This window comes from Nicotiana sylvestris, chromosome 7, assembly GCF_000393655.2.
Source record: "Nicotiana sylvestris chromosome 7, ASM39365v2, whole genome shotgun sequence".
NCBI classification, from domain to species: domain Eukaryota; kingdom Viridiplantae; phylum Streptophyta; class Magnoliopsida; order Solanales; family Solanaceae; genus Nicotiana; species Nicotiana sylvestris.
Genome location: NC_091063.1, coordinates 122,389,077 through 122,461,165, shown reverse-complemented (window position 1 = coordinate 122,461,165; position 72,089 = coordinate 122,389,077). Strand labels below are relative to the sequence as shown.

Here is a 72,089-nt window from a genome sequence, read left to right as displayed (position 1 = left end):
TCTCCGCGTAGGGAAAAAAGGGGCGCGACACTTATTACGGCATTCCCTAGAAAGAGAGTCCATTTTTCTCTAATCCGTTTTTGAGGCTATCAGCTTCAGATAATTTAACAAGCTCCACCAATTTTGAAAGTATACGGCACTCCTTCGAAATCGAATGAATGCACTTTGTTTTCCATGAGGGTCTTGAGAGGGTGCCGAATAAATATTTTCCAAGTTCCCATGGCCGGGCGACCGTGGAGTAAGGGCATTTCCTACTTGTTTAGCTAGGGCGGGTGGAGAAGAAGCGGCTACTGTAGATGGAGAAGAAGTTGTTATCGACTCAGAAGTTGGCAATTGAGGGAGGTCAGGAATTGAACTCTTTTGACCAGAATAAAATGTAGGGATTCCAAAACGGGATGAAGCATTTTTTACTATGTCCATTTCTCCCAGAGTTCTTGGACGTCCTCTAGTGTGGGAGTTTGAATCTCTCCCGGCCGAGAATTCGATTTGAGCTGATGAAGATTTTTTTCTTCTTTAAAGGGTGGTCTCTTCATCATCACTGTGGCCGGTTCAGTTGATGTTTCTTTCACTCTCTTCTTTTGAGTCCCCTCCGAGGAGGTACGCTTCCTCGCGCAAATAATATTAGGAAAAATAATAAAAATTTGATCCAAAAATTTATCAATAAATCAAACTGAAACCAAAGCCGAAGTCGAAACCGAGCGAGTGACAACGTGAGACTTGCTATTTTCACAACTATTTAAAAGTTAGAATAACTATATATAAAAGCCCGACAATCTTCCTCTTACTATTTGAATAGGAAGGACAAACTTCCTTTGTTAAAAGAACCAATTCAGAATTTTTTTCCTTCCTTTTTCCCCTCGATTTTCCCGTTCATTTCTCTTAAAAAAATCGATATTATGATTTTGCGTCATTCTCTCTTTCTTTAATATTACTTATCTTCCCCTTCTTTTTTCCTACTAATGACACTTTTGTATCCTCTATGTAGAAAGTAAGAAAGTCTTTATTCTAATTTGTCTTTTTTATTTTATTTCTTTCCACATAAATCAAAAATACAAAACCATGAATGTCACGTCCCGAACCTGGGCCTGGACATAACATGGCACTAGGTGCATGACTACATGTGATCGAGCGAACCAACTAGCTGGCTGAATCAACATGTGATATCATAACATACTGAATGTGGAAGATAAACTAGCACATCCTAATATACTGAAAGTCTGAATGATACAAATCAAAGTACGGAAATACTAATACAATTTCTGAAACATATTTGTAGCAAATATAGCTTAACATGAAAAACTTGAGACTCTGTCTAACTATTACTCTAGTCTATGAAGCCTCTAATGAAGTACTTTAAACACTAACTGTCTGAAAATACTAAAGACTATAGTAATGATAATGCCCCGAAAGAACTGGGGATCACCAAATAGCTTGTACGAGAATCCTAGCGCTCAGAATCATGAACCTGTAAATCGTTACCTGCATTCTGAGATGCATGCCCCGGGCAAAAGGGATGTCAGTACATTTGAATTGTATTGGTATATAAAGCAACTGAAAGAAAGAATTATAAATGCTGAAACTAAAACTAAGCTGATAACTGAGAATTTATAATTTATAACTGAAATAATAACTATTGAAACTAAAATTGAAATGATAACTGATAACTGAACTAATAACTGATAACTGGTACTTCCTCCGTTTCATATTAAATGAGGTACTTTCCTTTTTAGTCTGTTCCAAGATAAATGACACTTTCTAAATTTGGAAATAATTCAACTTTAATCTCTTTCATTTTACCCATTTACCCTTAATGAGAAGCTTTTATAGCCACACAAATGTCATGGCCCCATAAACTTTTTAACACTTAAGATTTTAAGACCACAAATTTTAAAAGTCTTCTTATTTTTTCTTAAACTCCGTGCTAAGTCAAACTACCTCATATAATATGAAACGGAGGGAGTAACTGATATGATAACAGATAACTGAACGGTAACTAATAATTGAACTGAAAGGAAGTAAGGATATGAATACTCCCTCTTCTGAATGATGAACAACCTGTTTATCTTAATATTAAATTGCGGCCTCAGGCCCAATATATATATATATATATATATATATATATATATATATATATATATATATATGTGTGTGTGCACAACTACGGCCTCGGGCCTAAGTATACGTATACATAACTGCGGCCTTAGACCCAAAGATAAGCATTAACTACGGCCTCAGGCCCAAATATGCATAAAGGATTAACTGCGGCCTCAGGCCCAAATATAGGTTTTCGACAATCGGGGATTTAAAATTAGCAATTGAGAATCATACTGCAATACATAATAGTGAAATACTAAATCACGATGAGTTACATGATATTGGAAAACTAGATAGGACTAGAATGAGATATGTATTCTTGAACTGATTATGAACACTGAAACTTCAACTGTTTATGATATGCTGAGTAAGCTATACTGAGACTTAGGGACATCAATCCCAAGTCTATAACGAATACGAACTGAGCTCACAACGTTTAGAATGAAAGTCATGAACGAGTTATGAAACTAGAGAATAGAAGTTCTACAACTATTTAAGGAACTAGGCTTAACTATATTTCTGAAGCAATAGATACGTCGTAAAAGAAATGTAGTGTAGGGAGAATCATTATCATTCCAAAACATAGAGAGTTAGCCTCACATACCTTAACTTCCTGCTTTTGAGCGTAATACAACATTCGCCAACCTTTTCAACTTCAATCTATATCAATACAAGTCAAAGGGATTCCATATTAGCAATAATACTCATGTTTTGGTCACTTAGGCATTTTCTCAAATACTTGGTGGCATAAAATTTCATAGTCCTTATTAATGGTGTTTTTACACCCAATAACTCATTCTTTTGCTCCTAAATAAATTCTAAAGTCTCAAATGATTATAATCAACATTATTCTTTATCACTCATAAGGTAAACAACACCCTTAACTAATAATTAACAATTAACACTCTAAACCTATAACCGTTAATGTTTTTCTATCAAACCCATCAACTTATATCTCATAAACTAGAGTCTATAATCATTAACCCAATGCTAGAATCAATTAGAGGGTGAAGACGTTACCTTTTTGAAGTTCAATCCCCTTGAATTCGAGTTCTAAGGTTCCTTCTCTCAACAATGATGTCCCATCGAATATCTAATGATATGGAGGGTTTACCCATGTTAATAAGATGTTGGAAAATTAAAATTAACTTAGAATCACCATTAGAACTTACCTTGGGTGGTGGAGGGACCTTTAAGGAGTTAGGTTTTTGAGAGCTTCCCTTTCTAGAGCAAGTTTTTATGTTTTGGGGCTGTGGGGGACGAAATAGGGCTAATAAAATAACTTCCCAAGTTGGCCATCGTGTCCCAGTTGGTGCGATCGCGGTAAATCGCTGGGACACTGCCTCACCACCACGGTCACGGTAAAAACGCGGCAGGACCGCAGTGGTTACACATTATTCTGTAAAATCGATATAACATTTTACACAGAGCTCCGTTTGGGCTCCACAATATATCATTGGAAAGATATTTCAAAGGCCTAATATTTTAATGCTTTGCGTTTTCCCAAATTCCTTACATATTTTCACTAAAACCTGCTGGAACACGGACCTTCTGCGAACTTAGTTGATTTTGTCAAATCTTATGCACCTCACTTTCCATCTTGATTTTGAAATAACTATTTTGACTCATAATCATCCCGATGGGACATCATATGTCCAAAATATAACCTTACTACTCCTTTAACTCATTCATACCTAATCCGAATGTGTGGGGTGTTACATTATCTCCCCTTTGGGATCATTTGTCCTCGAATGATTGTCCTGACTATAACTTCTGCTAACTCCGGACCTTAAACGGGTCTGGTGGAAACATGAACTTTCATAAACACTTATATACTAAACTCAATGAATACATGACTACTAAACTTTTGAGATAGTGAACTGAATGACCACCACATTAACTGAATATTGGTTTGCCATGGATACGTAAATACTGAACTAACATGGATATATGAATATTAAACTGGCACGAATATTCGAGTATTGAACTAACATCAATATCAGAGTACTAAGCTAGCATGAATGTCTAAGAATTGGAATACCATGAGTAGTTGAGTATTGAGCCGACATGAGTATTTGAGTACTGAACTGATATGAGTATCTAAGTACTGAACTGACATGAGTGTCTGAGTACTAAACTGACATGACTATCTGAGTACTGAACTGGCATGAGTATTAGAGTGCTGGAAACTTGAATGTTATAACATGACATGTGAAATACTGGTTGTACCACTGCTAACTCTGGTGCTAACTCCAACTCATAAGCTAATTGACCGATCCTTCACAAGATTTTATATGGCCCAACATAGCAGGGACTATGCTTCCTCTTCTTTTCAAATCTCATAGAGCCTTTCACGGACAAAACTTTCAGAAACAACCAATTATCAACTTGAAATTCTAGGTCTCTATGTCGCACATTCGAATAGGACTTTTGGCGGCCTGAGCCTTCTTCAAACGCTCTTGAATCAACTTAACTTTCTCTATAGTCTGATAGACCAAATTTGGTCTCATCAACTCCGCTTCTCTGACTTCAAACCAACCAATTGGTGATCTATACCTTCGCCCATACAGAGCTTCATACGGTGCCATTTTGATACTAGAGTGATAGTTGTTATTATAAGCAAACTCAATGAGAGGTAGATGACCGTCCTAATTACCTTTAAAATCAATAACATACGCCCTCAACATATCCTCAAAAGTCTGAATGGTGCGCTCTGCCTAGCCATCTGTTTGAGGATGAAAAGCGGTGTTGAGGTTCACCCTTGTGCCCAATCCCTTCGGAAAGGATTTCCAAAAGTTTGTTGTGAACTAAGTACCACCATCTGAGATAATGGACAAAGGAGTCCCATGCAATCGGACAATTGTTTTGATATACAACTTGGCATAATCCTCGGCCGAATCTGTAGTCTTCACTAGCAAGAAGTGAGCTGACTTGGTAGGTTGGTCTATAATCCCCCAAATCGAGTCATGCTTCCGAAACGAGCAAGGTAGACCTGTTATGAAGTCCATGTTTATCATTTCCCATTTCCAAACGGGAATTTTTATATTCTAAGTTAAACCGCCAGGTCTCTGGTGATCGACTTTCACCTGCTGACAATTTGGACACATAGCCACGAAGTCTACTCTATTCTTTTTCATATCGTTCCACCAATAAACCTCCTTAAGATCATGATACATCTTTGTGGTACCTGAGTAAATAGAATACCTGAAATTCTGGGCTTCTAGCATGATCACTCTTTAAGTTCATCTATATCTCGAACACACAATCTGTCGTGGTACCTCAAAGCACTATCATCTCCCCCTTATTCCAAATCTATCATTATATGCCTGTGAATCCCCTCTTTCAGCTACAACAAGTAGGGATCTTCAACTATTTCTCCTTCACTTCGCCTAATAAGGGGGGACAAGTCATATTCTAGACAACAACTCTACTATCTTTGAAGTACGCAAATTGAACTCCTAGCTAGGCTAAGCGGTGAACTTCTTTCACCAGAGTTGTCTTATCTACCTCGATCATGAGTTATACTTCCCACACTTGATTATCTTCTTAAGCACTTCCTGAAAACACTAATAGAATTGTTGTGAACTAAGTCTTTGACCAGTACTCCGAAGACTAGAGTCTCGTGCAATGGCACTACCCTCGTGACACATAAATAGGCATGATTTTATAGCTTTTCCGTGATCAGTTTATCATCAATAACTAAGCTCGGTGATCATTCTACTCACTTTGTGTTTCTTGCACATGCTAGACATAATCCTTTTGATAATTATACAATTTTCCCTTATTACCGAACTAATTTTTTTTCCATATCCCATGCTAACTATTCGAGTTTCAAATCTCCATCTGGACTTACTGATGGTCTTCACATCACCCCTTAGACCAAAGGTCTTATACTTGCAGATCCTTCCTTTTTTCTTTTGTTGGGGCCCAAATAACTTTCCTTCTTTTCTGTAATTCTTTGCACTCTACGTCAATGACGACTCATCTTCCAACTAACTTCTGAGAAATCTTTCTTACTAGGAAAACTATATTAACTACATAAATGAATAGCTAATGTATTCACAACTATCATACACAATCTTAATGATTTAACTCTGCTCACACTGTCAATCTTGGGAAGACCCCTTTTCGATAATTCTTAAAGGCAATTCTTCTGTAGTTTGCTCTCTCACTACCTAGTTGATTTCCCTTTCTTCTACTGTACTTCGAGTTTAACTTAAACTCTTTCGGTTCTAACACATGTTCGGTATTTCAAACTGTCATCCACTCACTAGAGTTAACTTGGCTAAGTGAATCAAATTGTACCTCTACTAGCTCTGCTGAAAGTGCTAATTCACTGTATCTACTCAAACATACTCACTATTTTGTTACTAACTACCTGCTAGCGTCATGTGTTCATGTTCTGCTTTGAATAACTAAAATGAAGCATAAGGTTATTCTAACTTCCCTCATCATCCGACCCTATTGTGGGGTCGTATACTATCTTCTTCTTTTATAACTATGTACATATATCACACTTAGGGAAAGTTCATATATCTTAAACGAAATGGGAATATCTAACCCCCAAACTTTCTATATACTTCAAAATCACTTCAGATTATAAACCTTTGGCCTAAACATATTCACATCATTTGAAGGGGAACTGTCATACCTTTTATCTCATAATAATAGCCGCTTCTTATAGCAATTCACTAACGTGGTACTTTCTAATTCTGATTTGAATAAATCTAAACAACTTAAAATCGTTCCCTAAAATTCACTATTGGTTGATCTTGGTCCTCATTGCATACATCATATCTTCTAATCATTTGCATGAGTTGTACGAAATTACATCTTTGGTAATAACAAATGTTTCTGACTCCTAGGTATTTTACCATTAGGCTCTTTTTTGTTCAAAACTATAGTGACCAATGTTAGGGTCTGACATCTGAACTATCATCATCCAACTTGTGGCTCCATTTCCAAGAATTAGAAATGAGATTGTTTCATAAGGTAAAACATATATGATTACACTATCATACACAAACTTGTCCTTCAGAGTATACCATCATCAGGTAAATCACTTCATATATCATCCGATGAGTCTTGGGTCTTAATACAGACCTAAAATATGCGAAGGTTTCTCTATAATCGCTGTTACTTACATTTTCTTTGAGAACCCATATGCATCACCGCATACTAACAAGTCACCTTGAATTTTGATACACTGAAAATTGGATATTTGATAAACATATAACTGAATACCGGCGTACTAAATAACCATAAACTTGCTAACTGAAAGACTGTATAACTGGTAACTGAGGTAAACTGATAACCATAAGATATGATAACTGCTTTTGTACTTTCTGATAAGGTTATGCTCTAATCTGTAATACTATCCATTGTATCCCACTTTTAACATCCTCTAAAGTCTCATATTTACCAACCTGTACTCCATGATTATACCCCAATGGGCAATTATCCTCTCTAGGACCTTATGTTTCTCCTGCGCGTCGCTTGGGAATCCAATACGTTTGGAATTCGATAGGAAGAGAAGGTTACCTTTTGCTATAAGCTTCATGGCACGATCTAAAGTAGAAAGAAGCGAGACAATCCTAGATGTCTTGGTAGTTAACCGTTTATATGAGTGGCCGGCACACACATATAAAGAAAACTCCACTGGACACGGCTTCATAGATTCCCTAGGACACTTGAACCTGGCTCTGATACCAAGCTTTGTTATGCAATGCTTATGTGTGTGTGAATGTGTGTGTGTGTGTGTGCATGCACAACTGCGGCCTCGGGCCCAAGTATACGTATACATAACTGCGACTTCAGGCCCAAAGATTCATAAAGCATTAATTGCGGCCTCAGGCCCAAATATAGGTTTTCGGCATTCAGGGATTAAAAATTAGCAATTGAGAATCATACTGCAATACATAATAGTGAAATATTGAATCACGCTGAGTTACATGATACTGAAATACTGGATAGGACTAGAATGAGACATGTATTCTTGAACTGATTATGAACACTGAAACTTCAACTGTTTATGATATGTTGAGTAAGCTATATTGAGACTTAGGGACATCAAACCCAAGTCTATTTTATTAAATATGAACTGATCTCACAACGTTCAGAATGAAAGTCATGAACGAGTTATGAAGCTAGAGAATAGAAGCTCTACAACTATTCAAGGAACTAGGCTTAACTATATTTCTGGGGAAATCGATACGTCGTAAAAGAAACGTAGTGTAGGGAGAATCATTAACATTCCAAAACATAGAGATTTAGCCTCACATACCTTAACTTCCTGCTCTTGAGCGTAATACAACATTTGCCAACCCTTTCAACTTCAATCTATATCAATACAAGTTAAAGGGATTCCATATTAGCAATAATACTCATATTTTGGTCACTTAGGCATTTTCTCAAACACTTGGAGGCATAAAGTTTTATAGTCCTTATTAATGGTATTTCTACACCCAATAACCCATTCTCTTGCTCCAAAAAATAAATTCTAAAGTCTCAAATGGTTATAATCAACATTTTTCTTTATCACCCATAAGGTAAACAACGCCGTTAACCAATAATCAACAATCAACACCCCAAACCTATAACCGTTCATGCTTTTCTATCAAACTCATCAACTCATATCTCATGAACTAGAGTCTATAATCATTAATCCAATGCTAGAATCAATTAGAGGGTAAAGACATTATCTTTTTGAAGTTCAATCCCTTTGAATTCGAGTTCTAGGATTCTTTCTCTCAACAACAATGTTCCAATCGAATATCTAATGATATGGAGGGTTTACCCATGTTAATAAGATGTTGGGAAATTGAAATTAACTTAGAATTACCATTAGAACTTACCTTGGGTGGTGTAAGGACCTTTAACGAGTTAGGTTTTTGAGAGCTTCCCTTTCTAGAGCAAGTTTTTATGTTTTGGGTCTGTGGTGGACGAAATAGGGCTAAAAACGACTTCCCAAGTTGGCCACCGCATCCCAGTTGGTGCGACCGTGGTCCCGATTGTGGTAAATCACCGGGACACTACCTCACCACTGCGGTCGCGGTAAAAATGTGGCAGGGCCGCAATGGTTACACACCATTCTGTAAAACGGGCATAACATTTTGCAAAAAGCTCCATTTGGGCTCCACAATTTATCGTTGGAAAGATATTGCAAAGGCCTACAACTATCATGCTTTGAGTTTTTCCTAAATTCCTTACACATTTTCACTAAAACCTGCTGGAACACAGACCTTCTACAAATTTAGTCGATTTTAACAAATCTTATGCACTTCACTTTCCATCTTGATTTTGAAACAACTATTTTCACCCATAATCATCCCGATGGGACTTCATATATCCAAAATATAACCTGACTACTCCTTTAACTCATTCATACCTAATCCGAATGTGTGGGGTGTTACATTATCTCCCCCTTGGGATCATTCGTCTTCGGATGATTGTCCTGACTGTAACTTCTGCTAACTCCGGACCTTAAACGGGTCTGGTGGAAACATGAACTTTCATAAACACTTGCATACTAAACTCAATGAATACATGACTACTGAACTTTTGAGATAGTGAACTGAATGACTACCACATTGACTGAATATTGGTTTGCCATGGATACATAAATACTGAACTAACATGGATATATGAATATTAAACTGGCACGAATATTCGAGTATTGAACTAACATCAATATCAGAGTACTAAGCTAGCATGAATGTCTAAGTATTGGACTAACATGAGTAGCTGAGTATTGAGCCGACATGAGTATTTAAGTACTGAACTGACATGAGTATCTGAGTACTGAACTGACATGAGTGTCTGAGTACTGAACTGGCATGAGTTGTCACACCTCCTTTTTGCGCGCCCCGTCCCGAGGGGTTAGATGCGCGGGTGGAGTTTTTCCAATTTAAGTGACAATATTCGAAATGGGATTATTTATTTAATTCAGAGTCGCCACTTGGGAAAAGTTTGGCTTTTGGTGTCCCAAGTCACCGGTTTATCTTTAATCCCAAATCGAGGAAAATATTCGACTCTTCCAAATGAAGTCTGCGAACCAGAAATTCTAAGTAAGGAATTCTGTTGACCCGAGGGAAGGTGTTAGGCACCCTCGAATCCCGTGGTTCTAGCACGGTCACTTAAATTGTTATAATGGCTAAATATCTGATTTAAATACATGTTATGACTTGCGTGCTCCCATTAAGTTTAAACCGCTTTTATCATTATCATTTATTTTTATAGAATTGCAACGTCGTGAAGATGCGTCTCGAACCACGTCACAATCAATGCACCCGTGATCGTCAACACATCTTGACTTCGCTGAGATTTGGATTTGGGTCACATCAATGTGCACCTGAATTTGAGAATATATTTTAACTTAAAGTCGCGCCTAAAGAGTCTAAACGCGTTATTATCTTTGGGGAAGGTAGTGGAATTCTCTAAACAGTCCCTCCCAAATTCTAAGTATTTATCGTGATCAATTATTGAGGGCCCCGCAGTTTGCATTTTTATTCGGCGAGGCTCGTCTCATTATTTAAGAAGGGTACCCTACAATGACTACATTTCTACTACATTTATCTTTAAAGAGAAGGATGATGCCGAATTTTGCGGGTTTGGACAAATACGGACTGAATCCTTATTATGTTTGCCGAAACTAAACTTGTTTGATTACCTGATTGATTGTTCATAAGGTGGGGGTTACCGCATGCTTTGTCTTCATCGAGTGGATAACTTATTAATTCGTTAAATGAGATTGCAAACAAACTAACAACATATATTGAGTTATGTTTAATGACCTCCAAGTTCTATTTTTTAACACTTTAACCTATTTGAAATTGATAAACGAAATCGACTGTTTTACCAGGGGAATTACTACTAAGTGAACTCAAAAAATGGTTATTAGTTTTTCTCAACAATCATCACATTATTTCGAGACAAACAATCTATACCGAAACTCAGTATCGAACCTGCATTGGGCGAATGAACTGACAGGAGAACTGGCATTCATAGCCAGACTCTTAATGTGACTGCATGGGAGTTTGTTTGGGATACATTTATCCCGGACCCAGTACCACAATTTTGTTGATTCAGTGGTCTAGGCAAAATACATACAAGTGCCTATGACTCTATGTTATACAGTCATAACTAAACCAAACAAGTGTTATACTGAACTGAATGTATACTAAATCAAAACATGTTGTCTATGTCATACTGTCATTACTATTGAACAATGCTATCTGACAATCCATCTCAAACAGAATGTATGCTAGTTTATACAAAGTATTTGCAGTTTGCAGTAAAATATACAATCCCAAATATCATTCGACCTATTTTTAACACCAATGTTATAACATGAACAACTGTTCTTTTCTCTATTTCTGCTTCAACTTCAAACTTTCAACCATACAAAGTTTCAGAGGTTGTGTACCTGGAAATATTTGACAATTGGAGGAAAGGGGGAAGTCAGCAGAGTATGATGACAACAAAATGCAGCAGCAATCACAGCACTATCAGTAGCAGCAGGGCAGAATAGCAGCAGACAAAGCGATACAGCAAGAAAACAAGCTCGAGTGCAGTGATACAACTATGGCCAATAGAGAACAAATGGCCAAATAACAGCAGCACCCAGTGGAGTAGAATCAGAATTCCAGATAGATCAAAACAGTAGTAAACCAATGAAAGCACTCAACTAATAGACACAACTGAGATTTCAGAGGATCAGAATTGGTTTGAACAAATTGAAACAACTGAAAAACCCAATAACAATAGGAGGAAGAAAGTTTCTGATTATTGGTTGTATCCCTTCTATCCCTTAATCTCCCTCTATCTATGTGTATCTATTTTGCATGTATTTCAGCTCTCCTTTTCAAACTCCTCACAGTATGTCTATATTCTTTTCCCTTATCTATTCAGCTCTCTTTCCCCAGAAATTCCTCACTGTGTGTGTTTATTTTCTTTTCAGCCCTCAAGGTCCAGTCTCTCTCTATCTATTCTGTATATCTCCCCCTTTTATAAGTCCCTATCCTACTCTTTTTTAAACAGCCTGTTTTCAGAAATCCAGTACCCTTCCCATGTGCCTTCTATTTTCAATTCCAAACTTTAGCTAATTAAATATTAAACCCCATCAACATTCCCTGGCAGATTTTACTTTTAAAAGGTTTAAACACTTCTTTAAACTAAAGCCAAGTATGGGCAGTAGGATAGCATATGCTGTCAAAACATTTTAAAATCAAACAAGGACCTTTATGCAGGCCACAGGTTGTGCACAAAGCACATGAGGAGCACCAATGCACATGAGGTGCACCAATGCAAATGTTGTGCAGGAGTGCACATGCCATCCAATTCAGCATTTTAACCAAACATCCCTTTTACATTACTGATCTAAATCAACAGCTATAAGTAAACAAAATTGTTTCTCAATTGATTCAAAAAAAAAAAAAAAAAAAAAATGTTCGACAGAAACAAATCGCTTTGCTATGCTCAGATAGTTGAAACTAATTGACGACTCATGTCGACTCGACTATATTAGCATTATCGTACACAATCGTAGCCGAAAATCAAACATTCAGAAGTATGGGACACATGACTCGACTTATACTGATTAAAATAGAATGGTGCATCCGAGGAATCAGTTAGTTAGTACAAATTGGAATACAACCAATACGCATGCCGTATCAGAATAGGAGGAGAAGGATTCAGACAAACACAGATGTTCAAACAGAGTGGACGAACAAAAGTTGATAAAAATTCAAAACACAAATTGACACAAAACATGAACAGACATCTAATCCCTCACATGGACCAAACAAATAAGGGAAGAAGGCAGACTCACCTCAAATCCTGAAAAATCGGAAACCTTGAACCGGACTTGGACAGACTTTCTTAAGGCTGAACGGACTTTAATCGAAGTGTTTCTCAGATGAGAAACACTTCGATTAAGGTCCCTTGGACCTTAATTTCTTGGCTCGAACGGGTATGAACTAGTGACGAGGAACTACAAAGTTCCAAAACTCAGATCCGGGATTCATGTTTCCCTGGTTAGATTCGGACCAAACCAAGTATGGTTCGGTCACGAGGGGGGTCTGGGGAGTATCTGGTACAAAACTGGGGTTGGTTGGGTCAGATCGAGTTTTGACTCGAATCTTCGAATGAAGATTCGAGGACCTGGGGGGTGATTCGAAACATGGGGTTGGTAGATTTGGGTTCAGGATGGCCTGGGGGTCCTATGGTGTTCAAGGGAAGGTCACCGGCATCCATGCCGCCGGCTTTCATGGCGGAAGTATGCAGAGGCGGCTAGGGTTTTAGGGCTGTTCGTTTGGGGAGACGAAGCAGCCGGGGTATTGGATAGGGGGGGTAGGGTAGTGTTATGTACTTATATAGTTAGTGGGCAAGTGGATCCTGGCCGTTGGATGAGACGAGATGAAGGGCCAGGATCCTTCGGCTAACAGGGAACGACGTCGTTCCAAGGGTGAAGGGTTAGGGTCGGTCCGGGTGAGACGGGTCGGGTTTATTGGTGGGTTATGGGGATTGATCTTGGACCGTTGGATCGGCTCGGTTTAAACGGTTATGATGGGTTGGCATCGAAACGACGTAGCTTTGATGTTAAACTACGTCGTTTCATGGCCTGGGGGTGGGCTGTTTGGACTGGTGGCTTGGGCTGTCCGCTTGGGCTGAGTTCGTTGGGCCAATTTTAACAAATTGGCCCAAGTCCGGAAGGGCCTTTTCTTTCTCTCTTTTTTTTTTATTTTTTTTTTTTTATTTTTTATTTCTTTTCTTATTTGTTTTAAAACAAAACTAAAAAAAATCAAATTAAAATTAAATACACACTCAAATATAATTATTTGCGCACATACTAAAGTATTTCAAAACCGGTAAAGTCAAACCAAACAAAATCACGGACGAAAAATGCCTATTCACGATTTTCTATTTAATGACCGAATTACGGTTTGAATTACGCAGGACACATATATATTTTTTGAACTTTATTTTAATAAAGTAAATAAATAAGAATGGGCCAAAATCACAAATAAATCCACAAGGTGCCGCACAGAAATCCGAAATTGTACAGCGGGGCCAATTATATATTTTTTATTTCTTTTTGGAGCGATTGTCGTGTGAAGCAAAAATCACGTGCTCACAGCTGCCCCTCTTTGTTCGGAAACACGAAGGGTTTTCGTGCAAAGATCAAGTGAGCGTGTATGAGCGATTTTTGCCTATAGACCACTCCGTATGAAGCATTTTTTTTGAAAGATCTGACCGAATCTTGCTTCAAAGATTTCCTACATATCCTGGGCTAAACAGGAATCAGGTCAATGTAGTTCGGGAGGTTTTGGTAGCTGGGACTAACATGGGATTGCAATGCTTGCTGCTACTGCTGCTGCTGTTGCCACTGCTACGTTACTGACCGCCTTATTACAACCAAATGGAAATTGGAAACTGAGCTAACTACTTATATGCATGTCAACTGCTAGTTACAAGATTCCTATCTATGATTCTTTTACGACTTGATCTTGGGTCTTAGCTGATTCTGCTTGTAGACTCCGATCTGAATCTTGATGCTTGCGAGTTGCAGCGACTTGTTTAACCTCTGGGATACTGAGTGAGACGCGATTGGCAGGGTTCAAGCCCTTAATTAAACGTTGGAGTCAATCCTCCTTGCATTTACTCCGATATCTCGGGACATCTTTTTTTTTTTTTTTTTTTTTTTTTCTTTGATTCCGAACTGGGATTCATCTCGTGGGTCATTTCGATTCATGTGGCTCGAGGTCAGACCTGCGGGAGAAAACAAACGAACGAAATTTTCTGCCCCAGTTTCACTAGGAAAATTTCGTTAATTAATCACCAGGAAGTTCATAAAATTGATGAAAGAGGATATGCGTGCTCAGTTCGGGGTTGGAGCCCTAATATCGACTAGCTGGGGAAAGGTTCAGTGTAGGGTTTAAAACCCTAACGCCGAACAAAGGAAGAATTCAGTTTAGGGTTTAAAACCCTAATGCTGACTAAAAGGAAAATTCAGTTTAGGGTTTAAAACCCTAATGCTGATTGCATTAAAAAGCTCAGTTTAGAGTTCAAAACTCTAATGCTGGCTAAAAGGAAAAAGTTCAGTTTAGGGTTTAAAACCCTAATGCTGACTAAAAGGAAAATTCAGTTTAGGGTTTAAAACCCTAATGCTGATTGCATGAAAAAGCTCAGTTTAGAGTTTAAAACTCTAATGCTGGCTGAAAGGAAAAAGTTCAGTTTAGGGTTTTAAAACCCTAATGCTGACTAAAAGGAAAATTCAGTTTAGGGTTTAAAACCCTAATGCTGATTGCATGAAAGAGCTCAGTTTAGAGCTTAAAACTCCAATGCTGGCTGAAAGGAAAAAGTTCAGTTTAGAGTTTAAAACCCTAATGCTGACTAAAAGGAAAATTCAGTTTAGGGTTTAAAACCCTAATGCTGATTGCATGAAAGAGCTCAGTTTAGAGTTTAAAACTCCAATGCTGGCTGAAAGGAAAAAGTTCAGTTTAGAGTTTAAAACCCTAATGCTGACTAAAAAGGAAAATTCAGTTTAGGGTTTTGAAACCCTAATGCTGATTGCATGAAAGAGCTCAGTTTAGAGTTTAGAACTCTAATGCTGGCTAAAAGGAAAAAGTTCAGTTTAGGGTTTAAAACCCTAATGCTGACTAAAAGGAAAATTCAGTTTAGGGTTTAAAACCCTAATGCTGATTGCATTGGAAAAGCTCAGTTTAGAGTTTAAAACTCTAATGCTGGCTGAAAGGAAAAAGTTCAGTTTAGGGTTTAAAACCCTAATGCTGACTAAAGGAAAATTCAGTTTAGGGTTTAAAGCCCTAATGCTGATTGCATGGAAAAGCTCAGTTTAGAGTTTAAAACTCTAATGCTGGCTAAAAGGAAAAAGTTCAGTTTAGGGTTTAAAACCCTAATGCTGACTAAAGGAAAATTCAGTTTAGGGTTTAAAACCCTAATGCTGATTGCATTGGAAAAGCTCAGTTTAGAGTTTAAAACTCTAATGCTGGCTAAAAGGAAAAAGTTCAGTTTAGGGTTTAAAACCCTAATGCTGACTAAAGGAAAATTCAGTTTAGGGTTTAAAACCCTAATGCTGATTGCATGGAAAAGCTCAGTTTAGAGTTTAAAACTCTAATGCTGGCTGAAAGGGAAAAGTTCAGTTTAGGGTTTTAAAACCCTAATGCTGACTAAAGGAAAATTCAGTTTAGGGTTTAAAACCCTAATGCTGATTGCATGGAAAAGCTCAGTTCAGAGTTTAAAACTCTAATGCTGGCTGAAAGGGAAAAGTTCAGTTTAGGGTTTAAAACCCTAATGCTGACTAAAAGGAAAATTCAGTTTAGGGTTTAAAACCCTAATGCTGATTGCATTGGAAAAGCTCAGTTTAGAGTTTAAAACTCTAATGCTGGCTAAAAGGAAAAAGTTCAGTTTAGGGTTTAAAACCCTAATGCTGACTGGCTGGGGATAAAGCTCGAGAATACTACACGATCTATTTTTGAGTTTTCTTGTTTTAGATAAAAGGGAGTTTCGTGGAAGCTTACCTTTCGAGTGAATTCCTTATTGCCAAAATGTTTCTTGTACCTTCCTCTTTGGGCGACACCTGCTTCTTGCACGGTTGTCTTGGATTATACCTGTTTCAACTTTTCAGATAAAGAACAATTGTTAGTTCGGAAATGACGGTTGGTTCGGTGACCTTGATCGTTCCCAATTGCTTTGTTGCATCTCATATTTCTGTTGCGAAATCGCGCCATTGATTTGATTCGAATGGCGAAACCTTTAGACCGCTTAGGCTTGTATTTCCAGATTCTGTGATGATTTGCCTCGTAAGGCTCTTTTTTTTTTGTTGTCCCGTTTTGCTTGGAGGTCCTCAACGGGGATTTTATTGGAGGTATTTTGTGGGGATTTGTACAAAAGGGAAGCTTTGTGGGGAATATTTACAAAGTGGATTCTTTGTGGGGAATTTTGTACAATGGGCATGCTGGGGATTTATTTCAAAGTGGGATTTCTAGGATTTGTTGGGGTAAGCTTGTTGGGGATGTCTACAAAAGGACCCGCTGGGATGTGCTGGGGAGGTTCCATTTTTTCCCTTTTTTTTTTTTTTTTTTTTATAATTTTATAATTTGGGGGGATTCTGTGGGAGATTGTACAAGACTCTGTTGGGATTTGTACAGGGGGGAGACTCTGTGGGGATTCGTCCGAAGGTGGACTTGCTGGGGAAGATTTCAAGATTTCTCTCTTTTCCTTTTCTCCGGAACACCATCAAACGTCATGATTCATCATGCTTGGGTAATCATATCAACGAGATGAGGTGCTTTCCTTCATGAGACGGGATTCCGTGTAAACAAACCATGCCACCTACCCTTTCCGGTGTGTCCTGAACTCGGGGTTAAAATGCAAAAGGGATTCGAAAAGAAACAAAGCAGGGGAAAACAAATCAGAAAAGAAATACCCTTTTCGGGGAGAGAAAGACTTATCTGAGGAAGATAACGTTGGCTTTAAATGACATGACATGCCCTTTGGACTGGACGTCTGACCTTCTAAGAGCTTGCGTTTTCCTGAACCAGAAACGGACCTGTGATTCCAAACTGGTGGCATTCTGCCGAGACTTTCTTGGGGTGGCGTCATCCTTTTCGGCCGACAGCGCCCTTTGCGGGTTTTCGCTGGCTGACCTCTCTCATTTCTCTCCCTGTCGTTGCTCGATAGCACTCTTTGCGAGTTTTTACTAAACAAGCTCTCTCATTTTGGTTTCTCTTCTCCCGTCGCCTCGTGGTGCCCGAAGGTTTTCACCGCCGAGACTCTCTCATTTTATTTCTCTCAAACTCAGGGTGTGCTGGTTTCCTTTGGTGATGCTTATTGGTTTCCCACCATCTTTGGTAATTGATTTGAAGGCTTGTGCCTGGTGAAGAGAGGTAGCTGATACTAAACTTCTCAAGTGTCTGACATGCCCCGGTTTTCAATTTCAGGGTGAATGGGATTTTGTTGTTGGTGTGACTGAACCTCAGGGAGAGGCTGCCTACGTATCCTTTCGGAATCAAGTCAAACGTAGTTCAGGCCTCAATCAATGTTTTGTTTTTTTTTTTTTTTTTTTTTTTTTTTTGAGAGGATTGGGTAGTGTTTAGGGAGCAGTGGGGAATAAAACCTTTGCCATTTTCGAATGTGTCAGGACCACCGGAGTATGATTTAGACGTAGTACCTCTTGACTGCATCTGCATTTACTGCTGTGTCGGGGTCATTTCCTTCGATATCACCTAAATACAATGCTCCCCGCGGCAGTATCTTCCTCACAATGTATGGGCCTTTCCAATTTGGGGCAAACTTTCCTCTTGCTTCTTCATGATGCGGCAGAATACGCCTCAGTACCAATTGTCCTACTTCGAAATTCCGAGGTCGGACTTTCTTGTTGTAAGCACGGGCCATCCTTCGTTGGTATAACTGTCCGTGACAAACTGCAGCCATCCGCTTTTCATCAATCAACGTCAATTGCTCCAGTCGAGTCTTAACCCACTCGCTGTCCTCGATTTCTGCTTCGACAATGATTCGAAGTGAAGGAATCTCTATCTCTGCCGGTATTACGGCCTCGGTTCCATAAACCAAAAGATAAGGAGTCGCTCCCACCGATGTGCGCACCGTAGTGCGATACCCCAATAACGCAAAAGGTAACTGCTCATGCCACTGTCGGGAACTTTGTATTGTTTTCCTCAAAATCTTCTTGATGTTTTTATTTGCAGCTTCTACAGCACCATTGGCTTTTGGCCGATAAGGAGTGGAATTCCTGTGTGTTATCTTGAATTGCTCGCACACATCTCCCATCAAGTGACTGTTCAAGTTTGCTGCATTATCTGTAATGATAGTCGCAGGAATACCGAAGCGACAGATAAGATTTGAGTGTACAAAATCCACTACAGCTTTCTTGGTGACCGACTTGAGAGTGACAGCCTCTACCCACTTTGTGAAGTAATCGATGGCAACCAGTATAAACCTGTGTCCATTCGAAGCCTTTGGTTCAATTGGTCCAATGACGTCCATGCCCCAAGCGACAAATGGCCAAGGTGCGGACATGGGATGCAGTTCTGTGGGAGGTGCATGAATCAAATTACCGTGCACCTGACACTGATGACACTTCCGGACAAAGCTAAAGCAATCCTTTTCCATGGTCATCCAGTAATAACCTGCTCTAAGGATCTTCTTCGCTAAGACATACCCGTTCATGTGAGGTCCACATACACCTGCGTGTACTTCGTGCATGATCTTTCTTGCTTCCTCGATATCGACACATCTTAAGAGATTGAGGTCCGGAGTCCTCTTATATAACAATTCACTGCTCAAAAAGAAACCACTTGCATGTCGCCTAATGGTCCTCTTTTGATCTCCAGTTGCATGCTCGGGGTATTCTTGTGTCTTCAAGAATTTCTTGATGTCATGGTACCAAGGCTGCGTATTTGATCCCGCCTCGATTACACAGCAGTAACCGTGTCTTTCCTTGATTTGGATTTCCAAAGGATCGACGTGGGCGTTGCCCGGGTAGGGTAGCATAGAAGCCAGAGTAGCAAGTGCATCTGCCAGTTCATTGTGAAACCTCGGAATATACCTGAATTCTATTGAGTTAAAGCGCTTGCTGAGGTCCTCCACATGTTGTCGGTATGGGATAAGTTTGACATCCCGAGTTTCCCATTCGCCTTGAACTTGCCGGATGATCAGGTCAGAGTCTCCCATAATCAGTAAGTCTTCGACATCCTGATCGATTGCCATATGTATGCCCATAATGCAGGCTTCATATTCAGCTGTATTATTTGTGCAGAAGAAACGAAGTCTAGCTGTGGCGGGATAGTGCTGACCGGCAGGTGAGATCAAAATTGCCCCGATCCCTATACCCTTGGCATTCACGGCTCCGTCAAAGAACATCTTCCAAACATGAGCTTCCTCCGAGATCGCTTCTACGGTGTTTACCTCTTCATCCGGAAAATAGGTATCCAATGGCTGGTATTCCTCATCGACCGGGTTTTCGGCCAAATGATCTGCTAACGCCTGGGCTTTCATTGCCGTGCGAGTGATATAAACTATGTCGAACTCCGTAAGCAAGATTTGCCATTTAGCCAGTCTCCCAGTAGGCATTGGTTTCTGAAATATATATTTCAAGGGATCCAACCTGCTTATGAGGAATGTAGTGTGGGCTTGGAGATAATGCCTCAGCTTTTGAGCAACCCATGTGAGAGCGCAGCATGTCTTCTCCAACAGAGTGTATTTGGCCTCGTAGCTGGTGAATTTCTTGCTCAGGTAGTAGATCGCCTGTTCCCTCTTCCCGGTCACGTCGTGTTGCCCCAGGACGCAGCCGAAGGAGTTCTCCAAGACTGTCAGATACAAGAAAAGTGGCCTTCCTGGTTCGGGAGGGACCAAGACTGGGGGATTCGAAAGGTACTCTTTGACTTTATCAAAGGCTTCTTGACACTCCGTTGTCCACTTAATCGCCGCATCCTTCCTTAACAACTTGAATATGGGCTCACACGTGCTTGTCAGCTGGGCAATAAACCGACTGATGTAGTTCAGCCTGCCCAAAAGACTCATCACGTCTTTCTTCGTTCTTGGGGGAGGTAGATCTTTGATAGATTTTATCTTAGTCGGATCTAGCTCGATACCTCTCCTGCTTACGATGAAACCCAAAAGTTTACCTGACGGAACTCCGAAAGCGCATTTGGCTGGATTTAGCTTCAAGTCATACTTCCTTAGCCTCTCGAAGAATTTCCTCAAGTCTTGGATGTGGTTATCCTGCGTCCTGGACTTGACTATAACATCGTCCACGTACACCTCTATTTCCTGATGCATCATGTCATGGAAAATGGCGGTCATGGCCCTCATGTAAGTAGCCCCAGCATTCTTTAAACCAAATGGCATGACCCGATAACAGTAGGTGCCCCAAGGCGTGGTGAAGGCAGTTTTCTCGGCATCCTCTTCATCCATCAATACCTGATGATACCCAGCGTAACAATCTACGAAAGACTGTATCTCGTGCTTGGCGCAATTGTCAACGAGGATGTGGATGTTGGGCAGCGGGAAATTATCTTTAGGACTTGCTCTGTTCAAATCTCGGTAATCTACACATACCCGAGTTTTCCCGTCCTTTTTCGGTACTGGAACCACATTCGCCAACCATGTTGTGTATTGGACTACCCGGATCACTCCTGTTTTCAGTTGCTTGGTGATCTCCTCTTTAATTTTGTCACTGACCTCGGTTTTGAACTTTCGTTGCTTTTGTTGAACCGGAGGACAATCAGGATGAATCGGCAATTTGTGAACCACTAGATCGACACCTAGTCCCGGCATGTCATCATATGACCAAGCAAACACGTCTTTAAATTCAAGAAGAAGTTGAATTATCGCCTCTCGCGTTTTCTTGTCCGTGTGAATGCTTATCTTGGTCTCCCGGATTTCTTCCGGGGTTCCTAAATTTACCGGTTCAGTGTCATTCAGATTCGGCTTAGGTTTATTCTCGAAATATTCCAACTCTCGGTTTATCTCCCTAAAAGCCTCTTCCGCATCATATTCTGGTTCTGGATTCATTAATTCGCAATTAAATAGCTCATTGTGACCTGGGCGTGAAGTCCGCAAGCATGTCATATTTAAAGCCGCATTATTAGGACTGAAAAGGAAGATAAGAGGAAAAGTAATAAAATCAGGACGAAAGAAAGAATAGGAAAGCAATGATGATTTTTTTTTATTATTTTCTTTTGAAAATTGGAAGACAACAACGTTTACAACTAGGAATTCGGAATAACAAACGAAAAGAAGAAAACGTTCAAGTTATGTCCCGGAGATCACTTGTGATACAGGAAAGGTGGCAGGACAGGTCTACCCGGACTTCCGTCTAGTTGGGACTGGCGTGATCTCCCAGTTTTGGAGCTTGGCGTTTGGCCCCATGTATATCATCTCAGCAGTGCTCGTGCCTTCGCCTGGTTGAACCATGTGGACCTCGTAGAGCATTTCCCTCATTGCCCCACATATTTCCTCGATTTCCTCAACTGTGAAGACCTCATCTTCTTCTTCTTCAGTGTACCCTGGCCTGACAAAAGTCGCATGTAAATCCGGCAGTGGTCGAGGCAACTTCCAGCCCTCACTTCTCCTTTTCTTTGCCCATTTTTCGTCTGCTGGAGTAGGTTTGAAACCTAGTCCAAAAGGTTTCTTGACGACTGGTAAAGTAATGGGTTCCGTCGTTCCCTGAAGATTTCGTCCAAGCCCCTTCCCTGGCCTAAATCCGTGTCGGATCATTTCTTTGGCCACCATAACCGAAGCGTTAGACAAGAAAGGCTGGGGGCAAGGTACTCCCTCTTCGTGCTGCTCTGCCAATACCACCTCGAAAGCTTGATAGACCGTATGCTCACTCCCTTCTCTTGGTTCAAGATACGGGATAGATGGGTCCCGATAAATGGCATGTTCATCTTCTCCATGGACCACGATCTCTTGGTCTTCATACTCGAACTTCACCATCTGGTGAAGAGTAGAAGGCACGGCTCCTGCCGCATGGATCCAAGGCCTGCCAAGGAGGAAATTGTACGATGTGTCCATGTCTATCACCTGGAAAGTGACTCGAGATTCGACTGGTCCTATGACCAGCAACAGGTCTATTTCTCCCATGGTGTCTCTCTTGATACCATCGAAAGCTCTCACGCAGACGTTGTTGGGTCGGATTCTTCCGGTCTCAATCTCCATTCTTTGCAGCGTGGAGAGCGGGCAGATGTCAACACCTGATCCCCCATCCAGCATCACCCGCTTGACATAGTAGTCCTCACATTTGACTGTTAAATGCAATGCCTTGTTGTGTGCGGCTCCTTCCGGGGGTAGATCGTTCTTGCTGAAGGAGATTTGGTTGATGGCGAAGAATCTTTCTGTCATCCGCTCTAGTTGCTCCACCGAGGTTTCGACCGGTACGTATGCTTCATTCAGGGTTTTCAACAGGATCTTTTGATGCTCGGTTGACCTCATTAATAGTGACAGCATGGACACTTGCTCAGGGTGCTTGCGCAGCTGGTCTATCACTTCGTAATCCGGCATCTTCATCTGTTTGAAGAATACTTCCGCTTCTTCAACACTCACAGGCTCCTTTGGAGGGAAGCGCCTTTGTGTGGCGTTGTTCAGTTCTTGGGTATTTGAGTACCCTCCAACGAAAGTATTTTCTGGAAGTTCTTCCCTGACCTCCTTACCTTTATATGTTACCAAAGTCTTTTGATAATTCCACGGCACTGTGGACGGGTTGGTCATTGGCTTTTGTGGCACGCGTCCGATAACCACTGGCTCATTCAGCCGAGGTGGTTGAATCGTCCCCCGGACCACATAGGCCCCTTTTGGCACGTACATAGGTTTTGCTTTTTTGATCCCGAAGTTCTGCGTCTTCTTGGCTTGACCTCGTGGTATGTAAAGAACTCCACCCTTTGCTGGTACTACTTTCCTCTCCACCTTCTTTTCGGGCTTGCTTTCTGCAGCTTTGGCCTCCTTCCCCCTTTCTGATTTCTGGTCTATTTCAGGCCTCCTTGCTGTGTCGACAATGGCAATTATGGCTTTCAAAGCAGGGTCGAACTCTTTGTCTTCACAAATCATGCCGATCAGCGGCCCGTTATTGTGAGCGGGCAATGGATTGTTAGTTACATTTGGGATCTCTTCGTCCCTTAGCACTATCTTCCCCTGCTCTATCAAATTTTCGACCACTCTTTTCAATGACCAGCAGTCGTTTGTATCATGCCCCTCGGCCCCTGAATGATAGGCGCATCTGACTCCGGCTTTGTAAGAAGGAGATGTCGGGTTTTGCCTTGTTTGAGGGATGGGTTGTAGGAAACCCAACTGAACCAACTTTGGGAACAGAGTCGAGTATGGCTCACCGATGGGCGTGAAAGTCCGCCGTCGAGGTGGCTCTTGGGGGCGGTAGTTATTTTGCGGGGGTTGTGGGTTATAGTGGTTGCGGTAAGGAGGCTGATTTCTGGGAGGTGGAGCTGGGCCTCGGTTGGCTTGTTGTGGTGAATGGTTATAAGGTTGGGCATTCATGACCATATAAGGTTGATGAGCATATGCCGCATTTGAGTGGGGGTAGTAGTGTTGTGAGGCACTTTCCGGAAAATGGGGCCTGTGATGACGATACTCCCTTGCTTCAGAGGCTGCCATAGCCGTTTCTTCCTTCTTCTTCCCCCTTGTCGTCCCTCCAGACCCGCTTTGGATGGCCTGAGAGGTTGCCCTTAGGGCTGCTTGACTCAGAATCCGACCCGTTTTCAGCCCATTCTCTACCATTTCTCCTATCTTGATTGCTTCCGCGAATGGCTTACCCATGGCCGACATCATGTTTTGGAAATAGTCAGACTCTTGAGCCTGGAGAAAGGTAGTGACCATTTCCACTTCATCCATGGGAGGCTTTACTCTCGACGCCTGTTCACGCCACTTGATAGCATACTCTCTAAAACTTTCCGAAGGCTTCTTCTTCAAATTCGAAAGAGAGTTTCGGTCTGGCGCAATGTCGATGTTATACTGGAATTGCTTTACAAAATCTCTGGCGAGATCATCCCATATATGCCATCGGGACATTTCCTGATCCATATACCATTCCGAAGCTATCCCTACTAAGCTTTCCCCAAAATACGCCATTAGCAGTTCTTCCTTTCCGCCGGCTCCCCGCAATTGGTTGCAGTATTTTTTAAGGTGTGCAATGGGGTCACCGTGCCCATCGTATTTCTCGAACTTGGGGGTCTTGAAACCCGTCGGCAGGTGCACGTGAGGGAACATGCACAGGTCGGCGTAAGAGACGCTCTTTTGCCCGCTCAAACCTTGCATATTCTTCAAACTTTGTTCAAGGCTTCTCATTCTCTTAGCAATCTCATTTTGTTCTGCAATCCTGGGGTTCTGTTCCTGTCCCGGTGCGAGTTCGCACTGAGGCGGTAGAGGATTATTGTTGGTAGCGAACCTGGTTGGTTCCATTGAGAACGATGGTGCTTGGAATGTAAAAGAGGATGAGTCAAAGCTTGGCTTGTATGTGGCAGGCTGTGCCGTAGCTGGGCAAGGCGATGCAGTAAAGATATTCATGCTTGCATCGGTGGCCGACATTCGGGGATGAGGCTCAGAAGGTGATCCGGCGGAGAGAACGGAGTTAGCTGGGTACCCGAATGGGGTAGCAGGGTAATTTATGGGGACATTAGAAGTCCCACCTGACCTGGAGAATAATTCAGGGAATCCGGGGACGACACTTGGCGGCTCTTTCCCATTGTTCCAATCATCCAGCATTTCCAACATGCGGAGCCGCAGGATTCTATTTTCTTCTGCAGTTGCGGATTCAGGCGTGAGGACGGCTGAGATTGAGCTCTCCTCAGAGACGGGGACTGTTTGCAATGGAATTTCCGAAGACATTTCCACACTTCCTTTTGACCTGGTGAAGTAGGTGTGAGTACTGTTTCTGGTCCTAACAATAGGTAGTTGAACACCTCTCCTTGACCTCGTGAAGTATGAGTGCGAGGCCAGACTTTCACCAAACCAACCGTCTTTTCAAAAACCCTGGAAACATGCTCAATGACAAGCGCACGGTTAATTTGTAGCAGATAACAGATAGTTAATCTCACGTTGGGCATGATGTACCTATACAGTTAAGTGGATTACTATATGTCTGCTACGAGAGCATGCGTCATTCCGGTATTTTCCTCTTATTTCCCCCTCTTTTTTTCTTCTTTCTTTTTTTTTTTTTTTTATTTTATTTTCATTTATTTTTCTTTTATATATATATATTTTGTAGCAAAATAAAATGCGATCGGATCCGATGAGGATTGCCTACGTATCACGATACTCACGTGAATCAGATCATTACGTAGTTCGAAAACACGAATGAACGTGAAAGAAACAAAATCTTTATTATTGAAACAGTCTATTACAAACTACATTTTGCAAAAGAAAAAGCAAACTTTGGAAATAAACCTAGACTCAAAAAATAGACTAAAAATCACCCTGATGACAAAACAGGCAGAAGATGCTAAGATACAGATTTGACCTATGAATGCATTATGGTTTTAAAAATTGGTTTCCGCGGGGCGTCGTTCGGCCTCGCCGCGGTCCTAGGCGTGAGATCCCTCTCAAGTTGCTCTAGCTCGTGCATAGTCTGCTTGACATAACCCATTACTGCCGAGAGGACGGTAGCGCTGGTCATGTTCTCACATCGTAGGCATCGTCTGGTGATGGCATGGGCAATGGCCTTGATCCTATCTCTGGTTTGCTTCTTCTCTACGAGCAGGCGTTTTGTCTGATCGCTGCATATCTTGAAAACTTGAGCATCTTGTACATGCTGATGCTTCAGTCGTCGTACTTCCAACTTCATCTGGGCTATTGAGTCATACCAGTATCTGCTCTCAATTTGGAAATCCTTGGCCTGATTAGCTGTTTTGATCTCAAGTGCAGCCATCTCTCTTTTTATCTTAGCAACAGTCTTCTCATGGTCGCTTTCCAATCGATTCAGGTACCTGCGATGCTTATCCGTTCTTGTATCCCACTGTGCTTTGAGCTCTGCTATGATGTTTTCAGATTTCTCCAAACCATCTCGCCATTCCCTGATTTCACCTTTTAGCCCTTTTATCAGCTGCTCGTCCGATCGACGCCTTGGTTGTCTATCTGCATCCAACCTTATCTGTTTGATCTGGGCTCTGAGCATTTCATTTTCTTGAATCAACCTGTTCCGTTCTCCCAGATCGGTAGCAACTTGCACGTTGTGTTCATATTTCAATTTTTCCACTTGTTGCTTTAACCCGCTGATTTCGGTGCAATAGCCTCTTTCTTTTGCTAACCAATCCCACTGCTTTTGTGATGATTCGGTAAAATTCCGGATGTGGGGTCTCTTAGCTGGCCTTTCATGCTCGAGTTCCCTTCTGTACCATGCAAGGTAACCTGGCGCCGTTTCTCCTTTGGCTTGATCCCGCACGCAAGTATCTGATTTCAAATATTGACCCTCATTCCAGATTTGGCGAATCTTTGCTTCTGGGAACTGTCCGCTAGGGCTTATCTCAATTGCTTGAGTGCTTAGATCTTCCTCATGAGGTACTGTCTGGCATTTTCCGAACTGTCTTAAAACTCGGCCGGGTGCGTAAGGTTGAATGCTCTTAAGCCCCATCAGCAAGAAATGAGTTTTAGTCGCTGACATATATAAGACCTCATCAACGGGCAACCATCCCAACTTCCATTGTATTTGGCTGGCAGTAAGAGCTTGAAAGAACGAGGTCCAAGCCAGGACTCCTTCGGGCAAACTGATCTCTTTGGCTCTTGCGTAAGATTCTTCTATGCGGGTCTTACCCGGGGAACCACGGCTCAAAATCTCGGAATGATGGCAAAGGTGCTCGGTCATCCATATCTGCAGGAGCAAGTTACAACCTTCGAAGAAATTTCCCCCAGCTTTACAAGTTGTGAGAGCTCGAAAGATGTCGGATACCACCATAGGCGCGAGAGTACTGTCACTTTGCGTGAGTAAAGTGCTGACGACCCCCGATATCTTCAAATCAATGTTTCCATCTTTCCTGGGAAATACCAGAAGTCCCAGAAACGTTATCATGAACGCCACCCGTCTGTGCTCGTCCCATTTCTGACGAACTCCTTTGCTGCACAGTCTGTTGATTGGATTATTGAATCCCCCCTCGTGACCGTATCTATCATATATGAAGCATGGAGTACAGAATCCGGCTGCTAGATCCGGGTTGTGGACTGTTCTAGGTATTTTCAATGAATCCAGGAACCGATGTACCGTGACGACTCTTGGGGCGACCAAGTATTTTTCCCTCAACGGAAGTTCAGTATTCCCGATGTATCCGGCCATTTCTTCCAAAGTTGGGGTGAGCTCAAAATCAGGGAAATGGAAAACATTGTGCGCCGGGTCCCAATAGGTAACCAAAGCTCTTATGATATCTCCCCGAGGCTGGATTTCCAACAGACCCATAAGACCTTTCAGATTTTTCTTAACCTCACTTTGCCCTTCAACACCTAGATCATTCCACCATAGCCGTAACTTGATAGGGATTTTGGTCATTATTGAAAAATGTTCATTTTGCATCGTGCTCATCCTGCACATTTATTAAGGTGATTTTAACAAAAATGAATGACTCAAAATATTTTTCAAAGGGGACCAAGCTTTGAATACGGCCTTTAAGCACTTCGGGGACGAAGATTTTAAGGCTGTGTGGGTCTAAAAACGCTAAGCAAAACCCAAAAGTGGCCATTTATGCAAAGTCAGCCTTCCGGCGTCCCTTTCGGGAACATTCGGCTATTCATGTCAAAACAGCATCACCTGACTTATTTATGACTCTTTAAAAATTTGAAACATATATTTTTTTTTGATTTTGGCTATTTTAGCAAAATGGGGGTTGAACCCGACGAGGGTTGCCTACGTATCTCACATCCGGTGAGAATCAAACCGGCGTAGTTCGGGGATATCGTAAAATAGGGAAAAAATCGAATAAACCTAGAAATCAAGAATGCGTATTTTTTTTTACATTTTTGAAAAGAGATAAAGATTATATTGTATTTCTTTTTAGGAAAAATTTGGACCTTTAGTCTGAATTCATAAAAGGGGTACTACGAAAGAAACAACACATTTTTTTGAATTATGAATTTTTTTTTTTTTTACTTTAAAAATAAATACCCTTTTTTTTGATTTTGAAAGTGATAAAAGAAGATTTTTATAAAAATTTTTTTTTAATGACTCTCAATAAACAAGACAGTTTTTTTTTTTCTTCTTTTTTTAAGAAAATTTCGGCAAGGTTTTGACACTACTTGGACATTGGTTTTATTTTTCCGAAATTAAGTAATTATCTCCCCTACGCTGTTACTTTCCCCTTTTTTTTTTTTTTTTTTTTTTTTTTAGGAACCGGTCGACATGCGGAATCGAAGCAAATAAATGCATAACACAGATAGGAATGCAGCATGATGGTCTTTCCATTTCAGGTTGCCTGTCCTAGACGGACCCAACCCCGGTGTTGAGTCCCCCTAAGTCAAATGCAATGTGATGCAAATAAGCGTTCCTATTAGGGATCCGGCATGAAGTTTCGTTATACTAGGTTTAAACCTTGGTATTTGTTCTAGACCGTGTACCCGAGCGGACAACTCGAGTCGAGGAGGGGGCTACGTACCGGGGACCCGCGAGATCGTCCGGCTTTGTAACTTGTCCGTCCTCTTTCTTATTTTAGGTATTGACATTAACAGAATAGGGAGTCTCGACCAGCGAGCTTCTCCCCGGAGGTAAGAGGAGAAGGGTTTCGGCACAGTTTATATACAGTTCAGATAATATCAAAGCGGTAAAAGACAGCATTTAGCACATTATGCAAAAACATGTAATAAAGATCAGATAATAAAGCCAAATATAACAATTATTCTAAGCTCGAATTCTTGAACCCTGAACCAGTGGTTCTGGGTCCATTAGTCCCCAGCAGGAGTCGCCAGAGCTGTCACACCTCCTTTTTGCGCGCCCCGTCCCGAGGGGTTAGATGCGCGGGTGGAGTTTTTCCAATTTAAGTGACAATATTCGAAATGGGATTATTTATTTAATTCAGAGTCGCCACTTGGGAAAAGTTTGGCTTTTGGTGTCCCAAGTCACCGGTTTATCTTTAATCCCAAATCGAGGAAAATATTCGACTCTTCCAAATGAAGTCTGCGAACCAGAAATTCTAAGTAAGGAATTCTGTTGACCCGAGGGAAGGTGTTAGGCACCCTCGAATCCCGTGGTTCTAGCACGGTCACTTAAATTGTTATAATGGCTAAATATCTGATTTAAATACATGTTATGACTTGCGTGCTCCCATTAAGTTTAAACCGCTTTTATCATTATCATTTATTTTTATAGAATTGCAACGTCGTGAAGATGCGTCTCGAACCACGTCACAATCAATGCACCCGTGATCGTCAACACATCTTGACTTCGCTGAGATTTGGATTTGGGTCACATCAATGTGCACCTGAATTTGAGAATATATTTTAACTTAAAGTCGCGCCTAAAGAGTCTAAACGCGTTATTATCTTTGGGGAAGGTAGTGGAATTCTCTAAACAGTCCCTCCCAAATTCTAAGTATTTATCGTGATCAATTATTGAGGGCCCCGCAGTTTGCATTTTTATTCGGCGAGGCTCGTCTCATTATTTAAGAAGGGTACCCTACAATGACTACATTTCTACTACATTTATCTTTAAAGAGAAGGATGATGCCGAATTTTGCGGGTTTGGACAAATACGGACTGAATCCTTATTATGTTTGCCGAAACTAAACTTGTTTGATTACCTGATTGATTGTTCATAAGGTGGGGGTTACCGCATGCTTTGTCTTCATCGAGTGGATAACTTATTAATTCGTTAAATGAGATTGCAAACAAACTAACAACATATATTGAGTTATGTTTAATGACCTCCAAGTTCTATTTTTTAACACTTTAACCTATTTGAAATTGATAAACGAAATCGACTGTTTTACCAGGGGAATTACTACTAAGTGAACTCAAAAAATGGTTATTAGTTTTTCTCAACAATCATCACATTATTTCGAGACAAACAATCTATACCGAAACTCAGTATCGAACCTGCATTGGGCGAATGAACTGACAGGAGAACTGGCATTCATAGCCAGACTCTTAATGTGACTGCATGGGAGTTTGTTTGGGATACATTTATCCCGGACCCAGTACCACAATTTTGTTGATTCAGTGGTCTAGGCAAAATACATACAAGTGCCTATGACTCTATGTTATACAGTCATAACTAAACCAAACAAGTGTTATACTGAACTGAATGTATACTAAATCAAAACATGTTGTCTATGTCATACTGTCATTACTATTGAACAATGCTATCTGACAATCCATCTCAAACAGAATGTATGCTAGTTTATACAAAGTATTTGCAGTTTGCAGTAAAATATACAATCCCAAATATCATTCGACCTATTTTTAACACCAATGTTATAACATGAACAACTGTTCTTTTCTCTATTTCTGCTTCAACTTCAAACTTTCAACCATACAAAGTTTCAGAGGTTGTGTACCTGGAAATATTTGACAATTGGAGGAAAGGGGGAAGTCAGCAGAGTATGATGACAACAAAATGCAGCAGCAATCACAGCACTATCAGTAGCAGCAGGGCAGAATAGCAGCAGACAAAGCGATACAGCAAGAAAACAAGCTCGAGTGCAGTGATACAACTATGGCCAATAGAGAACAAATGGCCAAATAACAGCAGCACCCAGTGGAGTAGAATCAGAATTCCAGATAGATCAAAACAGTAGTAAACCAATGAAAGCACTCAACTAATAGACACAACTGAGATTTCAGAGGATCAGAATTGGTTTGAACAAATTGAAACAACTGAAAAACCCAATAACAATAGGAGGAAGAAAGTTTCTGATTATTGGTTGTATCCCTTCTATCCCTTAATCTCCCTCTATCTATGTGTATCTATTTTGCATGTATTTCAGCTCTCCTTTTCAAACTCCTCACAGTATGTCTATATTCTTTTCCCTTATCTATTCAGCTCTCTTTCCCCAGAAATTCCTCACTGTGTGTGTTTATTTTCTTTTCAGCCCTCAAGGTCCAGTCTCTCTCTATCTATTCTGTATATCTCCCCCTTTTATAAGTCCCTATCCTACTCTTTTTTAAACAGCCTGTTTTCAGAAATCCAGTACCCTTCCCATGTGCCTTCTATTTTCAATTCCAAACTTTAGCTAATTAAATATTAAACCCCATCAACATTCCCTGGCAGATTTTACTTTTAAAAGGTTTAAACACTTCTTTAAACTAAAGCCAAGTATGGGCAGTAGGATAGCATATGCTGTCAAAACATTTTAAAATCAAACAAGGACCTTTATGCAGGCCACAGGTTGTGCACAAAGCACATGAGGAGCACCAATGCACATGAGGTGCACCAATGCAAATGTTGTGCAGGAGTGCACATGCCATCCAATTCAGCATTTTAACCAAACATCCCTTTTACATTACTGATCTAAATCAACAGCTATAAGTAAACAAAATTGTTTCTCAATTGATTCAAAAAAAAAAAAAAAAAAAAAAAAAAAATGTTCGACAGAAACAAATCGCTTTGCTATGCTCAGATAGTTGAAACTAATTGACGACTCATGTCGACTCGACTATATTAGCATTATCGTACACAATCGTAGCCGAAAATCAAACATTCAGAAGTATGGGACACATGACTCGACTTATACTGATTAAAATAGAATGGTGCATCCGAGGAATCAGTTAGTTAGTACAAATTGGAATACAACCAATACGCATGCCGTATCAGAATAGGAGGAGAAGGATTCAGACAAACACAGATGTTCAAACAGAGTGGACGAACAAAAGTTGATAAAAATTCAAAACACAAATTGACACAAAACATGAACAGACATCTAATCCCTCACATGGACCAAACAAATAAGGGAAGAAGGCAGACTCACCTCAAATCCTGAAAAATCGGAAACCTTGAACCGGACTTGGACAGACTTTCTTAAGGCTGAACGGACTTTAATCGAAGTGTTTCTCAGATGAGAAACACTTCGATTAAGGTCCCTTGGACCTTAATTTCTTGGCTCGAACGGGTATGAACTAGTGACGAGGAACTACAAAGTTCCAAAACTCAGATCCGGGATTCATGTTTCCCTGGTTAGATTCGGACCAAACCAAGTATGGTTCGGTCACGAGGGGGGTCTGGGGAGTATCTGGTACAAAACTGGGGTTGGTTGGGTCAGATCGAGTTTTGACTCGAATCTTCGAATGAAGATTCGAGGACCTGGGGGGTGATTCGAAACATGGGGTTGGTAGATTTGGGTTCAGGATGGCCTGGGGGTCCTATGGTGTTCAAGGGAAGGTCACCGGCATCCATGCCGCCGGCTTTCATGGCGGAAGTATGCAGAGGCGGCTAGGGTTTTAGGGCTGTTCGTTTGGGGAGACGAAGCAGCCGGGGTATTGGATAGGGGGGGTAGGGTAGTGTTATGTACTTATATAGTTAGTGGGCAAGTGGATCCTGGCCGTTGGATGAGACGAGATGAAGGGCCAGGATCCTTCGGCTAACAGGGAACGACGTCGTTCCAAGGGTGAAGGGTTAGGGTCGGTCCGGGTGAGACGGGTCGGGTTTATTGGTGGGTTATGGGGATTGATCTTGGACCGTTGGATCGGCTCGGTTTAAACGGTTATGATGGGTTGGCATCGAAACGACGTAGCTTTGATGTTAAACTACGTCGTTTCATGGCCTGGGGGTGGGCTGTTTGGACTGGTGGCTTGGGCTGTCCGCTTGGGCTGAGTTCGTTGGGCCAATTTTAACAAATTGGCCCAAGTCCGGAAGGGCCTTTTCTTTCTCTCTTTTTTTTTTATTTTTTTTTTTTTATTTTTTATTTCTTTTCTTATTTGTTTTAAAACAAAACTAAAAAAAAATCAAATTAAAATTAAATACACACTCAAATATAATTATTTGCGCACATACTAAAGTATTTCAAAACCGGTAAAGTCAAACCAAACAAAATCACGGACGAAAAATGCCTATTCACGATTTTCTATTTAATGACCGAATTACGGTTTGAATTACGCAGGACACATATATATTTTTTGAACTTTATTTTAATAAAGTAAATAAATAAGAATGGGCCAAAATCACAAATAAATCCACAAGGTGCCGCACAGAAATCCGAAATTGTACAGCGGGGCCAATTATATATTTTTTATTTCTTTTTGGAGCGATTGTCGTGTGAAGCAAAAATCACGTGCTCACATGAGTATCTGAGTACTGAACTGACATGAGTATTTGAGTGCTGGAAACTTGAATGTTATAACATGACATGTGAAATACTGGTTGTACCACTGCTAACTCTGGTGGTAACTCCAACTCATAAGCTAATTGACCGATCCTTCACAAGATTCTATATGGCCCAACATAGCAGGGACTATGCTTCCTCTTCTTTTCAAATCTCATAGCGCCTTTCACGGGCAAAACTTTCAGAAACAACCAATTATCAACTTGAAACTCTAGGTCTCTATGTCACGCATTCGAATAGGACTTTTGGCGGCCTGAGCCTTCTTCAAATGCTATTGAATCAACTTAACTTTCTCTATAGTCTGATGACCAAATTTGGTCCCATCAACTCCTCTTCTCCGACTTCGAACCAACCAATTGGTGATCTATACCTTCGCCCATGTAAAGCTTCGTACGGTGTCATCTTGATACTAGAGTGATAGTTGTTATTATAATCAAACTCAATGAGAGGTAGATGATCGTCCTAATTACCTTTTAAAATCAATAACACACGCCCTCAACATATCCTCAAGAGTCTGAATGGTGTGCTCCGCCTGGCCATCTGTCTGAGGATGAAAAGCGGTGCTGAGGTTCACCCTTGTCCCCAATCCCTTCTGAAAGGATTTCCAAAAATTTGCTGTGAACTGAGCACCACGATCTGAGATAATGGACAAAGGAATCCCATGCAATCGGACAATTTCTTTGATATACAACTTGTTATAATCCTCGGCCGAATCTGTAGTCTTCATTGGCAAGAAATGAGTTGACTTGGTAAGTCGGTCTACAATCACCCAAAATCGAATCATGCTTCCGAAATGAGGGAGTTAGACCTGTTATGAAGTCCATGTTTATCATTTCCCATTTCCAAACGGGAATTTCTATATTCTGAGTTAAACCGCAGGTCTCTGGTGTTCGACTTTCACCTACTGACAATTTGGACACTTAGCCATGAAGTCTGTTATATTCTTTTTCATATCGTTCCACCAATAAACCTCCTTAAGATCATGATACATCTTTGTGGTTCCTGAGTAAATAGAATACTTGAAATTCTGGGATTCTAACATGATCTTCCCTCTTTAAGTCCTTCTATATCTGGAACACACAATCTGTCGTGGTACCTCAAAGCACTATCATCTCCCCCTTATTCCAAATCTATCATTATATGCCTGTGAATCCCCTCTTTCAGCTACAACAAGTAGGGATCATCAACTATTTCTCCTTCACTTCGCCTAATAAGGGGGGACAAGTCATATTCTAGACAACAACTCTACTATCTTTGAAGTACGCAAATTGAACTCCTAGCTAGGCTAAGCGGTGAACTTCTTTCACCAGAGTTGTCTTATCTACCTCGATCATGAGTTATACTTCCTACACTTGATTATCTTCTTAAGCACTTCCTGAAAACACTTATAGAATTATTGTGAACTAAGTCTTTGACCAGTACTCCGAAGACTAGAGTCTCGTGCAATGGCACTACCCTCGTGACACATAAATAGGCATGATTTTATAGCTTTTCTGTGATCAGTTTATCATCAATAACTAAGCTCAGTGATCATTCTACTCATTTTGTGTTTCTTGCACATGCTAGACATAATCCCTATGGTAATTATACAATTTTCCCTTATTACCGAACTAATTTTCTTTTCCATATCCCATGCTAACTATTCGAGCTTCAAATATCCATATGGACTTACTGATGGTCTTCACATCACCCCTTAGACCAAAGGTTTTATACTTGCAGATCCTTCCTTTTATCTTTTGTTGGGGCCCAAATAACTTTCCTTGTTTTCTGTAATTCTTTGCACTCTACGTCAATGATGACTCATCTTCCAACTAACTTCTGAGAAATCTTTCTTACTAGGAAAACTATATTACCTACATAAATGAAGAGCTAATGTATTCACAACTATCATACGCAATCTTAATGATTTATTTCTGCTCACACTGTCAATCTTGGGAAGACCCTTTTTCGATAATTCTTAAAGGCAATTCTTCTGTAGTTTGCTCTCTCACTACCTAGATGATTTCCTTTTCTTCTAGTGTACTTCGAGTTTAACTTAAACTCTTTCGGTTCTAACACACGTTTGGTTTTTTAAACTGTCATCCACTCACTAGAGTTAACTTGGCTAAGTGAATCAAATTGTACCTCTACTAGCTCTACTGAAAGTTCTAATTCATTGTATCTACTCAAACATACTCACTATTTTGTTACTAACTACCTGCTAGCATCATGTGTTCATATTCTGCTTTGAATAACTAAAGTGAAGCATAAGGTTATTCTAACTTCCCTCATCATCCGACCCTATTGTGGGGTCGTATACTATCTTCTTCTTTTTTTAACTATGTACATATATCACACTTAGGGAAAGTTCATATATCTTAAACAAAATGGGAATATCTAACCCCCAATCTTTCTATATACTTCAAAATCACTTCAAACTATAAACCTTCGGCCTAAACACATATTCACATCATTTGAAGGAGAACTGTCATACCTTTTATCTCATAATAATAGCCGCTTCTTATAGCAATTCACTAACGTGGTACTTTCTTCTGATTTGAATAAATCTAAAAAACTTAAAATCATTCCCTAAAATTCACTATTGGCTGCTCTTGGTCCTCATTGCATACATTATATCTTCTAGTCATTTGCATGAGTTGTACAAAATTACATCTTTGGTAATAACAAATATTTCTGACTCCTAGGTATTTTACCCTTAGGCTCTTTTCTATCCAAAACTATAGTGACCAATGTTAGGGTCTGACATCTGAATTATCATCATACAACTTGTGGCTCCATTTCCAAGAATTAGAAATGAGATTGTTTCATGAGGTAAAACATATATGAATACACTACCATACTCAAACTTGTCCTTTAGAGTATACCATCATCAGGTAAATCACTTCATGTACCGTCCGATGAGTCTTGGGTCTTAATACATACCTAAAATATGCGAAGTTTTCTCTATAATCACTGTTACTTACATTTTCTTTGAGAACCCATATGCACCACCGCATACTCACAAGTCACCTAGAATTTTGATACACTGAAAATTGGATATTTGGTAAACATATAACTGAATACTAGCGTACTAAATAACCATAAACTTGCTAACTGAAAGACTGTATAACTGGTAACTGAGGTAAACTGATAACCATAAGATATGATAACTGCTTTTGTACTTTCTGATAAGGTTATGCTCTAATCTGTAATACTATCCATTGTATCCCACTTTTAACATCCTCTAAAGTCTCATATTTACCAACCTGTACTCCATGATTATACCCCAATGGGCAATTATCCTCTCTAGGACCTTATGTTTCTCCTGCGTGTCGCTTGGGAATCCAATACGTTTGGAATTCGATAGGAAGAGAAAGTTACCTTTTGCTATAAGCTTCATGGCACGATCTAAATTAGAAAGAAGCGAGACAATCCTAAATGTCTTGGTAGTTAACCATTTATATGAGTGGCCGACACACATATATAAAGAAAACTCCACTAGATACGGCTTCATAGATTCCCTAGAACACTTGAACCTGGCTCTGATACCAAGCTTTGTTATGCCCCGAACCTGGGCCTGGACATAACATGGCACTCGGTGCCTGACTACATATGACCGAACGAACCAACTGGCTGGCTGAATCAACATGTGATATCATAACATACTGAATGCGGAAGATAAACTAACACATGCTGATATACTAAAAGTATGAATAATACAAATCAAAGTACGGAAATACTAATACAATTTCTGAAACGTATTTGTAGCAAATATAGCTTAACATGAAAAAATTGAGACTCTGTCTAACTATTACTCTAGTCTATGAAGCCTCTAATAAAGTACTATAAACACTGACTGTATGAAAATACTAAAGACTATAGTAATGATAATGCCCCGAAAGAACTGGGGATCACCAAATAGCTGGTACGAGAATCCTAGCGCTCAGAGTCATCAACCTATAATGCAGGCCCCAGGAAAAAGGGACATCGGTACATTTGAATTGTACTGGTATGTAAAACAACTAAAAAAAAGAATTATAAATGCTGAAACTAAAACTAAGCTGATAACTGAGAATTTATAATTGATAACTGAAATAATAACTATTGAAACTGAAACTGAAATGATAACTCATAACTAATAACTGAACTGATAACTATTAACTGAACTGATAACTGATAAGTGAACTGATAACTGATAACTGAACGTTAACTAATAATTGAACTGAAAGGAGGTAAGGATATGAATTATCCCTCTTCTGAATGATGAACAACCTGTTTATCTGAATACTAAACTGCAGCATATATATATATATATATATATATATATATATATATATATATATATATATGTGTGTGTGTGTGTGTGTGTGTGTGTGTGTGTGTGTGTGTGTGTGTGTGTAGAACTGCGGCCTCGACCCAAGTATACGTATACATAACTGCAGCCTCAGGCCCAAAGATGCATAAAGCATTAACTACGGCCTTAGGCCCAAAGATGCATAAAGCATTAACTGCGGCCTCAGGCCCAAATATAGGTGTTCGACATTCAGGGATTTAAAATTAGCAATTGAGAATCATACTGCAATACATAATAGTGAAATACTGAATCACGCTGAGTTACATGATACTGGAATACTGGATAGGACTAGAATGAGACATGTATTCTTGAACTGATTATGAACACTGAAACTTCAACTGTTTATGATATGTTGAGTAAGCTATACTGAGACTTAGGGACATCAATCCCAAGTCTATAACGAATACGAACTGATCTCACAACGTTTAGAATGAAAGTCATGAACGAGTTATGAAGCTAGAGAATAGAAGTTCTACAACTATTTAAGGAACTAGGCTTAACTATATTTTTGAGGCAATAGATACGTCGTAAAAGAAATGTAGTGTAGGGAGAATCATTAACATTCCAAAACATAGAGAGTTAGCCTCACATACCTTAACTTCCTGCTCTTGAGCGTAATACAACATTCGCCAACCTTTTCAACTTCAATCTATATCAATACAAGTCAAAGGGATTCCATATTAGCAATAATACTCATGTTTTGGTCACTTAGGCGTTTTCTCAAACATTTGGTGGCATAAAGCTTCATAATCCTTATTAATAGTGTTTCTACACCCAATAACTCATTCTCTTGCTCCTAAATAAATTCTAAAGTCTCAAATGGTTATAATCAACATTATTTTTTATCACCCATTAGGTAAACAACATCATTAACCAATAATCAACAATTAACACCCCAAACCTATAATCGTTCATGCTTTTCTATCAAACTCATCAACTCATATCTCATGAACTAGAGTCTATAATCATTAATCCAATGCTAGAATCAATTAGAGGATGAATACATTACCTTTTTGAAGTTCAATCCCCTTGGATTCGAGTTCTAGGGTTCTTCTCTCAACAACGATGTCTCAATCGAATATCTAATGATATGGAGGGTTTACTCATGTTAATAAGATGTTGGAAAATTGAAATTAACTTAGAATCTTCATTAGAACTTACCTTGGATGGCGGAGGGACCTTTAAGGAGTTAGGTTTTTGAGAGCTTCCCTTTCTAGAGCAAGTTTTTATGTTTTGGGGCTGTGGGGGACGAAATAGGGCTAAAAAAATGACTTCCCAAGTTGGCCACCGCGGTCCCGACCACGGTAAATCGCTGGGACACTGCCTCACCATCGCGGTCGCGGTAAAAACGCGGCAAGACCGCAGTGGTTACACACCATTCTGTAAAACGGGCATAACTTTTTGCACAGAGCTCCGTTTGAGTTCCACAATATATCGTTGGAAAGCTATTGCAAAGGCCTACAACTTTCATGCATTGAGTTTTTCCCAAATTCCTTACATATTTTCACTAAAACCTGCTGGAATACGGACCTTCTGCAAATTTAGTCGATTTTGTCAAATCTTATGCACCTCACTTTCCATCTTCATTTTGAAACAACTATTTTCACCCATAATTATCCCGATGGGACTTCATATGTCCAAAATATAACCTTACTACTTCTTTAAGTCATTCATACCTAATCCGAATGTGTGGGGTGTTACAATGAATCACATTGTTTCTTTTCCTTTCTAAGTTAACAATTGTAAGAGGACAACGCACAATGATAATTGCAATTGGAGCATAAAATTATCACACACTGTATAATATAAAATCGTACGTATTTGAAGAGTAGTAAAAACAAAACTTTGCACATATTTTTAATTAGAATTGAATCCACTTCTCGACATATTGACAGAGTCAAAAAATTTAATATCGCGTGGTATGTCTTAATTTGGAGCATATTTTCCATGGTATCCCTGGACATGGTTAGCATTGATATACCAGTTAGCACGTTGTTTTATCTTCTTCTATTTTATGATAAATTTAACTCATACAATTATTTTTCTTTGATAGATGCTATTGTTGATCTGTTTAAATTTTAGATTTTCTTTAGGAGAAAAAAGAAAGAAAGAGATAAAATTAGCTAGGCCTACCATTACACCAAATAAAATGTCGAAGTCAAATTTATACTTTTATACCAAAGCACATAGTGCTTTAATTTGCTGCAATCTCTACGTCAACATAATACAAAATTTATACAACATCTCTATCAAGCTATTTCACCCTCAAATATTAACTACTCAAGAATTGTACCCTTCAAAATTCCAAAGACTCTCCTCAAAATCAAAATCAATCTCAAGATTATCTGTACTAGTCGTACAAGAAGAATAGACCCCAGATGATATGACATCCGGCGATAATGTCGCCGCCATATGGCCGTCGGAGGCTTCAAATACTGTAAGAGTACTCAGATGATCATCATTGGCTAGTAGAAAATTATCAGAGTTTGATGATTGGTTTTGATCTTCTATTTTTGGATAGAAAGTACATGATCTTTGGAATACTTCCTCTTTGGTTTCCTGTTTTATTGAGGGAAATGTAGGAATATTATAAGGCTGGTAATTATAATTAACGTTTTGGATTGAAGAGTAGTTATTATTGTTGTTGTTACGATCAAAACTAAGTAGAATAGAGGAATCGCCATGAATAGGAGTATCCAAAATTATTTGAGAAACTCTAGGGAAAGGTTTGCATGTGTGATTTCCATAGTATGTTGTCCGGAACAGTGGTGGATTGTCTTGAATTTTCTGCACCTGTTTGGTTGCTTGACAATTTTGATCATATTTATGGGTGCACCTAAAATAGTGCCTGCATATTCATTTATATACCAATCATTAATAAAACAAATAGAGTGCTTAATTACATAATATCACATACTCTATAATTACATAACTATCTTGATTGGGAAAAAATACTAAAATAAATTGTGAAATCAAACCTTGGATAAGTGGAATGGAGGATCTGTTTTTGTCCATATTTTCTCCAAGCATGGCCATCATCCACCAAATCTGAGGATTCTTTTGTGTTTGTTTCTGAAGTTTTCCTGCATGAAATAATTTCCAAATAACTCATGAGAAAATTTGTTCTTAAAATTACTTTACTTAATTACAGAGTATATGTATTTTAGAGATTATAAATTTTCTAAGACATTGTCATAAATAAACAACTAGCGTAACGATATTCTACACTCATTGACTTGTTCTTAGATCTATCTCTACCTAGTGAGCTACATGATTATTGCAATTTATGCAATAAACTATATGAAAATTATCATTCAATATAGAAAATCTTAAATAATCTTATCACCAAGAGGGACCATCCCCTTTTTTGTATTTCTAGCATTTCTTCAAGGACAAAGTAGTCAATAACCATCAAGAATCCAACCTTACTTCACAATAATTAGGCTGAATACATAGGCAGCCCCGTAAACTTACACCTTTTTTCCACTTAGACACTTATACTAAAACCTGTACCTATTAGACACCTAATGTTGTAAAAAACGTATCTTTTAAACACTTTTTGCTGATGTGTAAAAACGTGTGGTTCTCACTTCTTCCTAACGCGTAAAAGCATTAATTTTACACTATCCTGCTGGAAGCACAAGTTCTCGCCGGAAAAATAAAAATTCAACGATCATCTTTTTTAGCCTACATTCTTTTCTTCTCCGGCTATATCGACCAAGTCAACCATTTTTTTTCCTTTTTCTTCAGATCTAGCTATCGCTACCACCACCTCACTCGAAAGGCTTGTTCCTTTTACCGCATTAACTTATGTAATTATCTGAGCATATGCCAAATTGGGCGGCCATGGTTTTTCCATTCCAAAATTCGATGGTGATAACACAACAAATCCACAAAACATAACTTTGTTCCTCACCTTCTCTTTTTCTTCAACAAAACTCATTCATTAATTCAACAAAACAGAGCCTTGTTTTCCTCGCCTCTTTCTTCAACTAAAACAACTTACTCAATTTTGAGTTCTCTTCCCCAATTCTTGAGGAATTGAAGTATGTAGGTTTCTCTACTTCAACGCCCAGTTGAGGATAGGTGGTGTATAACAACAACAACAACAAGTGGTAAATTGTACAACTCCATGAATGTGTGTCTGTTGTTTGCTTTGATCGATAAAAGAAGAGATCTAGTGGGTTTATCGTTCGTTAGACAGATTATTTTGGTTTTATTTTTTATATATCTTTTTTTGTTTGCTGACATGTAATATTTTTATTGATTCTGGTTGTTAGGTCGGAAGAGAGTGATATGCACGCACTTCATTTGGTTTAGAATTGTCATATTTGTGTTTAATAGACACATTTTAATAGAGATAAAGTATTTAATAGGTACAAGCCTTAGCATAAGTGTCTAAGTGGAAAAACGGTACAAGTTTAAGAGGCGGTCTATGTACTCAGCCCAATAATTAACTAAAAGAGAACCAATCAACCAATAAAGACAGTTAAATCCAAATCAGAAGGTGCATGAGCAACAGGTATACTTTGTCCCCCATCAACATAAAGAGACTAAGATACCCTTCATGAAAATTATTTACTGTATGAAATTCACTAATAATAAAACAAAAGGAGTAAATAATAAAATCACCTTCTCTTGTAGCATCCTCTTCGATCTTTGAATGATGTAGTAGTACTCTTGCAACTTCCACTAGAATCTTCCGGCGACTTAACTTCGGCGGTATCCTCATCGGACTCGCCGGAGTTTATGACGGAAAGAGTCTCAGAAAATGAATTCATAATTTTTCCAACTAAATCCTCAGCCATAATGGTTGCAAGAGGTTTCTTGATTATCTCTTTTAATTGTCGTGTAAATTCCTGGCCACGAATTAACCCGTCGATTGCCCTTTTCAGATCCGCTGATGACTTTTCCGGCAACGGAGACTCCATGTGAAGTATTTATTAGCTTGCAACAAGTTAAGAAACATGAGTGCACATATATGTAAGAAAATGTGAATTCTTAGTAAATTAATGGAAGCTTAGAAGGAAAATTCGCCTCAGCTTGTGGAAAAAACGAACCCCACGCGCATTAGTGGAATCTTTTGCTTTTCACTCGAGTGATTAAGACAATGATGGATCAGGTTCATGAACCACTGGACCACTTTGGACGTCCATGAAAATTTGTGCAGTGTTTGATTAAACTTTTAGAATTTTGAAAAAAAAGCATTCCTCTTGGAAATTTTATTATCTAAAATAACAAATAAATATATATTTGTATGATTATAAAGTATTTCATTAAGAATAAAACAAAAATTTTAATATTAAATTATTTTTAAATAAAAAAAGGTATGATACTAATTTTGTACCAGATTAAAAGGGAAAGGATAATACATAATTTGAGACATAAAAAATATTATGAATGTAAAATATTTTCTTGGACGTATGTTTATCTTTGTAAAATAAATTCTCAATATATTTTAAAGTTACAGAAATTATTATTAAAAGTGAGAATAACTTCCATGTTATAAATACAAGTCATTTCCTTTACAAATATCAAAACTCTTACTCAATACTAATATTTTATTGTTTGTTTGAATAAACAATTAGTTGTTGTTATCCTTTTTTTAATAATAAAAAATCATTTAAATAATATGATTTCAAATCATCTTTAACTTTGTATATATGGTTGTATTTTTATAGAGAAAATGACATTTTCAGTGGAAAAACTTTCCTAAGTAGGTTGTAACAAACACTTCGGGAGGAATATAATGTAATTGCATTGGTTTGCACGCGCCACAAGGTGCGTTAAGAGAGTTTTAGGCCATTACTGATGACGTTCTTCCTATGTTGTCACCCTAGTATCGTCATCCATGAGCCACCTGGCAAGACTTAAATGGCAATCGCTGTTTAAGAATAATTAATTGCTAGTAGTTGTTTGTTTAATTGCAAGTTGTAGTGTTTCATTTTCCTTATCCCTTGGGGATTACAGAGAGACAAAACCTGTCATTCCAATGTCAAAAATGACCTTTCTTGTCTTAACCAAATTGTGGACTTTAAGAGATGGTTGAAAATTAATTATGTAAATATTGATGGGTATTTTGGAATCTAAACAAGACAAAGCATTGATGCTTGAATATGTACACATGATCATCAATCTCAATAATCAGAAACAGTTCTTAATGTTTATAAACAACTAAAACAAAAATGGGCTACATCCTCTAAAACCGGAACCATCACATATTCCTTAGTTTCAATTTATATAGCAGTATTTAATTATATACTAGTAACTTTTAAAATTTATAATCTTAAACGATGAGATTTCTTGTCAATAAAAGCATGTCGTCAGAACGTAAAAAAATACTTGTTTAAAATTAAATTATTTTTAAATATAAAAATATATTATCCTTTTTTAAATAAACTACACTAAAAAATAGTGCGCATAAAAAATGGAAGAGAGGTACTACCAATTAAGATGCTAAAAAAGCAAAAGAAAAGCGTTATTTTGGTAACTTCAAGAAGTAAAATAGAGGATGTGGATAACACATAGATTGGTACTTGACTAAGATTAGAATTAAGTAGTATACTAATTGAGTAATAATATTACTATCTTCCTATTATTTTTACATTCGTTACATCAAACTAAGATTTCTAATTTTCATCAAAGTATGTGATATGGTGTTTTGACTTTGTGGCCAAAACGTTTCAACTTGTAATGTTAGATTTTCAATCATTAAATCAAATACAACAGCAGAATTAAACTTGTCAAAGTAGTCCTTTTTCTCTTCCATATTATTCGTTGTTTTTTTAAGTTTTGATTGATGTGAAAGTTTATATGAGTGTTTAAAAAGTTAAGCATTCTAAAATAGAGAACGAGATAAGACAGTGTTGGATTTGGTAGACCTTCATATGATGAAAAATCTATTCAAAATTAGAGTATGAACATATATATAGAAGCATGTCTGAATGATTGTTAGAGGAGCGTCTCACAGATGAAAGTCACAAACACCAAAAAGTTTATCAATTTGCACATTTGCACTCCAAGAAATGACAGACTTAAACCATGGTACTATAACTTATGAAATATACTATAATAAGTAATTTTAACCTCTTTTTTTTTTTTTGCAATATATATACGAAACATAGGAACTAGGTAGCTAGTCATATAGCTTGCTTGACACAATTTATATGAACCAGTAGATAGTCCTTATTATAGCAATGACTTTCTTTTTCATTACATTATTTTTTTTTTAATATTCCTCTCTTTTGTTCTTGGTTATTCATCACATGACATTTTTCTCCAAATTTTGATTAGCGCGATTCTCTTTCTCCACCAATTTGAATTCTATTTTATTTTCTTATTTTAATTTAAGTAGAGTAATAAATAGTTGGACAGATTTCAGTACAGCAACAGCCAACATGTCCATGGTTCAAGAGTTTTGTAGCTTGGCTTTGCTATTTTATAAAGTAAAGGGGTGGTTAGGTTTGAATAGAGGAAGAATAGCCATGTTCACACTTCACACTTTGGAATTTTGGACTAATCCTCACTCTCAACTCTCAACTCTCAACAACATGTGGTCCACTATTGTTTATTCTCGTTATATATTAATTATGTGTTCACATTATGTTGGACTTGCTACATTTTAAGTTTTGAATGTGGAGGGGGCAATAGGCGGTTTGAATCAATATTAAAATGGATCAAATCAATAAGTGGATCATATTTAATATATCTAATATTTGATCGAGTTAAAATGAAATAGGGCAAAATGGATTAAACATTGAAATATATTCAATCCATCCAACAGGGCTTAACCTAAAGTAATTTTTAAAATTATTAGTTTTCTCCATATTTAATTTCTTATGTTTGAATTTCAATTGCATGTTGATCTATCAGGTTATACTATTTTTGGCTCATTTTAACGCTTAATGGATCATTTCGAAGTAAATCTTGACGGGGCATTTGCATCTATACCCGCTTTTTGGGTCATGTTTTAACTTGTGCTCGCTTTGCAAAAAAAATTGCAAGTGTACCCACTTTTTCGCGTAACTTCAGCATACGGGGCTGAAGTAGCAAAGACAATCACGCAAAAACTTCAGCATTCTAGTAAACGGGTCTGAAGTAGCAAGTGTGCTGAAGTTTTTGTTTGTAATTGCTGAACTTAAGCATAGTAGTTGAAGTTTTGTTCTCTATTTGCTGAAGTTGTTTTTTTGTAATTGCTGAACTTAAGCATAGTAGCTTAATTTGCTGAAGTTTTTTTTTTTGTAATTGCACTAAATAAGCTGAAGTTTTTTTTTGTTCTGGATTCATTAGTTTTGTCATTAAGCTTTTTCAAAAACTTCAGCAGAAGACGCTGAAGTTATTTAGTTCATTTATAAAAACTTCAGCACTAAATAAGCTGAAGTTTTTTTGTCCTGGATAAGCTTTTTCAAAAACTTCAACAAAAAATGCTGAAGTTATTTAGTTCATTTGTAAAAACTTCAGCACTAAAAGCTAAAGTTTTTTTGTCCTGGATTCATTAGTTTTGTCATAAAGATTTTTCAAAAACTTCAACAGAAGATGTTGAAGTTATTTAGTTCATTTGTAAAAACATCAGCACTATATAAGCTGAAATTTTTGAAAAAACTTTCTAACATACTAGATAAACAATCAGATTGCCAACAGTATTTAAATCATAAATTTTGGAAACAATAAACGTGAAAAGAACAGAATTATCATTGTCTACTAACTTACGTACGTGGAAATATTCATAAATTATTGTCTACTAACTTACGTAATTATTAATAATTTGTTTTAAAATAATCTGATAAATATATTTATGACAATCATCCCATGAACTGAAGTTTCATAGCAACACCAGCAGCAGCAGAAGAAGAAGAAGAAGAAGAAGGAGGAGGAGGAGGAGGAGGAGGAGGAGGAGGAGGAGGAGGAAAGGGGCTGAAGTTGTTTAAAAAGTGGGTACAAGTTAAAAAAAAAATTTAAAAATGGGTATAAGTTAAATGGGGGCGACCAAATAGGGCGCAATTTGGGCGCCCCGTGCAATTTTTACAACCTTGACGGATTACAACAACTCATAATCCAACCGGCTTAAACCTTGACGGATTACTAATAGCCTGTTTGGCCAAGCTTCTCAAGACAAAAAAGTATTTTTTTTTCCCAAAAGCACATTTTTTTCCTAATTTGAGATGTTTGGCCAAGCTTATTTGGGAAAAAAAGTGCTTTTGGGAAGAAGCAGAAGCAGTTTCAGAGAAGCAGAAAAAAGTAGCTTCTTTCCAAAAGCAGAAGCAGTTTTGGCTTTTCTTCTTACCTAAAATACCCTTAACAAAATATAGTATATACCAAAATAACCCTTAAACCTAATACTTAAGATATTAATTTATAAATTTTTCTTCTTATTTTTAGGAAAACTTTCTAATATATAGTGACTTTAGGGGTGAATGCTTTTATATTTGTTGAAGGAATTTTAATATATTTAACTTATATTAAAAGAATTAAGTACTTTTTAATTTTATTTTCATATTTTACTTAAATAAAATGAATTTTTTTAATTATTGCATGTAATAACAAAATTTTGATATTATTTATTTACTTATAATATTAATTATTAAGTAAATCTATTCATGTCCTTATTCGTAATTTGACACTTAAAAGCACTTTCGAAGAAGTTTGGCTAAACACAAATTATTTCTCAAAAGTGTTTTTCAGACTGATTAGCCAAACACAAACTGATTCTCTCCAAAAGTACTTTTTTCAAAAGCACTTCTCAAAATAAGCTGATTTCTCCAGCTTGGTCAAACAAGTTTTAAAATGGGTTAATTTGTCACCTCTAATTTTGGGTGACCTAAGTGCTGAGTCTAGAGAAGATGACACCAGTAGTACACGTTTTAGCTATTAGCTAACCATGTCCCCATCTGAGAATTGTTTGTTCTGTTTAATTAAGTTATTTATAGATTTATTCATTTGCCTGTTTCCTTTTCAAACTAGATCTGCAAAATAATGCTTGCAACTAGCAAAGATATGGGTTACAATTCCCTCTCCACCCCACCCAACCCAAATGAACAATCACATACAAAGACAAAATGCTAAAAAAAACAAAAGAAAAGAAGCATTGATTGCTAATTCAAAAAGAAATATAGAATAGATGGATATTGCATAGATTTGTACTTGACCAGATTGCAATTAAGTACTACGGTACTAGTATGACCATCCTATTATTATCTTCCTAAGTATCACTCTCTTTACATCAAAGTATATGATATTTCGAGTTTGATACCTAAGACTAAACTTTGAATCATAAAAGATAAAACCAAACAACCATTGCAGAATTGAACTTGTCAAATTAGTCCTTTTTTCTCTTTCGAATTATTCGTTTTCTCTTTAAAGTTAGATGTAAAAGGTTATAAGAGTGTTTAAAATTTTCAAACCATTCTAAGATAGAGAACAAGAGAGAAAACACTGTTGGATTTGGTAAATCTACCGCATGATGAATCTATTCTCGTTGAAGATGTTAGAAGAAGTGTATAAATGACAAGTTATGCTATTAGGTTTGATGATTTATCAAACTTTATTGAGGAAGCAGATAGAAACCTCATGCGATCAGTTCTTATGCGTCTGTTGTAATATGTTTCGATGTCTGGTTAAACATTCTCGAGAAAGCAGAAAAGGGAACAAATATAATCAGTTTTCCAACTGTCGTACAGTCAACCCTACAGTTGTAAAAGTTGTTTCACTGTACTGACTGACAGCAGTTCAGCGACATAGTCGTTGTTGCTAGAGACCAAACCAAAAGTTATATTATCTCTATCTTTTTTCACATGCTCTCTCATATATATATATATATATATATATATATATATATATATATATATATATATATATATATATATATATATATATATATATATATATATATATAGAACATGTACAAGGTTTGACCTAACACTTGATTCTGAAAAACCTATCATCTCAAGTGACAGCCGCCATTGTTTCCTCTAGGTGCACTCAAGAACAAAGCTGCTAAAAACCAAGGACCAGATCCTAACATTGAAGATGTCTTGAATCCTTAAGTTTGTTGAGTCTTTGTCTTTTTTTCTTTACTTTTAAACCTAAGTGGCTTTCTAGAAGTATTTTGTAGGACATTATTCAACCATTGTTGTTTTAGTTGTTTGACTAGAGTTAGTCAAAGAGCGTTGCTTTATAATAGAGTTGTTACAAAGAGCTTATAATAGAGTTATTGTAAGGAGTGGAGGATTAAGAGTTTAATTTCTATATTGAAATATATCGTATTCTGAAGTTTGCTCAGTTTAGTGGAGTTAAAATCCTACTGGGTAGGTCGTGGTTTTTAGTCCCTTAGGCAATGAGTTTTCTACGTAAATATCGTGTGTTCTTTGCTTACTGCTTGTTTACTATTGGAACTAATAGAGAACTTGGTTCTCTATATTGTTTGCTGGACTCCTAATTTCTATCAGTTGGTATCAGAGCAGGTTCTTTCTAAAAGGTTAACACGTATAAAGGATCTTCATCATGGCTGCTCTAGCACACTTCGAGGAAGGACAATCAACCGCAAGACTTCCAAGATTCAATGGCAAATACTATGAATGCTTAAAAACAAGAATGCATGACTTCATCATGACTGAAGACTCAGAGTTGTGGGATGTGATTTGTGATGGTACTTGTTCCCATGAAAGCAGCTGGACAGAGAATAAGGACTGGCCCTGAGACGAGGAAAGAATACAATGATGCTGATAGAAAGGCTGTTGAAAAGAACTTGAAGGCAAAGAAAGTTCTTGTTTGTGGTGTTGGACCAGATGAATATAATCGTGTCTCAGCATGTGAGTCTGCCAAGGTGATCTAGGAAGCCCTCAAAACTGATCATGAGGGAACTACTCAGGTAAAGCAGTCCAAGATTGATATGCTTATCACTAAGTATGAGCTCTACAAAATGAAGGAGGATGAGTCCATTCAAGATATGCATACACGTTTACCTCCATTATCAATGAACTTCATTCTTTTGGAGAAATCATTCCAACAAATAAGTTGATCCGGAAGATACTCAACATTCGACCAGGTACTTGGAAAAGTAAGGTGAATGTCGTCACTGAAGCCAAGAACCTATAGAATGTGACCATTGATAAGCTAATTGGAAATCTCAAAACCTATGAGATAAAGTGAAAAAGGACCTTGAAAGAGGAGAGCACAAGAAGGAGAAGAACCTGGTTCTCAAGGCTGCCAACATTGACTCTAGTAGTGATAAATCTGACATGGCGTATCTCACTCGAAGATTCCAAAAGATGGTTCGAGGAAATGGTGAAATTCCCAAGAGAGAAAGTTCAAGCAGGAACTTCAAAGAAAATGATTATTTTCATAAGTGTGGAAAGCCTGGACACCTTATTAAATACTATCCACTTCATAAGCAGGATCAGTACAAAAACAAGACTGATAAAGTGGTCAAGAGGAACTCGGTCCCTGAGAGGAGGTTAAAAAAGAGATGTTGCTGACAACGTGGTGAAGCAAGCACTGGCTGCCTGGGGAGATTCCTCCATTTAATCTGAAGGTGAAGATGACCAAGGATATATATCTGTGATGGCTTTTGAAAATGAATCCTCAGAATATGATTCTATCTTTGCATTCACGGTGAAATTTGATGATGAGGAGGACAAGAAGGAAGATGAGGCTGGAGTGAGAGGAAGCAATCAAAAATAGTATATTGATAGTAGCTGCTCGAAGCATATGACCAGAAAAATTGATGAATTCCTCTCACTCAAGGCCTTCCAGAGTGGGAGTCTGTCCTTTGAAAATGGTAAGAAGGGCAATATTCTTGGTGTTGGCAAAATTAGAAAAATACTCTCATATGCAATTTAAAATGTATAATATGTGAATGGCTTGAAATATAGTCTGTTAAGTGTGTCCCAAACATGTGAAAAAGGAAATGAAGTAAAGTTCTTGTCCAAATCTTGCATTGTCACCAATCTCAAAACTAGTGAATTAGTGTTGATAGCCAAAATGTTCAAGAACATCTGTATTGCAGACTTTGACTTACTGAATGGTGGTGATTTAACATGCCTGAGTGTTATTGATGATGATGCTGAGTTATGGCACAGACGACTGGGATGCAAGCTTTACCTTGCTGAACAAGTTGATCAAGAAGGACTTGGTTTGTGAGCTGCCTAAGTCAAAGTTTAAGGATCACAAGGTATGTGATGCATGTGCAAAAAGGAAGCAGGTCGGGTCCTCGTTTAAACCAAAGAAAGAAGTGATTATCTCAAGGCTACTTGATCTTCTTCATATGAATCTTTGAGGACCTATGAGGGTTCCCAGTAGAGTAGGAAAGAAGTACATCTTTGTGATTGTAAACGACTATTCGAGATTCACATGGACATTGTTTCTAAAGACCAAAGATGAAACATTTCTTGTAATTGTTGCATTTGTGAAGAGATTCAAGTGAAGTTGGGAAATTATGTTGTGAGTATTAGATCCAATCACAGTACTGAATTTGACAATGCCGAGTTCGATGAGTTTTGTGCTGAAAATGGTATAAGACACAATTTTTTTGCTCCTAGACACCTCAGCAAAATGGTTTTATGGAGAGAGAAAATAGGACTCTTGAAGATATGGCTAGAACAATGTTGATCGATATTGATGTACCTAAGAGTTTTTGGGCTGAAGTAGTCAACATTGCATGTTACTTGATTAACAGGTGCATGATTAGGTCCCTACTTGAGAAGACTCCTTATGAACTGCTCAATGGGAGAAAACCCAAGCTGACATACCTGAGAGTGTTTTGATGCAAATGTTTCATTCTCAACAATGGTACGGAGGCTTCAGAAAAATTTGATGCAAAAAGTGATGAGGGAATATTTCTTGGTTACTCCTCTTAAAGAAAGGCATACAAAGTCTATAACAAAAGAACCCAGTGTATAGAAGAAAGTGTGCATGTGATTTTTGATGAATCCTATGAATCAATAGGGAAAATGTCACATAACAAGGAAGATAAAGATGGAGAATTTTCAAAAGTTCCTAGAGAAGCTATAAATATTGCCAATGAAAAGACTGACTTGATGAGTTAAGTCAAGTAAAGCGACGAAGAAGATGCAATAGAACCTCCATCATTCACAAAGGAACTGGATCCCTCTATTACCTCAACTGAAGTTGAGCATAGGGTTATTGATGATGTATCAGGTACTCCTAATACAGGACAAAGGAGTGGAAGTCATACTTCTATTGATTTCAATGATGGTTAAAATATGGAGGAACCTGGTCCTTCAATTCTAAAGTTCAAGTATCCAACTGATATCACAAGAGTTCACATCCCCTTAAAAATGTGATCACACCTTTAGATTCTGATATTCAAACTAGATCTAAGGCAAGAAACATATTTGCCTTCTCAGCCTTCCTATTTCAAATTGAACCTAAGAACATCCATGAAGCATTGAAAGATGCTGACTGGATAACTGCTATGCAAGAAGAACTCCATCAATTCGAGAGAAACAAGGTGTGGCACCTGGTTTTTCGCCCTTCAGACAAAACAATGATTGGAACCAGGTGGGTGTACAGGAAAAGGCTTGATTAATTTGGAAATACAACAAGAAACAAAGTAAGTCTGGTGGTCCAGGGACATAATCAAGAAGAAGGGATTAACTATGATGAGACTTTTGCTCCGGTTTCTCGGATGGATGCCATCAGGATTCTTATAGCTTTTGCATCTCATATGAAATTGAAATTGTTATAAATGGATGTTAAAAGTGCCTTTCTAAATAGATACTTTAAAGAGGAATTATTTATCAAGCAACCTCCTGGTTTTGAAACTCATGAGCATCCTGAGCATGTCTTCAAGCTTGAGAAGGCTATATATGGTTTGAAGCAAGCTCCTCAAGCATGTTACGAGAGGTTGTCAAAATTCCTTCTCGAAAATGTCTTTACTAGAGGAAAAATTGACAGTGCTCTATTTCTAAAGAAAAGAAGGAGAAATCGGTTGATTGTACAAGTCTATGTTGATGATATCATTTGTTTTGCAACAAATGATTCCCTTTGTGAGGAGTTTGCAAAGCTCATGGGAAGTGAATCTGTGATGAGTATGATAAGTGGGCTAAATTTATTTCTTGGTTTGAAAATGAAGCAAACCTCAAAAGTCATTATGATCAGTCAATAGAAGTACATCAAGGAGCTGCTAAAAAGATTTGAGATGGAAAATTCTAAGATCATTAATACTGTCATTGCCACTACTACTCGATTAGACATGGACGAACCTGGTTCTCCTATCAATGGAACTATGTATAGGGGTATTACTAGATCTCTTCTATACCTAACCGCTAGCAGTCCTAATATAGTCTTTAGTGTTGGGTTGTGTGCTAGGTTTTAACCAAGCCCAAGAGAATACATTTGAAGGCTGCCAAAAGAATTCTGAGGTTTCTTAAGGGAATGCAGGACCTGGTCCTCTTCTATCCCTTAGGAAATAATTTTGACTTGATTGGATATGTTGATTATGCTGGATATTTTGTAAATAGGAAGAGTACATTTGGAATGTCATATTTTTTGTGGTCATACTTGATCTCATGAGATACAAAGAAATAAAACTTTGTGGCTCTTTCTAGTGCTGAAGCTGAGTATGTGGTTGTTGCCTCTTGTTACACACAACTGCTTTGGATCAAGCAACAACTTGAAAATTTTGGTGTATTTACAAATTATGTGCCCTTACTATGTGATAACACAAGTTCTCTTAACATGGAAAAAAAATTCGGTGCAGCACAAGAGGACAAAGCACATTGATATGAGACATCACTTGTTGAGGGACAATATTGAAAAAGGTCTTATCTGTGTGAAGTTCTACAAGACAGAGGACCAGGTAGAAAATATATATACCAAAGAACTGAGCAGGGAACACTTTGAAAGAACCCGTCTAGAGTTGTGGTTGATTAAGCTCAATTGAGGACTTGGTCCCTCGATGATTGGCTATGTGAAGAAGGAAAGGTACAATGCTAAAAAGTGTTTTCTAGCGACATCTAACTCAAATCTATACTGTTACAGGTAAACATGCATGGCAGACTCAGGACAAAACAAATGGCAAATGACATTGCACATCTAGAAGTTTTTGCTCACATTTTCAAAAATCTATCAAGGAACTCAGCTCATGTGACTCAGGTAAGTTATTCCCAACTCTTTCAATTTCTTTTAATCCCAAACATTACAACCTCTCTGAACCGACTCGTTGCCACATTTCTTTCTCACACTCGCTTGTAATCGGTACCTCTCCTACTTTATAAACCTAGCATGTGTCTCTATTCTCACTCAAAACTCAAAAATTGTCATTCTCTATCTTCAAACTTTTCTCTCCTCTGTATCTTCCAAGACAAATATAACCATGTACCAACAAGAATCTCAATCACCCATAATGTCTGAAGAGAATACAACTTTGTCTCTTTCTAAAGTTATATCCCCATATTAATCTGAACCAAATGTTTCACCCACAAAAGCCGCAATTTCCACTGAAACTAGCCCTATTGTCACTCCTTCCAAACCTTCTGGTTCTAGTCCCCAACAAAGCCGGAAAAGCCAAACTCCCAAAAAATTTGTCTCATCCTCTTCTCCTACTATTCCTACTGACAAGCCCAACTCTGATCAAACTATGTCAGTGTCTCAATTTCTTCAAAATACAAAGGAAATCAAATAAGATAATGATGGTGTTGAGGTAACTAGTCGGACTTTTGCGACAGAAGAAGTGAGGTTGGAGGAACAAATGAGTTACGGTGCTATTGTGGAATCACATGCACCTGAGGAAGATGGAAATCTGGCTACTGAAAGATATACTCAAAATACTCCTACTAAAACAGGTAATTTACCATCTCTTCCTACTGATAAAGGATTAGAGTTTGAGGTAAATCTAAGTGAAAAAGAAAAGAGGAGATCGAATATTCTTAAAAGTGAGGCTGAGATTGTGGAAGGTTTTGTTGAGGCCATAAGGGCGAGTGGTAGTGGTGAAGGGACACGGGGGAACTACAAACTCAAGGGGAACTGCAAAGTCAGGGGTAACTATGGAACCAAGGGGAACATGTGATTATGAGTGAACCAGGGGAACATGTGACTATGAGTGAAATAGGGGAACCACCTGAGGGACCTCATCCCTCCACTTAGGGAGAGTTTGAGTCATCTAGACTCAGAACTGCTCCCACTTGGGATGAGACACCAGGTTTCAATAGGCCCAACTTGGGAGAATACTAAAACACCCCAGTTCATATCCCCCCATTCCTGTTCCTTTAAAAATTATATATCCTAAGATAAGACCTGGTTCTATCCAGTCATTCTCATGAAAGTGATGAAGTTGATTCTGATGACCAAGTTGTAATATGCTTTATAAATGTAAGGGGTGGTGCTAAGAAAAAGAATAATGTTGCTTACAAGCCCCCCCACTATAAGGCAGCAGAGGAAAGCTGAACATAATAGTGCTCTAAAGGAAAGCAAGGAGAAGAAGAAGAAGACAAGAAGGCTTGTAAAGAGTACGTTAGTTGATGATGAGGAGGTGCCACCGGCAGATGTGGTGGACGTTGATGATGAGGAGGCTGTGAAGGAAGCACCTCCTCTTGTTAGAAAGAACTGAAAGAAAAATGTTGTTAGTAAGTGAAATGGACAAGTGTCTGCGAAAGCAATTGTGAGTGAAGATGCTGAGGAAGTGGAGAAGGAAAAGAGGAGAAAAGGCCTCTCAAGAAGAGGAAGAGTACTAGCGAGGAACCTGGTTCCTTCAAAAAGGCAAGGTTAGAGATGTCAGAGTTGGAAAGAAAAGCCAATTTTAGAACTCAAAAGGTGCTGCTGAGTTGAGTTTTTGGACCCGTGATTGTTGAATAGGCAGGGATGAAAGAACTAGTGAAAATTGTGGAGTTTCAAAAGGATGAGGTGGGAAGATTTTATGTTGGACTGTTTGTTGTGGATGAGAACACACCGTGCTTGAAGGTAAATGAGAAGTATTTTGTCCTAGATGAGGACATTCTTGGGGAAATTCTTGAAGTGCCCACAGGTGAGCTAGGAATAGTAAAGGTAACTATTTCCTCTGTTCTCAAAATGTTGATTGTGAAAAGGGAGGACACCTTATTAGGGGAGGGGGTATACAAGAAAGCACTTAAGCTAGAATACCAGCTATTGTTCGAGATGGTGAACAAAGTGTTGTTGCCTTGGGATGAGAGGAGATCTATAGTCTCCATTGCGGACCTGGTTCTCATCGAGGCGCTGGCTTCTTTCACTTCTATCATTCTTCCTGGAATCATGATTGAACATATGATGAAGGTGGCAAGCTTTAAGTATAGGAAGCATGATCTTTCATATAGGTTCCTTCTCATCAAAGCCCTTGAACATTTTGATGTCCAATTGGGAAAAGCTACTATGGGGACCCGGAAGCAAATGTTCATCATGAGCACACTAAAAGAATGTGAATGTATGCTGAAGAAATGAGGTGTGAGAAGAAATTCAACCATCTCACAACTAATTGAAGCAAAGGAGTCAGCAACTGCAAAGATCAAGCGGCTTCATGCTGAAAATATTGTCTTGAGGTCCAAACTCACTCAGCAGAGCACGGAACCTAGTTCCAGTGGTTCCATGGCAAAGGAGAATTCTCAGTTGAAGACTAAGAATGCAAGGTTGAGGAAGCAGGTCAAGGACTTGAAGGAACAAATAATCACTGATCAATACACTGCAAATGAAAGAGTGGACAAACTCCTCAAGACTTTTGCTCCTTAGTCCCTCTTGTCTCCTTCCTAGTGCTTCCTATCTCTATCCTTTTTCTATCTCATCTATATTCCGTCCCTTTTGAAGTTGTTGTTAATGACTTTGGAATATTGGCTTTTTAAACTTGTAATATTTGTGTTGTTGGTACTATTGTTACTTTATTTTTAATTATTATCTTAAATGGGCAATTACTATCTATTTTGTGCAATATAGTTCTCTTGTGTTTTGTTTTTTACCATGTTTGTGTGCATGCGGCATGAGTTAATGTTACTGGACTTCTTTTTGCATGTATTAATTCTGTCCTTCTTTTCAATGACGCCAAAAGGGGAAAGATAATTGAAGGTGGTAACAGTTGAATCACATGTTGAATCTGCGTGTCTAGTTCTCATGGAGAATATCAATTCTGGGTTTGTCATCATCAAAAAGGAGGAAATTGATAAGTTATGTTGTTATGGTTTTGATGATTTGTCAAACTTTGTTGAGGAACTAGATAGGAACCTGATGCGATTATTCCTTTGTGTCTGTTGTAATATGTTTCGATGTCTAGTCAAACGCTCTCGTAGAACTAGATAAGGGAACAAATATGATCAAACTTCTTTTCTGTCATTTATTCCTATGCCTAGGTTAGTTAAAAGATTGTTGAATTTTTGCCTTAGAATAGGAATAAATGAAGGAAAAGAAGATTGATATGATACGGTTTGATCCATTATGAGAGAGCAATTTTGATCCCGACAGATTATTTCTTTTTCCAATATATGAAATAGAGTATTTCACTGAGTTAATTCTTAAAAATTATTGAATCAAACTATTTAACCTTATTTTAACAAAAGAAACACGGGTTACTTCCTACCTACACAGGTATAAAGTAATTTTGTCTATCAAAATTGAACTGATGGAAAAAAATTACCTCAGTATTTTTGCCTACTCTATGAACCTGAGGGTGTTGGCTTCCAATATATCCATGTCCTTCTGCCAAGTGAACCAATAGTTGAAGAGCAATACTCAAAGCTTAGATTTGAACAAAGGAAGAAGGGACATGTTCCCATTTGGGAATTTCGGACTTATCCTGAGTCCCAACTCCCAACATCTTGTGGTCCACTATTTTTATATTCTCATTAAAATGTTCAAAACTTGGACTTGCTAAATGGTATGTTTTGGGAGACCTTAATAAGAGAGTCTAGAGAAAGAGGGCGACGTCATTTAGCCACGTACACGTCTTATTATCTAGCTAATCACGTTGCACAAAGTAATATTCGTAAGTAAGAAAATCGACTTTTTAGCCTTAGTGCGGCGCAATGCCTTTCGGGTACAGAGGCGAAGAAGGTGCTAACCAATCTAGCAGGTCCAGGGCAAATCGGGTACAGGTTCAAATCTTGCCACATTTCTTGTAGATCAACATCCTGTGATTATGGGATAATGGGACTAACAAAACAGAAATTTAAAAATGAGCATGATATATCACTATATGAATTGTTTCATTATTTTATTATTTCGTTGCATTCATTTAAAAGAAGAAACCACCACCAGTGTATAGTGCAGGAATTATTATCAGAATTTGATACATAACATGAAAATTTCCAAATTCATGACTTAAATTAAATGAGGGGATTTAGAATGGATAGTATTCTAATTAGGAATTCAGTAATATGCTCTCTTTGTTCCTTGAGTAAGTAATTCACATCATTTCAGTACTTTAGTGAACAACTTTTTCTCCTTCAATTTGTTGAAAGAGTATGGATACCCCGAACTTTACAAGAAACTATGATACACTTGTATTTCTTTCTCCCTTTGTTTTTCGGTCTTCATTTCTCTCTCTATCTTATACATGGATATAATTACTGCAACAACTTAAATACACTACACCTAAAAATCAGCCTGTCATTTTTACCTCTGCGGCAACATCCCAACCTAAGTATCAACAAACAATTATAAGATCCATCCCGATGCCTTTATTCGACTTTTCTGCCTCAACCAGATCGTCTTCATGCTGCAACAACAATAACATAACCAGTATTATTCCACACCGTGGGTCTGGGGAGGGTAGTGTGTACGCAGACCTTACCCCTATCTTGTGAGGATAGAGAGGTGTTTCCAATAGACCCTCAGCAACCAGATCGTCTTCATGCATTCTACATTAATCATCACGCTTTGGCTTTGAGTTTAACCCTCTTCCCTTTTCTTTCAGTCAAATGGTGACTCCGCCAGATCTTTTATCCACGTTCTATTAATGGCTTCACCTGCTGGCGTTACGTGTGTAGCTCATCTGAAGCACGAGCAAGATATGTTAGTGTTACGCAACCTTTGTCCTAAACACTTTGTAGCTCTCTAAAGACTAGTTCTCTGCTCTTATATCAGAGACAACTCAGGGGTGCAGCATGACAAAAATAGGGGATGGAAAATGGCATCGGTAAGTTCCACATCACGAGAAAGATATCTTTCCTAAAATACTGACCCCTTTTTAACTGTCATTTCCATTCTAAAAGCACCTAACAATTATTGTTATTATTTTCTTTTAAACAATGGAAAGATTATCTTTTTGCAAGAAAAGGTAGTTTTATCAGGTAATGGATACACTATAAGCATTCCTTTGATTTTCCTTTGGCCAATTTGAAAAGGTGCATAAGGAAGAAGGATAATTTCACACAACGGGGCCGGAGAGATGGCAGACCTTAGATCAGGTAAGATCTGTCTTTGATTGTGCGAATCCTGCCCGATTTTGATTTCCGTCCCGTGGGAGACATAGTAAATAGTTAAATGTTTGATTCCCTTGTTAGGGAGTGGCGACATACCTGCAACATCTAGACCTGAATACGACGGGAAGCCAAGCACCAGGCAAACCCAATGGAAGCTATATCTAATTGGGTGATTGGCAATGCAGACAGCACGTATTAGCTTTCACTGTGACCTGACCTAGATCTACAATGACTAGGTCTTTTCCTCAATATCTCTGCTTCTCTCGCTATCTGGATGTCCGATGGCCAGAAAATTTGGTGCATAACTTTGAGAATAAAGCGAGGAAGCAGAGCCATAACTATAATAAGCAAAATTAAGAGCCAGTAGGTCGGTGACTTCACCAGCTGATAAATTGTACTGCAGAAGACAGAAAAATTATGTTACATCATAGACCTCTTAATCTAAATGTTAAGAACGTTTAGATGTAATATATTAGGACTTCAGCGAAAATACTAACCCATAATTAGGGAAGACAGGTGTAGAGTCCAGCACCACCAAACAGACATACGTGATAATAATTGACCCCCACACTGCCATATGAGTATATATTACCCAGCGCTGTATGTCCATTGCCAAGTGAATGTTGACAAGGATCACTACTGCAATTGTCCACAAGCTACCCATACTCCATATGTCAACATCGCTCTGATGATAAGTGAATAGTGGTACATAAAAAAGAACAAGGCTCTGCCAAACTGTATCAATCATGGTGGCCCAGAAGAGTTTCATATTGTAACTTTCCTGTCTGTGGCCAGCAGCATAGAGTTTAGGATACTTAAGTAGTGTCTTATGACTTAAGTCCTTGTCCAGAATACCAACAATTACTGTAGGTACGGAAGTATAGATGACAGAATAAAACATACTACTCCAATCTGTTAATGCAGAAGTTGCAGAAAAAGCTGTGCACAATATGTACCTACAGACAACAGATTACAGGACAAATACGTTCAGATAACTGTTTCATATTGTGTTTTTTCCAAACTGCAAATCACATTCTAGGAGATATGAGAAAAAATTCAAAACATAGTAACTATAATGCATGATAACAATAGCGGATTTAGTAAACCAAGCTCAGGTTTCTAACATGCATACAAATATGATATATATATCATTGTCCTCTAAATGCAACTCAACTGCCAGCTAGCATAAACTGGCTCACACCAATTATCTGGGACAGCAACCTCAAAGTCTTATAAAAGCTTGACAATACATGATTGATATGTTTGACCAGACTCCTTACATGTACTGAAAGTCTGAAACAGCTAAACTTTCCTCCCCTTTGTTGGTTGCAAGCTTTAAGAACTGCCTTACACCCCATCTGAACAGATATCGCCACTTCCCTGGAATTCTCGACACTCACAGGCCATTATACACTATTTTACACTTTACACATAACACACATTTATGCCCACCCCGTTTATCACTCAAACCACTTGAACAAAATATTGCCACTTCCCATGGTACCCTTTTAAGCAGAAAGCTACCTGTAAGATCTCACTGGAACTCTGCCACTATTATTCCTTTTTCCATTTCCCACAAGATATACCAAATTTATAACTTTAAATCAAGAGCTTATGGCAGCACTGAAGCCCCAGCCCTTGTTTACAGATGACATTTCCATGGGGCTTTTCCAGGTTGTGATGTACATGACCTCAGATGTGTTCTTTTTTTTTTTTTTCTTTAACTTTTCTTACTCATTTGTTTGGGGACTTTGGGGAGGGGGGGATTTTTGCACAAAATATCCTATAGAAAGATCTGTAACAAAAAGTTAGAAGGAGAAGAAGCCTACCAGAAAAGCATGAAAACAAAAACAGCATTGCGGTAGAAGTTGTAAAGAACCAAATAACCAACACGCTGGTAATTCCAATGTCCATGCACAAGAAGCAAACGCTTCAGAAATCGAAACTGTCCCATAGCAAAGTCTGATGCCATCACAGCTTGGCGCCCTTCTTGACCACATATTCCAACACCAACATCCGCCATTTGGATCATTGAAACATCATTAGCCCCTGAGAAGTTTCAAAATTAGACCCGGAAAACAGTTGTGCACGCACTTGAAAAACCTTAATAACATAACATCCCCAAAGATGACACAAAACCTCATCTATATAATTCATACAAACAAGCTCTTTTCGCATCGGACAAAATTCTGATAATATATAACATTTAACATTTGCAGAAAACACCTAATAATATATAGCTAACTCACCATCACCTATGGCTAGTGTCATATCATCAGTGCGGCTCTTTATTAGATCAACAATTCCAGCCTTCTGCAAAGGGGCAACGCGACAGCAAAGCACAACTTTACATGAAGTTGCAAGATCGAAGAGCTGTGACAGGATGGCAATCACAAATAATGGATCTCAATGTACATCGAAAGGTAAAAGCTAATGTGTAACAAGATGTATACACCCTTTTTCCAAACAAAATAAGGAACCAACAAGATGACTATAGTTAGAAAGGATGATTACCTCAGACTCAAGATCTTTCTCTAAAATATACACAAGACTATTCCCATCAATTATGAGTGCTAGAGGTCCAACAGGAATTCCTTCCCCTCCCGCAAGCTGCTGCGGTAATTTATATGACTTTGTACCATTTTCTGCTTCTCTCTGCAATTTTAAGATCCGATTATCACAACTTGCGGGCTTCACACCGTATTTGGCCTTGGCGTCTGACAATAACCTTTTGCATTCATTTTCTGAAGAGCCATTAATGATGATCTGGTGCATGTCGGAGGTCAAGAGTTTGCAAGACAAACCAATTGAAATTGCAGTTTCTTGCTTATCTCCAGTAAGAACCCAAACTTTTATCCCCGCTTGCCGCAGAGACTCAATAGCTTCAGGTACACCCTCTTGTAGTTTGTCCTCTATTGCGGTGGCGCCAAGTAGTGTTAAATTGCACTCGATTAGAGATGCTGTTTGGCGTAATTTTGCTGATCTGTCATTCAAAGATGTACTAGCATCCTCATACAAGCATTGCCACTCCTCAAGTTCTTCTCCTTTAAGGTCCCTTGCAGCGACCACAAGGGTTCGCAGTCCTTCAGAGGAGTACTCATTCAAATGAGTATAAGTGGCATTTTTTATGTGTTCATGAGTTTCATGCTCTTTGCTTAAAATGCTAAACATTGAAGTATCAGCCCCTTTGACCAAAACTTTTACAGAATCATCTGGGAATCTAATGACAACAGACATTCTTTTACGCACACTGTCAAACTCATGAAGTCCTAAGACATCCAACCTGCACCAGCCAAAAATTAGTCTGCATTTCCAACGCCTAAGAAGTTATACTTTAGCAAATTACCAAAATTAACAAGAGGAATGCAAGAGAAGAAACAATGTGTGAATGTGGATGGAAAAGTCACAATGCTATAGATAGCATGCATCACTAACACTTACAATAGTAATCAATACTATTTCATTAACAAGTTCTAAAAGATTCCCCAGGGCAACTAGCACCAAACAATAAACGTGAAGTGAAACAGTCATGTACCTTAGTTTCTCACCCTTGACATCAGTCACAATATGACCAGATGTCCGCTCACACAGTGTATACCCATAAGCAGATGCAGCAGCTACAAGCGCTTGTTCATCAGGAGATTCACCTTGATACTCGATGGTGACATCAGTGTCGTCCACATTGTTCTGTACACCACATGAAGAACTTTTGGTAGGAATAGGAATCACGGTATTACATGCTGCCAACGTCAGAAAAAACTCGTCTGCAGCAATCCTCTCTTCTCCGGCTAGCTTGGCATGTAACAATTGCATTAGTTCAACATCAGTTGGAACTTCTGATTTGATCATTAACTTTCTTCGACTCGAAGGATGTTGGATTGGTTCTTCTGCACATCATTACAAAAATAACCATTTGGTTCGGTGCACAAGCATATTTAGGTGAAAACAAAACCTCAAAAGGAAGAACCAAACAAAGAACGCAGCTGGCTCCTTATTATCAGTTGATATACAAAGCTATGCATGAACATATTACATGTTCTACACTGCGGAATTATGGACATTACAATATACGAAAAGAATAACAACTACAAACACAACTAAACAGTCTGTTCTTGCAGATAACTTAAGGTCAAACTAGTGATTATTCTTTCAAGAAGAGAAAGAAAACCTCCTATAAGGCATAGGGAACCATGACTGTTGCTTATGTAGGTAATACAAGAGGACAAATACACCGTTTTAGGTTGACAAGATATAGAAAAATAGATGCTACACGAGAAAAAGAATAACTAAAAAATAAGTGAAAAGGCACTTATGAAAAGAGAGTATTCCATTGGTTACGTTAGCAATGTACTGTCAACCATGCAGGAGATCAACCTTTTACAATATGAAACATATAGCAGCAGTTATTCGCTTCAGGACATAATTTTTAAAGGAGTTACAATAATGTAAAATATTGAGTGCTTCAGACTTATAAAAATAAAAATAATTTATTTTACATGGAATAGGAATACATTTTGTAGTGTCATAAACTAATAAATCCAAACAATGAGAACAAAATAAATTTAAATCTCATTGTCGCCGTGTAAGATAACTCTTGTTAAATAAATTAACTACTTGGTATCTGAGGGTGGGAACACACACTAATGAATGACAATAATAAAAAAGCTCTTACTAAATAAATGATATATTCATGCAAGAATTGCATAAGTAAGCGTGCTCTTCACAGCCAATAAGCTCATTTGGGTATCTAATAAACCATAATGTGATGGCAATAGCATTCAAGAAAGATCCAATCCGACTACATCAGGTACATATAATTTTTCTTGGCAGATAGGCAAAGTTACAAATTTTTCTCTCAACAGTGTTGAGCAGTCTACATTCTATAACTGTGACTTCACGCCAACAAATATTATAACCAGCAGAAGCTGGAATGAAAAATATTCCAAGCATTTCAGTGAGACAAAAGGACAGTACTGTCAAGAGAATGAAGCATAAGCCATCTGACGAAACAGTGACATCGAGAATCATCAGATATTAACAACATTAAAACTAATAACTTCTGCATGTTTGCACAAATGGATTGACTTCACTTTTCTGTTTCTAGTTTTCCTGTTAATTACTTTTCCCTCTTGTACCCTTTTTCCTGCTTGTTATTTCTGGAAGTACCTAATAGGGAAAATACATAAGCATTCTACAAATGTTCGTTACATTGTCTGATCATGATAATCCTCCAGTTATGCAGGTTCAAAGATCCAACCCTTCCAGTTATACAAGTCAAAGATCCAAACTATGTTTAGAAAAATATGGCATACAGTTAGCATACCTCCAATATCTGTGTTTACTGATGCATCAGCAGCAGAAAGGGATCTCCCATAACTTTTTCCCCACACACTAGCTCTTCTGAATTCCATCTTATTTTCGGTAAGTGTTCCTGTTTTATCTGAAAAAACATAGCGAATCTGACCCAAATCCTCATTGATATTTAGGGATCTGCACTGAAACCTAGAATTACTGTTAATATCATACATATGCCTGTCTCCAATCATGAAATACGACTGTCCCAAGCGAACTAACTCCATGGTGATATAAAGAGATATAGGTATCATTATCTGGAAAACTATGATCGAACTCAGAAAGGAGAAAAATGTTTCCATAGGAATCCCATAGTACTTATACTGTTTGCCATGTTTTCCTTCTTCAAAGTAAACTCTTCTGTAATAAGGCATGGTATCAAGCTGCTCCTCATGGCGCTTCAACCATAGACCCATCCCAATTGCTACAACCAAGCACATCACGAAAAGGAAAATAGACAGCCAAAGGGTTTCCCGGTTCATATATGTTTCCAGCCTGCTTCTTTTAGATGGAGACGCAGTGCTGTTCAACATAGCTTTAGTCTCTTGCCCAGCATAAACCGCTACTCCAACTGCCCATTCTGTGTTTTTCAGCTGGCAACCACGCAATATGATATTCGATTGGCTGAGCGGAAATCTATGCCCATTAAACTCCATATTGGCCGTGAATTCATAAATGTTCCTGTTAGGCTGTTCACATCTAATAACTCCCGAAATCATCTCCCCTTCACACACTAATGAAGTTGTTTCTTGCCTAGCATACCTTGTCTTCAAGTTTGATTCACCGTCAAGATTCATTGTCTGAATATAAGCAATTCCACTAGGATCACTGGTTCCTAACAACACCATGTCACAGGGAATAGTCTCATTAGCAAGGATCTTCACAATCTCCCCGACCCGGATTTTCTTCCATCTTTTTAACTGAAACTTCCCACCAGATTGAAGTACTAGAGCCTCCCGGTTATTCTCGTTCCTATCTGATCTGTGTCTCCGCCAATCCTCATAACCATCTTTTATAGCTGTCACAGAAAGCACAAACAGAAGAGGAAACAGAGACACAGTTCTCCCAAATACAGCAAGAGGTGGAAGCTGATTCAGAGCAGCGATAGCTAAAAAGTATAAATAGGCAACCCGATGAAACTGAATGAATAGGTTCTTCGGCAAGAAAGTTATTACTGTATACTTGCTAGTTCTGATCTCATTTCCACAGAAATCAAACTTATCATTAGTCTTTTTTGGATCATTAACATGGATCAACCTAGGGTTACTTCCATGTAATAAGCTATCCTCCAACTGCATGCTTTTCTGAAGAAGCCTCTGAGATTTGTTCAGCTTATCCTGGACGCGAGAAGAAGCCCTAGACAAAGACGAATCACGGGTGGATGCTGCTCCAGATGAAGCCAACCTAGATGAATCACAGGATATTTCAAAAGCTGCTGTGTCATGCCAATGGTCCTCCGTTCCACTCCACGATACGAGGCGTTTCCTATCCTTGGGGGTGGGGGGGGGGGGTTCTGATGAATGTGGCTGGTATGATTGAAGCTCGGCTGAATGAAAGTCCTTTTTACTCACAAGAAGAAGAATAGTGTCGATCGTAAGGACGAGTTCAAAAGAAGGCTCAGACAGTAACAGCAATGGCTTGTCGGAAGTCATAAATACTTCCACCGCCGGAAAGGCATTGGAAAGAATGAAACTAAAACCTCAATAAGTAAATCAAATCCCTAATATCATTCACAGATAGACCATCCAAAGAGCATTTTTGCTCAACCGTGGGAAGCACGAGCTTATTGGTTAAGCCTTCACTCACTTTATCCTGGAACAATAGGCAGCAATTTTAATGGCGAATTCTCCCAAATACACCAGGGTGGGTCTTGCAGAAATCCAAAAACCAGACCTTTTTATGTTTCAAGCCCACCAAGCCAGGGCCAATAATGAAATCAGCTGACAAATAAAACAAAAAGAAAATAGGAAAGTTTAAAGTACATGAATGCTGTGGCATCCACCGACCCAAATAGGGCAAAACTGAAACAACTAAATCCACTCAGCAATAGATAATGCAATCAAACAAACGGACGTGTATGTAATTATTATGAGCAAAAAAAAGGGCTAACCTGTGAATCAAATGGGGACAATCTTGTCTTTTGTTCTGTCGTATCGTCTCGTAATTGGTGATTGAATGAGATGGATGCACTGAAAACGAAATCAGAGAGGAAAATGTCAGATCTGAGGAACACACACACATACACATACACAATGAAAGATGAATCAGCTTTATACAGAGCAAGAAAAAAGACAAAGAAACCTGAGATTTCTTGTTCAATATGCAAAAGGCGGTTGAAAGTGATGGAGGAGAGAGAATAGTGGGTTTTATAGTAGTATTATTATGCTGCTGCTTACGTGACTCGTCGGTCTCTGCTGCCTTCCTCCTCTTCTTGCCCCACCGGTGAAGTCTCGATTCCAAACCGAGATTCTCTCTCTCTCAGACTCACCACAACTCTCCTCTTCATTTCTCTGCTTTTTTCTTTTCATTTTTTCGTTACTATCCCTGTCTTGTTTATTCTATTTTCCTTTGTCTTGTTTTACGCAATTCTTTTTTCTTTTGAAAAAAAATATAATTTTTACTTACAACTAATTTAACTTTAAACCTGTTATTTTATACTTACAACTTGTTTAGATGGTTGTTACGTATCGTTTCATAATATATGATATTGTACTATATCATTTGATAAATATAATATTTGGATAGCTTGTGTCGTTTATCATTGTTTTATAATATTATGCACCAGCAATATGAAGAATAAACTTGCAATATTATAAAGAAAAATTATGATATTGGGTAAAATTAAAAGGTAGGATAAATGATAAAATAAATTTATTTAATAATAATAATAATAAAGAGTGAGATCGAGAGAAAAAGATAAGGTGATGACGCGACCACACCAAATCGGTCGTTACATAAAGTGGCACATGTAATCGGATTTAACGATACAATATAATAAAATTTAAGTAGCAATCAAAACAAACATCGTATTTAAAGTAACAATACGATACAATACAATAGGTAACAATCATCCAAATGACATAATTTTACCGTTAAAAGAAGTTCTAAAAAAATTCTTAACTTTCATGTAGAATTAAACATTGCAAGAAGTAGTATTTATCTCTAATAATAATTTCCTTTGAATTTGATTTTGACGATTTACGTTTTTAAATTAGATATATTTAAAGTTTATTGCGTGTATAAAACCATTGCTTGGACATTGCACTTTTCTTTCAATACTTTACTGTATCTTTACGCATATTATTATTAGTTTTGTATGGTTAGAGAAGTTTCTTTTCATGCTAGTACTTTTTTCAAACCAACTTTTGAACGAAACTTAACAGGGATGATAAAGAAAACACAAAATTAAAGAAGTAAGCAACTGAAATAAATTTTAAATCCCATTTCTTGACAGAAAAAGGGTGCTCACGTGCTCAAATTGTATATCTTCGTCACGAAAAGAATAAAGGAAGATTAGCCAAGATTACTATCACTCATGTGCAAAAGGATTGCATGCTAATAATCTTTCTTTCATTTTTCTTTTTTTAAAAGGAAAATTTGTGTTTCTGGTTGTTTCAGTGATTATCAAACTTTAGTTTTGATATTTGATCGACAATTAATATAAATATAGCTTTTGACCCATGAATTATACATTGGTAAAATACAGATGTATCCCGTGGACAATATAATAGTTGACACATTGCAAATGATGCTTATAGCCGGTTTGGCCAAGTTTTTTTTGGTCAAAAGGGTTTTTTTTTTTGGCAAAAAATTGAGATGTTTGGCCAAGCTTTTAGAAGGAAAAAAAGTGTTTTTGAGAAGAAGCAGAAGCAGTTTTGGAGAAGCAAAAAAAAATAGTTTCTCTCCAAAAGCACTTTTTTTAGAAGCACTTTTGAGAAAAATACACTTAGAAGCAGTTTTTTAAAGCTTGGTCAAACACTAATTATTGCTCAGAAGTGCTTTTCAAATTAATTAGCCAAACACAAATTGCTTCTCACCAAAAGTACTTTTGAGAAAAACACTTTTGAAAAAAACCACATCTCAAAATAAGCTGATTTTTGCAGCTTGGCCAAACAGGCTATTAGTCAGCTCGAAGTCACACAAAACTTCTTAAATGAACTAAACCAGAAGGGGGGACAGAACCTCCCGGATTATATGTACCAGGATCAACTAGTATCATCCCGAAGATGATCATTTTGTCCGGCTAAGTCAAATCAGCAAGTACCCAAGTATTTGGGATTCACTATTTGTTTACCCGTAAAATGATACAGTTGAATTTATACATTTTTTTATAAATAAGCGAATCGATCTGATCTCAAAATGATAAATAAATAAAATAAAAATGCAAGACTTAGCGTTGAAATCGAGATAAGACAGCAAATAGCTTGGTTCCAGGAGCAGAGCTTCCGAAGGCAAAAATAATAATACCAATAAACAAGAAATAAAGTGTTATTGAGCTTAGAATAATATGTAGCATAAGTTTGTCAGAAAATTCGTGTCCCCTACAATGGCTGTTGAAGTTACTATTTATAGTTGCACCTAGGGAACAAGGTCTAGGATCAAGCCCCTCCTAAATGATAATTATGGGGACCATTAGAGAATGTGTAACGGCAGACTATGAATGACATGAGTATGAAACTTGACATTTATTGATCATGCCCATGTATTCTTGTATTATCCGTTTTCATGTTGTTATTGAGCGTGTGATTATGCCCAGCGGATTGTGACTGTGAGCTTATGATTATGTCGGGTGAATTGTGATTTTGGCACGTGAGTTGTCTGTACGATTGTGATTTTGAGATGTAAGCATGAGATGCCATGAGTAAATGATGGCAGGTTGAGACCCGGGACTTGTGACTATGATATGAGGTATCACGGAGTGATTTCGTTGTGAAACTTGTGTTAGACAGCTTGATTAACTGGTTGTCCTTTGTGTTCCTTATTTGGTTTTAATGATGTTTCACGGTATTCTTATTGTTTTACTGCCTATATGCACATGTTGATTTTGTTGCCATTTACTGATTCCTTCTTTCCATTTTTAGTTTTATACTGTTATATTGCATAGGTTATTTTGTCTAGTGAGTGTCTTGACTGTATCTCGTCACTACTCCATCGTGGTTAGTCTTGATACTTACTGGGTACCGATCGTGATGTACTCATATTACACCTCCGCACATTTTTGTGTAGAGCTAGGTATTTGAGATATCGGACTAAAGCAGAGTTAGCTTGTTGATCGCAAGGATTCGAGGTAGAGTTACTTGGTCGTCGTAGTCCCTTGTAGTCATTTCCTTATATTGTACTGTCAGTTGTCATTTGAACGGTATTGTATTTTGATCCTTGATATCATTTCATGTATTCATCAAGAGTTCATGACTCTGTATTACCAGTCTTAGGAGGTTGTTATGATTATTTCTGCGTATGATTATTTCTGTTTCTGTCTCTGCATTTATATTAAACTCTATTTCAAATTATCATTGTAAAAAAAAAGGCTTAATTGTTATAGTAATCGGCTTACCTAGTCTTAGAGACTAAGTGTCATCACGATGCCTGTGGTGGAATTTTTGGGTCGTGACATCGGGCCTCTTTCGTCGTCGGTTGATGAGCAACCAATATCTAGCACTGCTTTTGCCGTAGCTGCTTGTCAACCCACTATGCCATCAACTTCATCTCCTTCTTCGCCAACCATGCCTTCGCCACCAAACACCAGCAACTGCTACATCATCATCACCGGTCGCAGACACCCGAGAGGAGGATGTCCCTCCTCCCCAGTCCCTAGTCCATGGGAATCTGGGGCATAACTATTCGCCCACCTCCGCAGATCCCCAGAGAAGGAGGAGCGTCTCTCTCTCGGTCTGTACCGAGTGCCATCGACTATCCCGGCCGGTGGAAATTGCCAATTACCTGAAGCCTCTGGCTTCAAAGAAAGATAAGAATAAAATATATTCTCTCTCTGGGAAGTGTATGATAAATAATGTCATGCACAATGCATCAGCGGTACGATATTGGTTCCCTTTACTGTTTCTTCTAGCTTTGTTATGACATGATTTTTAATTAGAACTTTTGCTTTGCAGGCTAACTTCCTTGCTTCTGTGGGCCTTTATAGGGTGATCCTTGATAAAGAGAAACTCACATCTGAGCGGGATCAACTGTTGGCTGAGCGGGAGAAAATTGCTGCTCGTTTCCCGGCACTAGAAGCACAAGCTGCCAAAGTCGTTGAGTTGGAGGCTCGATTGCAGCAGAGAGAGCAAAAGGTGGTGACCCTCAACCACGTGGCCGCCCTGTTAAGGGTACAATTTCAAGAGGCCAAGGCAAAGTGGTCTGAGGTCCAAAATGTTGTTCTTGTTGCTGCCGAGTGTGAGGCTTCCTCTACTGAAAGACTAAATAATTTAAAGGCAGCCTTGAACTCTAAAACTGAAGAGGTTGCTGCTACTGAGGAGAAGCATCCCCGAATGGAAGAGATATATAAAAAGGTCATGGAGCACAATAAAGTTTATAACTCCACTATTTGTGACCTTGACGTCAGCCTTCAGGTCGCTAGATCCGAGCGGAATAACCTTTCGACCGAGGTTGACCAGCTTAAGGAAGAGCTTCAGCGTGGATCAGCTTCCCTCATTGCTGAAAAAATATATTTTATGTATAGCATGAGCAGAAAAACCTTGGAAGAGGCCAAAGCGGGCATCATTGACTGATTCCGAGATCGCTAAGGCCTGTGAGCTGGAGTCAACTGCCCGAAGGGGCCTCCTGATCTAACCTGATGCGACTGACTCTTCTAGTTCCGATTCCAAGTTCTCGGGAGATGAGGAAGGACTTGAAGGGGATGATGAGGAAGGTCAAGATCTCCAGCCGGCGGCAGATCCGCCTACTTCTCCTGGGGGTGCAGACGTTTCTCTTCCTCCGGGCTCTAGCAATGTAATAATTTAGTTTTTTGCTTTCTTTCCTTTTTGTTTTTCATTTCATACTTTTGTACTTGTGCTGCTCGGCACGTTTGTTATATAAAAGTGCTTTTTCATTTAAGTATTGTGCAAATTTTTCTTTTTGCATCGAGTTATGCAAGGCTTCGGGTGCGTTTTTTTCCTCGATAGTATTTGGATTCCGGGCATTCATTCTTCCGGAACCAACCCT

The 72,089-nt window shown here is 38.4% G+C and overlaps 3 protein-coding genes across 4 annotated transcripts; 1 reads left to right on the top strand and 2 right to left on the bottom strand.

Moving 5' to 3' along the window:
• Window positions 1–40,346: 40,346 nt before the first annotated feature.
• LOC104240678 (WRKY DNA-binding transcription factor 70-like) lies at window positions 40,347–43,194 on the bottom strand. Its single transcript, XM_009795552.2, has 3 exons — window positions 42,832–43,194; window positions 41,178–41,282; window positions 40,347–41,047 (listed from the first exon to the last, which is right to left on the bottom strand). Exons 1-3 carry the CDS (start codon window positions 43,128–43,130, stop codon window positions 40,480–40,482), a joined length of 972 nt encoding a protein of 323 aa, XP_009793854.1. The 5' UTR covers window positions 43,131–43,194; the 3' UTR covers window positions 40,347–40,479.
• Window positions 43,195–50,757: 7,563 nt separating this feature from the next.
• LOC138873712 (uncharacterized) lies at window positions 50,758–54,616 on the top strand. Its single transcript, XM_070152188.1, has 11 exons — window positions 50,758–50,876; window positions 51,069–51,328; window positions 51,474–51,586; window positions 51,735–51,871; window positions 52,253–52,410; window positions 52,512–52,716; window positions 52,933–53,239; window positions 53,527–53,670; window positions 53,918–54,016; window positions 54,199–54,312; window positions 54,521–54,616. The coding sequence occupies exons 1-11, from the start codon at window positions 50,758–50,760 to the stop codon at window positions 54,614–54,616; spliced, it is 1,752 nt and encodes a 583-aa protein (XP_070008289.1).
• Window positions 54,617–58,520: 3,904 nt separating this feature from the next.
• Window positions 58,521–67,469, bottom strand: LOC104240680 (phospholipid-transporting ATPase 1-like). Of its 2 annotated transcripts, XM_009795553.2 has the most exons (11): window positions 67,230–67,469; window positions 67,039–67,117; window positions 64,900–66,868; window positions 63,112–63,463; window positions 62,091–62,859; window positions 61,826–61,949; window positions 61,406–61,625; window positions 60,074–60,532; window positions 59,673–59,973; window positions 58,946–59,146; window positions 58,521–58,870 (listed from the first exon to the last, which is right to left on the bottom strand). In XM_009795553.2, the coding sequence occupies exons 3-9, from the start codon at window positions 66,578–66,580 to the stop codon at window positions 59,772–59,774; spliced, it is 3,807 nt and encodes a 1,268-aa protein (XP_009793855.2). In that variant the 5' UTR covers window positions 66,581–66,868; window positions 67,039–67,117; window positions 67,230–67,469; the 3' UTR covers window positions 58,521–58,870; window positions 58,946–59,146; window positions 59,673–59,771. The 2 variants fall into 2 exon arrangements, with proteins under 2 accessions (XP_009793855.2, XP_070006655.1); XM_070150554.1 differs by having other exon boundaries at window positions 58,521–59,146.
• Window positions 67,470–72,089: the final 4,620 nt, after the last annotated feature.

Bases quoted from the DNA above. Each gene is read 5' to 3' on its own strand.
- LOC104240678 (XM_009795552.2), bottom strand. From the start codon at position 43,130: ATGGAGTCTCCGTTGCCGGAAAAGTCATCAGCGGATCTGAAAAGGGCA. The intron at 41,283-42,831 runs GTGATTTTATTA...TATTTCATGCAG, and splicing joins AGAGGATGCTACAAGAGAAG to GAAAACTTCAGAAACAAACA. The intron at 41,048-41,177 runs GTTTGATTTCAC...ATGAATATGCAG, and splicing joins CTCCATTCCACTTATCCAAG to GCACTATTTTAGGTGCACCC.
- LOC138873712 (XM_070152188.1), top strand. From the start codon at position 50,758: ATGGCTTTTGAAAATGAATCCTCAGAATATGATTCTATCTTTGCATTC. The intron at 52,411-52,511 runs GTTAAAATATGG...TCACACCTTTAG, and splicing joins TTCTATTGATTTCAATGATG to ATTCTGATATTCAAACTAGA. The intron at 53,671-53,917 runs GTAAATAGGAAG...AATTCGGTGCAG, and splicing joins TTGATTATGCTGGATATTTT to CACAAGAGGACAAAGCACAT.
- LOC104240680 (XM_070150554.1), bottom strand. From the start codon at position 66,580: ATGACTTCCGACAAGCCATTGCTGTTACTGTCTGAGCCTTCTTTTGAA. The intron at 61,950-62,090 runs GTAATCATCCTT...ATCCTGTCACAG, and splicing joins AGAAAGATCTTGAGTCTGAG to CTCTTCGATCTTGCAACTTC. The intron at 59,974-60,073 runs GTTAGTATTTTC...TGTCTTCTGCAG, and splicing joins CCTGTCTTCCCTAATTATGG to TACAATTTATCAGCTGGTGA.